Source organism: Bos javanicus, chromosome 27, assembly GCF_032452875.1.
Source record: "Bos javanicus breed banteng chromosome 27, ARS-OSU_banteng_1.0, whole genome shotgun sequence".
NCBI classification, from domain to species: domain Eukaryota; kingdom Metazoa; phylum Chordata; class Mammalia; order Artiodactyla; family Bovidae; genus Bos; species Bos javanicus.
The window spans coordinates 206539-268335 of NC_083894.1; the positions used below are offsets into that span (position 1 = coordinate 206539).

A 61797-nucleotide genomic window follows, 5' to 3' on the forward strand; every position below is an offset into this window, starting at 1 on the left:
AGGGCCCATTCCCTGCTTCAACACAAGAGGAATCCCAACTTCCCCTCACACCACAAGAGGAGGCCTGTGTCAGCAACTGAGTCTCGAGTGGAACCCCGTGGATCCTGCTGCAAGGAAAAAGATTCCAAGTTCCCCTCAGTTCCAGCTAAATCCTGATTCCCCTGCACCGGCTCCAATGGAACACCGAGTCTCCACTCACGACAGGATGGGAGGCCTGTCGGCCCTGCCTATCCTATTGAAAAAGCCCAAATTCCCCCCCTGAACTCCACTGGAGGCCTGACACCCCTTTGACAACTCGAGAGGAATGCAGAGTTCCATGCCTCAACACCAGACGAGGCCAGACTCCCTAGTTGAACCTTGATAGGAAGCCCGAGATCCCTGTTGCCACCATAGAGGAACACTGAGTTTCCCGACTGAACTCTAGACACGGCCCTTTTTATGGGCAGCAACTCGAGAGGAATCCCGACGCGCCCCTCGCAACTCCAAAGAGACCTGACTTCGCTGAAGCAACACAAGCGGCTCCCTGAGGTCCCCGTCGCAACTCAAGAGGAACCCGATGCTTCCCGCCTCAACTCGAGAAAAGCCACAAGATTCCCCTCAACACGAGATGAGGCCCTTTTCCAGAGCAGTGTCTCAAGAAAAATCCCACGATCCCTCTTGAAACACGAAAGGGAACTTGACACCCTTGATGCAACTCAGGAAGGTCCCCGAGATACCCGTCCCCACTCGAGAGGAACACCAAGTTTCACACCAAAACTCAAGAAGACTCCGTTTTCCTCCTCCTCAACTCGAGATGAGGGTCGATACCCCTGCTTCATCGGGAAAGGAATCCCGGCATTGCCGTTTCCCATCAAGAGGAGGCCGGTCTCACCTTGAAACTCGAGCACATCCCCGGGAGTCATGCCTCAATTCGAAAAGACCCCGGTTTCCCCAGCCACTCCAGATAAGCCTGATTCCCCTGCACTGACTCAACTGGAACCCTGAGGATCGACTCAGAACACAAGGGAGGTGTGACAGCCCCGACAGGAAGTCTGACACCTCTTTGAAACCTCGAGAGGGAAGTGGAGTTCCATGTCTCCACATGAGAAGAGCCCTGACTCCCATGTTGAAACTCCATAGGAACCCTGAGATCCATGCCAGAACCGGAGAGGAACCCTGAGGTTCCAGCCTCAACTCGAGATAAGGCCCTATGCCCCTTCACCAAATGAAGAGGAATCACGAGAGGCCCCTCGCAACTCGAATGGAGACTTGACTTTCCTGAGGCAACACAAGTGGGTTTGACGTCCACATGGCAACTTGAGAGGAACCCCAAGGTTCCTCGCAACTCGAGAAACTCCAGGAGATTCTCTCTTCAAGGCGAGATGAGGCCCCTTTCCACTGCAGCATCTCAAGAGAAATCCCACCTTCACTCTTGAGCCTCAAAAGGGTACTTGACACCCTTTAGGCAACTCAAGAAGTTCCCCGACATACCTGTCTTCACTTGAGAGGAACACCAACTTCCCACCACAACTGAAGAAGAGCCCCGGTTTCCCCTCCTCATCTCGAGATGAGGGTCCAATCCCCTGCTTCATCTTCAAAGGAATCCCGACGTTCCCGTCGCACCTCAGGAGGAGGCCAGTCTCACCTTGAAACTCGAGAGGAACTCCAGGTGTCGTGCCACAGTTTGTGAAGACCCCAATGACCCCGTCAGCATGAGATAAGGCCTCATTCCATGCAACGATGCGAATGTAACCCCGAGTTTCAACTCACGACACGAAGGCAGGACTGAGAGCCCCATGGTGCCTCTAGAAATATCCCCTGATCCCAACCTCAACTTGACAGGAGGCCTGAAACCCCTTTTCCTCCTCGAGCGTGAAGTGGAGTTCCATGCCCCAACACGAGACGATGTCTGACTCCCCAGTGGAATCTCCATAGGGACCCCGAGGTCCCTGTCAGAGCTGAGGAGGAACCCTTAGTATTACACCTCAACTCAAGATGAGGCCCTAGTCGCCTGCACCAACTCCAATGGAATCCCCAGAGGCTCCTCACGACTGGAAAGGATTCCTGACTTCCCAGAGACAACATGAGAGGCTCCCTCAGGTCCCCGTTGGACCTCGAGGGAATGCACACTTCCTGCCGCAACTCGAGAAACACCTTGAGATTCCCCCTTCCATACGAATTGAAGCCTGATACCCTGCCTTGACTCCAGAGCACTCCCACACTCGCCCTCGCAACTCGAATGGAAACTTGACTCCCTGAGAAAACACGAGAGGATGCCTGAGTTCCTCATGGTACCTGGAGAGGAATCCCAAGCCTCCTGCCCAACTCGAGAGAAACCACAAGATTCCCCCGGCAACGCGAAATGAGGCCCTTTTGTCCTGCAGCACCTCTAGAGCAATCCCGAGTTCCTGTCAAAACTCGAGAGGAGGCTTCACTCCCTTCATGCAACTCCAGGGGGCCCAGAGATCCAAGTCACAACTCGAGATGAAAGCCAAGTTTCCCGCCACAACTTGAGAAGAGCCCCATGTGTCCCACCTCATCTGGAGATGAGGGCCCATTCCCTGCTTCAACACAAGAGGAATCCCAACTTGCCCTCATACCACAAGAGGAGGCCTGTGTAACCAATTGAGTCTCGAGTGGAACCCTGAGGGTCCTGCCGCAAGGAAAAAGGACACCAAGTTCCCCCTCAGCTCCAGGTAAGTCCTGATTCCCCTGCACCAGCTCCAATGGAACACCGAGTATCCTCTCAGGATGGGAGGCCTGTTGGCCTTGTATATCCTATTGAAAAAGCCCAAATTCCCCGCCTGAACTTGACTGGAGGCCTGACACCCGTTTGACAACTCAAGAGGAATGCAGAGTTCCGTGCTTCAACACCAGACGAGGCCTAACTCCCTAATTGAACCTTGATAGGAAGCCTGAGATCCCGGTCGCCGCCGGAGAGAAAAACCGAGTTTCCCTACTGAACTCTAGACACGGCCCTATTCGCATGCAGCGACTCAAGAGGAATCCCGATGTGCCCTTCGCAACTCGAAAAGAGACCTGACTTTGATGACGCAACACGAGCGGGTCCCTGAGGTCCCTGTCACAACTCAAGAGGAAGCCCAAGTTTCTGGCCACTACTCGAGAAAAACAACGAGATTCTCCCCTCAACGCCAGATGAGGCCCTTTTCCAGAGCAGTGTCTCAAGAAAAATCCCACGATCCCTCTTAAAACGCGAAAGGGAACTTGACATCCTTGAAGTAACTCAGGAAGGTCCCCAAGATACCCGTCCCCACTCGAGAGGAACACCGAGTTTCACGCCACAACTCCAGAAGAGCCCCGTTCTCCCCCTCCTCAACTCGAGATTGGGGTTGATTCCCCTGCTTTGTCAGGAAAGGAATCCCAACGTTGCCGTTTCCCATCAAGAGGAGGCCAGTCTCATCTTGAAACTCGAGCTCATCTCCGGGAGTCATGCCTCAATTTGAAAAGACCCCGATTTCCCAAGCCACTCCAGATAAGCCTGATTCCCCTGCACTGACTCAACTGGAACCCCGAGGATCAACTCAAAACATGAAGGAAGGTGTGACACCCCACGGCACCTCGAGAAAAAGCCCCAGACCCCTATTTCCACTCGACAGGAAGCCTGACACCTCTTTGAATCCTCAAGAGGGAAGCAGAGTTCCATGTGTCCACAGGAGACGAGTCCTGACTCCCCTGTTGAGACTCCATAGGAACCCCGAGATCCATGTCAGAACTCGAGAGGAACCCTAAGGTTCTGGCATCAACTCGAGATGAGGCCATATGCCTCTGCACCGACTGGAGAGGAATCCCAAGAGGCCCCTCGCAAATCGAATGGAGACATGACTTTCCTGAGGCAACATGAGAGGTTTTGACGTCCCCGTCACAACTCAAGAGGATCCCTAAGTTTCCTGCTATGACTCGAGAAACCCCAGGAGATTCTCCCCTCAACGTGAGATGAGGCCCCTTTCTGCTGCAGCATCTCGAGAGAAATCCCACCTTCCCTCTTGAGCCTTGAAAGGGTACTTGACACCCTTTAGGCAACTCAAGAAGTTCCCCGACACACCCATCTCCACTCGAGAGGAACACCGAGCTTCCCGCCACAATTCAAGAAGAGCCCTGGTTTCCCCTCCTCATCTCAACATGAGGGCCCATTTTCCCGCTTTGCCTGCAAAGGAATTCCGACGTTGAAATCGCACTTCAGGAGGAGGCCGGTCTCACCTTGAAACTCGAGAGGAACGCCAGGGGTCGTGCCACCGATCAAAAAGATCCCGATGTCCCCATCCACTCAAGATATGGCCTCATTCCCCTGCAACGACACGAATGTCACCCTGAGTATCAACTCACGACACAAAGGGAGGACTGAGAGCCCCGTGGCGCCTCTAGAAATAGCCCATGATCCCTACCTCAACTCGACAGGAGGCCTGACACCCCTAATCCAACTTGAGTGGGAAGGGGAATTCCATGCCCCAACACGAGACGACGTTTGACTCCCCAGTGGAATCTCCATAGGGACCCCGAGATCACTGTCAGAACTGGAGAGGAATTCTGAGTTTCCCGCCTCATCTTGAATTAAGGCCCTAGTCGCCTGCACCAGCTCTAGAGGAATTCTGAGAGGCCCCTCACAACTCGAAAGGATTCCTGACTTCCCAGAGACGACATGAGAGGCTCCCTCAGGTCCCCGTGGTAACTCGAGGGAATGCACACTTCCTGCCACAACTCAGAAACACCTTGAGATTCCCCCTTCCATGCGAATTGAGGCCTGATTCCCCTGCCGTGACTCAAGAGCACCCCAGCGCTCACCCTCGCAACTCGAATGGAGACTTGCTTCCCAGAGGCAACACAAGAGGCTTCCTGAGTTACCCGTGGTACCTGGAGAGGAATCCCAAGCCTCCCACCGCAACTCGAGACAAACCACAAGTCCCCTGTCAATGCAAGATGAGGCCCTTTTCTCCTGCAGTGCCTCGAGAGCAAGCCCGAGTTCCCTCTCAAAACTCGAGAGGAGGCTTGAATCCCTTCATGCAATTCTAGGGGGGCCAGAGATCCCTGTCACAACTCAAGATGAAAGCCGAGTTTCCCGCCACAACTCGAGAAGAGCCCTGTGTGTCCCACCTCATCTGGAGATGAGGGCCAATTCCCTGCTTCAACTCAAGAGGAATCCCAACTTCCCCTCGCACCACAAGAGGAGGCCTGTGTAACCAATTGAGTCTTGAGTGGAACCCCGCGGATCCTGCCACAAGGAAAAAGGATGCCGAGTTCCCCCATATTCCAGATAAGTCCTGATTCCCCTGCACCGGATCCAACGGAACATCGAGTATCCTCTCACTACAGGATGGGTGGCCTTTCGGCCCTCTCTATCCTCTTGAAAAAGCCCAAATTCCCCGCCTGAACTCCACCGGAGGCCTGACACCCCTTTGACAACTCGAGAGGAATGCAGAGTTCCATGCTTCAACACCAGAGGAGGCCTGACTCCCTAGTTGAACCTTGATAGGAAGCCCGAGATCCCTGTTGCAGCCAGAGAGGAACACTGAGTTTCCTGACTGAAATCTAGACATGGCCTATTCACGGGCAGCGTCTCGAGAGGAATCATGACGTGCCCCTCGCAACTCGAAAAGAGACCTGACTTCAATGAGGAATCATGAGCGGGTCCCTAAGTTCCCCGTCGCAACTTGAGAGGAACCCCAGGCTTCCCACCGCAACTCGAGAAAAACCACGAGATTCTCCCGTCAACACGAGATGAGGCCCTTTTCCAGAGCAGTGTCTCGAAAGAAACCCCACGTTCCCTCTTGAAACGTGAAAGGGTACTTGACACCCTTGACGCAACTCAGGAAGGTCCCCGAGATACCAGTCCCCACTCACAAGGAACACTGAGTTTCATGCCACAACTCAAGAAGAGCCCCGTTTTCCCCCTCCTCAACTCGAGATGAGGGTCGATACTTCTGCTTCGTCGGGAAAGGTATCCCAATGTTGCTGTTTCCCCTCAAGATGAAGCTGGTCTCACCTTGAAATTCGAGCGCATCCCCGGGAGACGTGCCTCTATTTGAAAAGATCCCGATTTCCCATTACTCCAGATAAGCCTGATTCCCCCACACTGACTCGACTGGAACCCCAAGGATTGACTCAAAACACGAAGGGAGGTGTGACAGCCCCGTGGCACCTCGAGAAAAAGCCCCAGACCCCTAGGTCCACTTAACAGGAAGTCTGACACCTCTTTGAAACCTCGAGAGGGAAGCGGAGTTCCATGTCTCCACACAAGACAAGGCCTGACTCCCCTGTTGACACTCCATAGGAATCCCAAGATCCATGTCAGAATTGGAGAGGAACCCTGAGGTTCTGGCCTCAACCCAAGATGAGGCCGTATACCACTGAACTGACTGGAGAGGAATCTCGAGAGGCCCCTCTCAACTCGAATGGAGAATTGAATTTCCTGAGGCAACACGAGCAGGTTTGAAGTCCACGTCACAACTTGAGAGGAACCCTGAGTTTCCTGCCGTAACTTGGGAAACCCCAGGAGATTCTCCCCTCAACGCGAGATGAGGCCTTTTCCCACTGCAGCATCTCGAGAGAACTCCCACTTTCTCTCTTGAGCCTCGAAATGGTACTCAACACCCTTTACGCAACTCAAGAAGTTCCCCGACATACCCCACTCAAGAGGAACAACAATTATCTCGGCCCAACTCAATCTGAGCCCCTTTTCCCCTCCTCATCTCGAGATGAGGGTCGATTACCCTGCTTCATCTGAAAAGAAATGCTGACGTCCCTGTCACCCCTCAAGAGGAGGCTGGTCTCAACTTGAAACTAGAGAGGAACATGGCGGTCTTGCCACAATTCGAAAGACATGGATTTCCCTATCCACTGGAGATAATGCCTGATTCCCTTGCACTGATTCAAATGGAACCCCAGGCATCAACTCACAACATGAAGGGAGGACTGATATCCTGGTTGCAAATTTGAGAAAAGCCCTAGGCCCCCAATTCAACTTGACTGGAGGCCTGAAACCTCTTTTACAGCTCGAGAGGAAAGCAGAGTTCCATACCTCAACACAAGTCGAGATATGACTCCCTGTTTGAAACTGCAGACACACCCCGAGATTCATGTCAGAACAGGAGAGGAAACCTGAGGTTCCCGCCTCAACTGGAGATGAGGCCCTCTTCCATTGCACCCACCCCAGAGGAATCCCAAGAGGCCGCTCACAACTCAAAAGGATTCCTGACTTTCCATAGGCACCATGAGAAGCTCCCTGAGGTCACCGTCACAACTCGAGGGAACCCAAAGTTTCCTCCTGCAAATCGGGAAAGACCTCGAGATTCCCCATTCAACGCAAATTGAGGCCCGATTCCCCTGCCGTGACTCGAGAAGAATCCCGTGCTCCCCCTCGCAACTCAAAGGGAGATTGGACTTCCCTGGGGCAACACAAGAGGTTCCCTGATTTCCCTGTCATAACTCGATAGAAACCCCAAACTTCTCACCACAACTCTAGAAAAACCATGAGATTCCCCAGTCATCGCCTGATGAGGCCCTTCTTTTCCTGCAGGGCCTAAAGAGCAATCCTTAGTTCCCTCTCAAAGCTCCATAGGAGGCTTGACTTCCTTTAGGTCACTCAAAGGGCTCCAGGAGTACTGGTTGCAACTGGAGAGGAAACCACAGTGCTTAGCTTCAACTCGAGATGAGGCCTGACTCCTCAGGTGAACCTTGAACGCAACCCCGAGATCCCTGTCACCACTGGAGAGCAACACAGAGTTTCTGGACACAAGTCTAGACGAGCCCTATTTCCCCTGCAGTGACTTGCGTGGAATCCCGTGGTGCCCGTCACAACTCTAAATGAGACCTGATTTCCCTGAGGTAATATGAGCAGGACCCTGAGGTCCATGTCGCAACTTGATAGGAACCCCAAACTTCCCACCAAGCCTCGAGGAAAACCACAGGATTCTCCCCTCAACGCGAGATGAGGCCCTTTCCCACTGCAGCATCTCAAGAGAAGTCCCATGTTCCCTTTTGAAACTCGAAACAGTACTCGACACCCTTTATGAAACTCAGGAAGTTCCTGACATACCCATTCCCACTCAAGAGGAACACCGATTTTCCCGGCACACCTCAATCTGAGCCCCTTTGCCCCTCCTCATCTCGAGATGAGGGTCAATTCCTTTGCTTTGTCTGGAAAGGAATCCCGACGTTCCCATTGCACCTCAAGAGGAGGCCAGTCTCACAGTGAAACTCGACAGGAACCCTCATGGGTCGTGCCACTATGCCAAAGACACTGATTCCCCATCCACTCGAGATAAGGCTTATGCCCCTGCACCAATTGCAATGGATCCCCAAGTATCATGAATAAACATGAATAAACATTAAAACCATTTTCAGTGAAAAATATCCATATAGAAAAGGCCATGCAGATCCCATATTCACGTCTGCTTTAAATACATCAAGTTTGCCCAAATCACTGAAAATCTCAGTAACACTCTTAAAAAGAAAAAAAGAAAAAAAGAAAAGGATGGGAAGAAAAGATATATTCATACAATTGAACAATTGCTGAAATGTAAGTGGGGCTGTGGATTACATTATACTGTAGAAACCATATATTTTCCTGATTTTGGAGATTATGTGCAGGTTTTGCTGGAGCATGCACCCATTTTGGATAAAACACATAGAGTATTTCAGATGATGTGGCAAATGTGAGCACTTTTTTCCATTGCTAGGTGTTTTCTGTACATTTTAAATTCCCAGAAAGTAAATTATGTCTCAAAACAAACAAGTCAATACCGTAAAAGAAAATCAGATTAGACAGGCATGAAACTTTCCTATAGAGGTCAAGACTTACCCAGACGAAGTTCAAAGGAAGCTGTGATGCTCACTGCCCTTGAAGGAGTCCACATGGAATGAAGAAGTACTGTGGGAAGTCTATTAGTAACCACCATGCCTTGGGTCCTCTGGATGACCTATTGCAGGAGAAACAGATTTTACAAATAGAAGTTTCCCCATAACTTCACAAAAAGCTGTTATATTACATTCAGTAAAGTTGAATAATTTCCAATGAATTTACAATCATATAAAATACTACAACTTACAATCCCAGTCAATATACAAAAATCATTTGTGTTTCTATAAATTAATAACAATCAGAAACAAAAATTAAGAAAATCCCACTTATAATTGCATCCAAAAGAATAAAACATCTAGCAACAAACTTAATCAAGGACATAAAAGACCAGTAGTCAGAAAGCTAGAAAGCACTGATAAGAAACCAAAGAAAACACAAATAAACAGAAAACTATTTCACGCTCATGCACTGGAACAATGAGGAATTAAAATGTCCATTCCAACCAAAGCCATCAACAAATACACTGACTGCAATCACAAAATAATAGTCAATGGCCTTTTTCACAGAAATAGAAATATTCCAAATATTAGGCTGCTAAAATTGAACAGGACCTTAAATGGCCAAGAAGACTCTGAGAAAGAAGAACACAGCTGGAGACATCTTCCTCTCCGACTTCAAACTACATTACGGACCTGTAGTAACCACCACAGTGAGGAACTAGCAGGAACACAGACACATGAACTCCAGGAAAGAATAGAGAGCCCAGGAATGAACCCACACGTACGTGGTGAGTTCATGAAAATCAAACCAGGAACAAGCGAAGAGGAAAGGACAGTCTTCTTAAGAAACAGTGACAGGAAAACTGGCCACCTATTCGGAAGAACATCAGTGAAGGTCATCCTCTAGATCATCTAACAGAAATAAAACTGAAAACCCGCCATTTTGCACATGGAGCTCTTTCCCCCACTGAGTCCTGAGACGGACCTCCAGTCAGCACTCAGCTGGACACAGGAAACGTTTACTTTGTCGTCATTTTTCCCTCTTGCAGCGCCGCCCTGCTGGTGGGCACTGAGGCAACCCCGCTCCTCTCAGCCAGGACGCAGCCCTGCCCCGTTACCCAGAAGCCCGAGCCCTGAGGGCCCTGAGGAGACAAAACTGCCGCCAGCTGGTCACCGAGCTCAGTCTGAAGGCAAAGCGTCCTGTGCCCACGGGTCAGAGGGGGTTTTGGTGCCCCCCGTGGGCCGCCAGAGAAGAGCAGGCAGCCCCGCACTCACAGACCTCAGAGGGCTCACCCAGAAGCAGCTCTGCTGTGAGCACTCAGACTGGAAGCCCAAACTGAAATGGAGCAGAATAGCTCCGTGACCCTCCTCAAAACATGGCTAAGGTACAATCAGAGCCTGTATGGAATGCAGCCATAAAAAGGAACACATTTGAGTCAGTTCGAATGAAGGGGATGAACCTAGAGCGTATTAAACAGGGAAGTCAGTCAGAAAGAGAAAAACATGGAATCGAAAAGGATGGGTCTGACGAATCTGTTCACATAGCAGCAACGGAGATGCAGACATAGAGAACAGACTTACTGACAAGGGTGGGGAACAAGAGGGAGAGGGTGAGATGAATGGAGAGAGCAGCATGGATGCGTGTACACCAACATTTGTAAATAGACAACTAGTGGGGATTTGCTGTATGACTCAGGGAACTCAAACTGGGGCTCTGTAATAACCTAGAGAGGTGTGGATGGATGGGATGTGGAAGGGAGATTCAAGAGTGAGGGGATACATGTACACCTATGGTTAATTCGTGTGGATGTATGACAAATCAAACCAATATTATAAAGCAATGATCAATCAACTAAAAATAAATAATTGTTAAAAAAAAGGTGAAATGAACAGAAACACAAACTTTGCAACTAACACCATAATTCAATTTAAAAAATATACAATTTTAGAAAACAACAAAGGATCTACGTGACCTTTGGTCTGGTGATGAGTTATAACACACAACAAAAAAGTCAACTTACCAAATTAGGAATATAAATTATTTAAAACATTGACTTGTACAATTCTATACATTTACTCTGTGAAGGACCTTATTCAAGAGAACCAAAAGACAAACTGTTAAATGAACCACTGACCATCCACCCTTGCCAGGCAACAGAGAAGGGAAAACACTTGCAGGAGTCATCTTACAACAGGAGGTCCTGGTAAGGAACAAGGAACTAACAAGCTACCACCAACCAGGATTCTGGAGAGGTCAAAAAGAGATGGGAGACTGCAGTCTAGAGGTCCTACCAACTTCCCATGATCCTCCTCGCTGGAATCCATCTCGGCTGAGTGATGCATGTGCCCCCAGGAAGGATCCTGATTCAGAATGACTGGCAAGAGACAAACCAGAAACTAACCCAATGACCATAAACCCTGAGACGGTGAGCCACGTGGCAGAGCAGTTCTCTCCATTTCCCTCACCCTCCTGTCTTCCGCCCTGACAGCCCTTCCCAATGAAGTCTCTCGCTTGGACGGCACTCCTCTTCTCAAACAATTTGTTTCCAAGTGTCAGACAAGAATCCACTCTCAAGCCCTGGAAGGGATCCTCCTTCCTTCATCAAAACCACAATCCAGGAGAAAATATCTTCCAAATGCTACCTTGTAGAGAAGGCAATGGCACCCCTCCAGTATTCTGGCCTCAGAAATCCCAGGGACAGAGAAGCTTGGCGGGCTACAGTCCAACAGCAGGGCATTTCTGAGGGGAGGAAACAGTCCCAGGGAAGCTGAGGCACTTGCCAAAGGCCCCAGAGCTTTGGATGGCACAGCCAGAACTGTGGCTGAGGACTCCCAGTGGCCAGGCCTCTTGATCCTGGCCTCTCTCACCAGGTACATGTGTGGAAAACTAGAATCAAAAATATGAGTGAGGGCTTCCCTGGTGGCTCCATGGTAAAGAATCCACTTGCCAGTGCTGGAGATGCAGGTGTGATCCCTGCTATGGGAAGATCCCACATGCTATGGAGCCCGTGTGCCACAACTGCCGAGCCTATGCTCTAGATCCTGGAAGACACAATGCCAAGCTCACATACTGCAACCACTGAAGCCCGTGAGCCTGTACCCCACAACAAGAGGAGCCACTGCAGTGAGAAGCCCCCACACCACTAGTTATGGCCCATGCTCACCCGAACTAGGGAAAAGCCCACACACGAAGACCCAACACAGCCAAAAATAAATACAATTGTTTTCCTTAAAAATGCATATCTGACAAAGAATCTGTACTCAAATTGTCCAAGAACACTAGAGCAAACAAGCCCATTCATAATTGGTAAAGGTTGAAATAGACACCTGGCCACGGAGGGTATACTGATAGTAAACTATCCTACAGAAACATACGCAAGATACTGGTGGGATGCATGCACAGCCCCCTTTGGAAGACAGTCTGACAGTTTTTTTCAGTAACCACATGGGACAAGCGCTGAATTCTATACATGACAAGTGGTGGAGGCCAGGTATCTTACCATCGGAATGGGAAGTTACGGAGAAACGAAAGGAAAGGTTCCAAGATCCATGGAGACATCATCACAAATCACCTTTAACTGAATATGTTCAAACGTAAGCTGGAATACATGTATATATTTCCCAAGTATGGTCAGCTGAGCATATTTAGCTCCTACATGTATGTTTTGCATATCATTCTCTAATGAAAGGGAACAGGAAATGTCCCTGGTGGTCCGATGGTAAAGGATCTACCTACCAATGCAGGGAACACAGGTTCACTCCCTGGTGCTAGAAGATTCCACATGCCCAGGGGCAACAAAGCCCCCATACAACTATTGAAGTACTTGCATGCTCCAGAGCTCAAGTTCTGAAGCCAGAGAAACTGCTGCAATGAGAAGCCAGGTCACGGCCACTAGAGGGCAGGCTCTGTTCACTACAACTAGACATCTAGCAACAAAGACCCAGCATAATCAAAAATAATTCAATGTTAAAAAAAAATAAAAGGACAGAAGTTCTTTGAATAAATGACTGAGATTAGGGGTAAGGCAGTACATATATGAGCCAGGATAATCTTAAAGTATGACAAAGTAAAGAAAGTAAAGACAACTATCAAGCTGTCCAAACTGATACAAATGAATGATTACAGTTTTATCTGTATACACTAGCAAACAATAATCTGAAAAGGAATTAAAAAAAAAACAATTCCCTTTCAATAATGTCAACATTAATAAAAATACTTTGCCATGTTTGTAACGAGGATGACAAGACTGGCACACTGGAAATTATACACAATTGCTGAAAAAATATCCTGAATACATGTACAGATATCCCATAGCGATGGAAAGACTTAAGATGGCAATACCATGGAATGCATCTTCAATCTGAAATGAAGATCCAATATGACTTGATCACTCAGAGCTTTTGTGTCATAAAGTTTTATTAAAGTATAAAAGAGAGAAAGCTGCTGATATAGACTTCAGATGGGCGCAGAATACCCCCTGCTGGTCTTTAGCCAGATATTATACAGCCACTGCTAAGTCACTTCAGTCATGTCCGACTCTGTGCCACCCCATAGATGGCAGCCCACCAGGCTTCCCCGTCCCTGGGATTCTCCAGGCAAGAACACTGGAGTGGGTTGCCATTTCCTTCTCCAATGCATGAGAGTGAAAAGTGAAAGTGAAATCACTCAGTCGTGTCCAACTCTAGCAACCTCATGGACTGCAGCCTACCAGACTCCTCCATCCATGGGATTTTCTAGGCAAAAGTACTGGAGTGGGGTGCCATTGCCTTCTCCGATACAGCCACTAGCAGTCTGCTAAGGAAAGAAAGGCAATGTTTCAGAGAATGACACCACGCCCCTCACCCACAACATGCATTGAGATAACATTGGCAGCAGGTGAGTCATCCTGGGCCATAAAATGATTGACATGAATCTTGAAGAAAGGCAGGTTTCCAGGCAAATATATCGTTTCATTAACATAGATTAGGAGAACAAGGTATGAGTAAGACATACTTGTTTGTCAAGTCTGTTCTGAGCCTTTAGGGGGAACCGACCTGAAGACAGAGTCTAGTGGAAATACATAGTATATTAACTTAGCTTAAGACAAACATTTCCTTACAAAAAAAATGCATTGCTTAGCTCAAGGTTTGAGAAAAGTTGAGGTGGAGCCAGGAATCGTCACAGCAACACAGAATTTTCAGAGAAACCTCCTTTTAAATTTGTATGGAGAAGAGGAAAAAATGTAACACTAGTTTGTTTCCTCCAGCTGCTTAAGAGAGAGAGAAAAAAATGTCCGACACTTGCAGCCTATTCCCTCTGTCTAGAGACCCCCGGCCTTCCTGCTTGTTACCCTCTTGGGGCCTTTAGGAAGCAATACACAAGCTGACCCTAACATACACGTGGAATGACAAGGGACTCCAAAGAGCCAGAACCATCATATGAGTCTGCAGTTCTAAGGTCCTCTGGTATGCTGTGCTAAGTCGCTTCAGTCACGTCTGACTGTCAGAGCCCGCCAGGCTCCTCTGTCCATGGGAATTTTCCAGGCAAGAATACTGGAGTGGGTTGCCCTGCCCTCCTCCAGGGGATCTTCCCAACCCAGGGATCTGATTCCTGCATTGGCAGGGAGGGTCTTTACCACGAGCACTACCTGGGGCAAAAGTGCCTAAATGGAGATCAGGGAAACCCAGTGAGGAGAAGGGACTCAGAGGAAAGGAAGTGAGGGAAGGAGACTCTTAGTCACACTCAGAGAAGCCCAGTAGGTAGTTCTGCAGGTGGAAGAGAGGAGGAAGCAGGCTGGAGCTGTGTAGAAGATGAAAGAGGGAACTAAAGCAGGGGCCCCCAACCTCGAGGATCTAATGCCTGATGATCTGAGGTGTAGCTGATGAAATCATACTAGAAATAAGTGTTCGGTCACTCAGCGGTGTCCAACCCTTTGTAGCCCACCAGGCTCCTCAGTCCATTGAATCCTTCAGGCAAGAATACTGGAGTGGGCTGTCATTTCCTTCTCCAGGAGATCTTCCTGACCCAGGGACTGAACATGGGTCTCCTGCACTGTGGGCAGACTCTTTACCAACGGAGCCACCAGGGAACAAAAATAGAAATAGAGTGCACAGTAAATGGACTGCATTTGAAACATCCCAAAACTTTCCCCACCTCTGTCTGTCAAAAAATTGTCTTCCAAAAAAAAAACTCCCAAGGTCAAGGAAGGAACTTCAAGTGTACTCGACTGTCCCAGGTTGCTGGCTTAGGGAGATGCTGAAGCAGGGGTGTCCCAAGAGGTAGAACCTCCCTTGCGTGAGGTCCTCAACAGACCTCTGATAGCCTTGGTGATGAAGGGAGAGATTTGTTTCATTTTTTTTTTAATATCCTTGTGGGATAAACTTAAAACTTAGCAATTCTCTTACAGTCTTCCTAATAAAATGTTTTATTTCTTTACTGATATGTGAAGTACCAGCTGTGACAATCACTGTTCTAATATACCTCATAGTGTTGCTGACACTATGGATATAATTATGTGAAATTGAACTTATTCCATAAAAATGATGAAGCATCTGCCCTGTGCCCAGCACTTTCCAAGGGTTGGGGAGTACAATGAAAATACTCCATGAGATGCACAGCTGGTAGGCACATTCTTTAAAAAAGCCTTTTTACATTTCCACCAATAGTTTATTCTCAATGTCAACACTTGCCAATTAATGACCATGCTGGGTGGGAAGCTCATTAAAAACCTAGGAACCAGGGTTCCTGGAAGGATATCCTATTCTCCCTTGGACAGTCCTCCACCCTCTCTGGCTCTCAGTTTCCTCATCTGCAAAATCATGGACAACTGACTATAATTCATCCCTGGAACCCAAGTCTATTGAGGGGAAGGGGGAAATATTACTCCAAGGCCTGGGTGAGAGACCAGATTGAAAGAAAATATGTCATTGCTGGTTTTCAGTCAGACAGATACAATGAAGGAAGGAGCCCCTGGCTCTGCGGGATTTGCCTAGGGGTCTAGTCTGGGAAATTCTTACACATCAGGAGATGGCTCTGAGCTGGATTTCCACCAACAAGAACATCCATACAAAGGACAAGCCTGCATAGCTCTGTGCCCATCAGCCACAGGAAGAGACTGCCTCCAGACAGTCAGCAGTATTTACAAGTGACCTCCTAAGGCCTTCACCAAACTATAGGGGCACTTCTGAGTTTTCTGTTTCCCTCACTTTTCTGACTCTTTTCTTAAAAAAAAAACCACACATTTCTTCATAGAATGCCACAGTAGAAGGAAAATAGGCCTTCAATTTTTAGACCTCAATTTGCAAAGAATTTGGAGCTTGTTTTTTTTTTTTTTAATTAAAGCACCACATAATTTAAAAATTTTACACATTCTAATTGTTCATTTCCCAAACCCCAAACTTATTGCATTGGGGTCCCAATGGAAAGGCCCCCTCTCAGCAGGACATTCACAGATTCCACCATGAAAGGGCAGCAAGGTGCCCTCCTCCCTTCTTTTCTGCCTGGGTGGCCACCAGATGTTTAAATCCATCCACCCTAAACAATTTCTAGGGTACAACTGGTGGACCTTTCGCTTTCCCATCCCAGCAGGTAGTCAAGGGCCTGCTGGGCTGCAAAGTGGCAGAAGCAGGGCTGGGCCAGCCAGTCAGAGTAAGGGTTATGAAGTCCGCGCAGGTGAAATCACCAGGAAGGATAAATCCCTAGGACTTCCAGAAGGCACTAGGCTGCTTGGGAAAACCCACACAGGTCTGAGCTTTATGCGAAGGGGTAAAGCGGTAAAGGCCTTGACCCCAAAGGCGAGGCCTTGACCCCAAAGGCGAGGCCTTGACCCCAAACGCGAGGCCTTGACCCCAAACGCGAGGCCTTTCCACGACCACCAGGTTAGGGGGCTCCGAGACTGTGCCAAGAGAGAGGGCGGAATACGTGGTTCCCCACTCCACTGAGTCCCAGTTCCCTTACCTGTGGTTCACACCCCTCTGCTCCGCTCACTGGATGCCGATCCCTGGGGACCCAGGAGTGCACGAAATGGGTGTTCCCAGCCGCAATGGTGACCCCTGAGAGCACAACTGGGACCCCCTGCCCCGGACGCGCTCCTGGTGCGCCTCACTCCACCCCAACATGTGCTCCCGGTGCACCCCGCCCCCACGCCCACTTTCAGGAGAGGCCCGCGGGCCTTGCTGCTGCCCCAGATGAAACACAAGGACAAGCAAATCCATCCCACAGAGACAATCCAAGCTTTTTATCAGCTGATCTGTCTATGACTCAGGGATAAAACTATGACTACAGAAAGGAAAAATGACCTGACCTAGGACGGCCATGATACTCTATAGAACCAGACAAAATTGGTTACAAGGAAACTCTTTTTTTCTTGGAAACTGTAAAGCTGGTTCTTTTGCATATGCAATTAAAAACAATTAGCTTGTTACAAAGGCCTGCCTAGGGCAACGCTTGAAGTTAATCCTTGCCACAGAATTCAACAATTTCCCTGGTGGCTCAGACGGTAAAGTGTCTGCCTATAATGCGGGAGACCTGGGTCCAATCCCTGGGTCGGACGATCTCCTGAAGAAGGGAATGGCAAGCCACTCCAGTATTCTTGCCACCACCTGCCCCCCCCCACCCTCACCCCCCAAAAAAAAGCGGCTCAAAGAAATTTTTTAAATCTCAGGTGGAAAACTAGAAGATCCTTTGTCTCTCTGTGTGGATTTATGTATGTCTCAGTGTGAGTCTTCTGTTTTTTGATAATATTGCTCAAGTTCTGAGTTCTCATATAAATGGTCTCAAGAAAAGGAAGGCCTTACAAATCAAACAGTTGGAAATATAAGAAAACATTGACCTAAGTAAATTTCAGATTCACGTGAACTGGGAAATTGTCAATATTAAATATCTAGTATTTTTTTTTTTGCTACTCTACTATAGACATATCTAAGAGTCATTAATATTAAGCACAAAAGTTTCATAGTGCTTAGGTTTAGTATAAGTTAAAAATTGCTATATTGTTGTATCTGTCACAAGCTTGTCAACAAGAAAGTACCTCTAAACAACAACAACAAAAAATGTAAATATAATATGAGCTTTTAGATAAAATATTAATAATTATACTCTAAAATTTATATTTTTATAAATATATTATTATTATATTCTAAAATTTTTTCTCAACATTGAAACTCTGGTATCTAACACAGCAGCTGCCTCATGGCAGTCACTCAACAGTCACTTGCTAAAGACTGGACTCAACAATTCCACAAAATGAGGTGTGTACTGATATAATGTCATACATGTCCACATTCCATGTAATATCCATGGACTGGAAACAGTGTAACTACCTATCAACAGGGAACTTGATTAAATACACAGTAAGGCATTAATACAATGGAATATGACGCAGCTGTTTAAACCAATATACATGTCTAGATATAGCAACTTACATGTCTACTTACATGTACCCACTTGTGAACAAAGCAGGGCATAACCACGTGTGCACATTGCAGTGCCACTGGTACCAAAAGTGTGTGTTAGTCACACAGTCATGTCGACTCTTTGTGACCCCATGGACTGAAGCCCATCAGGCTCCTCTGTCCATGGGATTCTCCAGGCAGGAATATAGGAGTGGGCTGCCATGCCCTTAAAGAAGACAGTGAATCTTGACTGAAGTGTTTGTTGGGGGAGAATACTCATTGGAAGCTTACAAGAAACTAACAGTGGTTATTTGGAGGTAGGTGGGAACAGGGTGGATGGGTGTCAGAGGTGGGAGAAAAAAACTCTACTGACTACCATTTTATACTTTCAGATTTGGGAATCCACATGAACATGGTTTACAACTCAGTACATGAATTTTTAACTGCTCTGTGACCAGAACCCTGTAAATTCTGTTGAATGAGTTACAACACACGAGAGCTTCGCTATCACCTGTTCCCCGCTCTGCCACCTACCCTTTCACCATTGCTCCCACTGCCACTGCCCTGGCAAGACACAGGAAGCTTTTTAAAAGTTGCATCATCTTTAAGTTTTAAAGCCATACTTTCTAATGATCCATTTATAGTCATAAACCCCTCCATCACTCTTTACAACCGACAAAGTGCTTTCAAACCTATGATCTAATTGGGTCCTTAGGACAACCTGAGACAGTTTATATGTTTTGAAAGTGAAAGTCGCTCAGTGGTGTCCGACTCTTTGTGACACCATGGACTATACAGTTCATGGAATTCTCCAGGCCAGGATACTGGAGAGGATAGACTTTCCCTTCTCCAGGGAATTTGCCAACCCAAGGATCGAACCCAGGTCTCTTGCACTGCAGAGGGATTCTTTACTAGTTGAGCCACAAGGGAAGCCCAAGAATACTGGAGTGGGTATCCTCTCCCTTCTCTAGCAGATCTTCCTGACCCAGGAATCAAACTGGGGTCTCCTGCATTGCAGGCAGATTTTTTACCAGCTGAGCTATCAGGGAAGGAGAAAACTGAAGTTTTGGGAAATTAAGGGTTCTGCCTGAGGTCATGCCTCTGAAAATGGCACAGCCAATCCTGATTGCCTGATGAGGATGGCACCTCCCTCACCATCTTTTTCAACTCTAAAAAGGGAAAAAAGAAAGATGACAGGAGGTCTTCCACAGATTTTATGTCAGTCCCATGACACTCTAGGTCGGGTTGCTGTATGAGGGGGGTCAGTCTGGGTCGTGGTCCCGGGGGACAGGACTTGCTGAGAGAGGAAAACAGCCAACTTTTGTTTTGATTGTTACACTCACCCAGCAGGGAAGGAAAAAGGAAAGGAAAATGTTCTTGGCTGACGTGGAGAGAACCCTGACAGAAAATGGGATGGATGCTCTAACTTGCCAAAGACATCCCCGGAGGCCCCATTAACACCATGATACTGAACCAGAGAGATGCTGAACACTTAGGAGTGCTGCTGATTTGCTGGCAACTTTTGAAAGCAAGCTTATGTTTCCACTGACTGAAGCAAGGGGCAGGGAGGGGGGTCGAGGGAGAGGGGAGTGGTGGCATGTCTAAGGCTGGAATTAGAGAATGGGAGGATTTGGCTGCTGAGGACGGAGTTGCAGGTTGTCCTGGGTATGTATCACAAAAAGTTTCCCTACATCAGATTTTCCTCTGGTTCCATTTCTTAACCTCCAGACTGATCCTAGAGTCCCAGATTCATGTGATGCTGCAAGTGAATGAGAAGGAGGAGATGCACCCTTCATGACCACGATCTAAACACACCGTTCGAGCTGACTGGGGACTTAGAGAAGAGCAGCAGCAACAGTGGAAATGATGAGAATTCATCAGTGTGCCCCCTGAATTCATTGTCATCTAAGACCAGCATGTGATATAGGGAAATTGTGTAATGTGCACCATCCAGGGCCATTCATAATGGTCTCAGAACAAATGAAGGATTCACATGTTCCCATTAGCAAGAGTCCAACTGGAATAAAAAAGTGACCCAAACAAGCTCCTCTGACCCCGTCTAAGATGGAAGACCCATCACCTTAGGAAAAACAGACTGTTTGTGTAGTAACATGATTTATTTACCCTGCATAGGAGAGAAAGCAGAATACTCATCTTCACACAGAAAAAGCAGAGAGGACGTCCCTGGTGGCACAGTGGATAGGAATCCATCTGCCAGAGCAGGGACATTGGTTCAATCCCTGGTCCAGGAAGATTCCACAAGCTGCAGATCAACTAGGCCCATGTGCCAAAACTAGTGAACCCACAACACACAACTACTGAAGCCCATGTGCTCAGAGCCTGTGCTCTGTGATGAGGGAAACTAATGCAATAAGAAGCCTGTGCACTGCAACAAAGAGTAGCCCTTGCTTGCCATAACTAGAGAAAAGCCCTCATGGCAACAAAGATCCAGCACAACTGAACATAAGTTTTTTTGTGTTTTTTCTTTTTGTTTTAAGGCAGATAATTTTTAGTTTTAGTGTTTCGTTTTGTTTTGTTTTGTTTTTCAAGAAAGGAACAAGTAACTATCCATAACTCTTCATCTAATTCTGAAAACTTCAGTTCACAACAATTTTAATCACTGCAGAGAAAGTAAAAATTTCTCAAGGAATATCATAAAATATAAATGCTAGCACCTTAGTTTTATTTTAAACCTAAATTCTCAAATGAACTAGCTAATTTAACTCAGCTCTGATATGGTACCTTTCAAAGTGGGCAGAAGAAGGAGCCAAGATGTGATACATACAAAGTCCATCAACACCTCAATTTGGCTCTGCAGCAGCTCAGCAACCTGGGACAATTAATTCTCTTTCCCCAAAAGCTTATGATTCAGTGCAAACACACATACCCACCCTCTGTTATCTAAGAGACCAGGATGATGAAAGGGAAAAGGAATTCTCCCCAAGATCAACATCTGACCACCCAAAATAGGACTGCCTTCACATTAAATCAATTTTCCACAGTCTCATTGTTCTATTTGTTTCGAATGATGGAAAATCTAATTGCAGTAAAATGTTAATAGCGTCATTGTGTGACCACAGGGCTAATCAGTTATATATTTAAAGAGTTTGGGGTTCAGCTGTGAGGAATTTTTGGATCAATATCTGATCTCTTGACATCAATGTACTATTACCAAGGATTTAGGACATGAAGCAAAAATCCAACAAAATGGAGAACCACAGGACCAAGACTAAAAAGATTTAATTTGAACATGCTATGGCCTGACCCAGGCTGGGGATACTTAGGCTTATACTTGGTGGGTCCAGTTCAATGTGAAGTGGGCGCTGGCACAGAGTAAGAGTTGGGTAGGAAAAAAAAAAAAAAAAAAGAGTGGGGCAGAGGGAAAGAAAGGTGCTTAGATCCATGTGGGGAGTGAAATATATGACAAGCCCTCAGAAAATTTTGGCAAATCTTGAAAAGGGGTCAGGGAGTTGAGAACTGTCAGTAGGGTAGGCCTAAGGAAGAAACCCTGGATAACGTATGGAAAGGAAGAATCAACACTTTTCCGCAGTCAGATGTACTTGCCCACGATGAGAACAGTTTCTGTGCAAAGAACATGAAGAAAGCCTCCAGGTGCCATGGAGCCCTGGGCAGGAGGTTAGAAAGAACAAGGCCACTCCCCTAGGCCCACCCAGCAGACAAGAGAAGACAGCCCCCCCACCCCACCAAGGGCACCATAGATGGGGGAAAGAAGGAAACCACCTAATACATGCACATTGGTTCATTAACCCACATCAGAACTGTCTCCTGTGGTCTGTCATATGGTCCTATAAACATCTTGGTGGGAGACTGGGAGCGATGGGCCACGGCCTCCCTGCTCCCCTGGCTCAGTTGCAACAATGCCACTGCACAGAGAAAGTGATAGTCCTCGAAATATCCCCACAACTCAGGCATCTGCCTCAGACTGAAAGATGCCTTTTCTTTCTTCATGCTCAGAGTGATCCGGATCCTTCTGTTCCATGGGAACTAGATCCTGCCACTAAGGGTTTGCATGCTGCAACTGAAGATCCTGCATGCTGCAAGGAAGACTGAAGATCCCACATGCCACAACTAAGACCCAGCAGGGCCAAGTAAAAACATACATAAGTATTTGAAATCAACAACAGAAGTAGTCATAACAGCTCAGTGTATTGAGTGCTTACTCTCAAACACCTCACTAAAGGCTTTACCTATGGACATTCCCTGCATAGTTAAATCATGTCACATCCGCCCTAAGATACAGATGTTACAATGGCTTCCAATTTACAGAAGAGGAAACTGAGGCACAGCATGCCAACCTTCATTGCATCTTGTCCCCTCACTCTATGAGGAACCTCATGCCACACAGTACAGCCTGAGGACTCCAGAGTTTATGAGCAGTGCTTGTCAACTTCTGGGAGGGCTGTGGAGAGGGTGAAAAATACTTCTTGATCTGGACTTTGGAAGAGGACTCTTGACTCCCTTGCTCACAACATTCATATGAGTCATAGCTGTCTTATTATTTTGCTGTAGCACAGGGTATAGCCAATTCTTACCCTAGTGTCTTCTTGGACCTCCCAGTCACTGGAGAAAGTTGCCAGCTGCTGCCCTTGTGAACAGTTTGAAAACTGGAAAAGGCTAGAAAACATCCTTCTGTTCTCTCGAATGTCTGGAAGATGGCATCTTTCCATGGCATCTTGCCATGAGGCAAGAGGTTATAGTTCTCATGCATCCTAATTGGAAAAAAAGGAGGCAAGAGCTGTAGACTGGACACCCATGGGGTGTACCATCTTGAATCGAGAGTCAACAGAAGACTGTAACAGTGTTACCAGTTATACAATGTCTTTTTTATTATTTCAGTAGAGTTTAATTACAATGTTGTGCTAATTTTTGCTGTAAAGTGACTCAGTTATACATATACATACATTTTTTAATATCTTTTCCATTATGGTTTATCCCAGGAGATTGGATATGGTTCCCTGTGCTAAGGTAGGACCTTGTTGTTTATTGCAAATGTAACAGTTTGCATCTGCTAACCCCAAACACCCAGTCCATCCGTCTCCCTCCCTCCATTCCCCTTGACAACCACAAGTTTATTCTCCGTATCCATGAGTCTGTTTTGTATTTAGGTTCATTTGTGCCATATTTTACATCCCACATATAAGTGATATAACATGGTATTTATTCTTCTCTTCGTGACTTACTCCACTTAGTATAATTATCTCTAGTTCCATCCATGTTGCTGCAAATGGCATTATTTCTTTCTTGTTATGGCTGAGTAATGTTCATATATACATACCACATTTTCTTTAATCATTAAACTATCAAGGGACATTTAGGCTGTTTCCATATCTTGGCTGTTGGGAATCATGCTGCTATGAACATGGGGGTGCATGTATATTTCTGAATTACAGTTTTGTCCAGGGACATGCCCATGAGGGGGACTGCTGGGTCATATGGTGGTCCTGTGAATTTTCTGAGGATCCCCCATACTGTTTTCCATAGTGGCCAACTTACATTCCCACCAACAGTGTAGGAGGGTTCCCTTTTTGCCACACTGTCTCCAACATTTGCTATTTGTTCTGTTTTTGATGATAGCCATTCTGCCTGATAGGAGATGGTACCTGGCTGCAGCTTTGATTTGCATTTCTCTCCATTCTGAAGTAGATCAGCCCTGGGATTACTTTGGAAGGAATGATGCTAAAGCTGAAACTCCAGTACTTTGGCCACCTCATGCGAAGAGTTGACTCGTTGGAAAAGACTCTGATGCTGGGAGGGATTGGGGGCAGGAGGAGAAGGGGACGATAGAGGATGAGATTGCTGGATGGCATCACTGACTCGATGGACATGAGTCTGAGTGAACTCCAGGAGTTGGTGATGGACAGGGAGGCCTGGCGTGCTGTGATTCATGGGGTCACAAAGAGTCAGACACGACTGAGCAACTGAACTGAACTGAAGAATTAGTGATGCTGAGTATATTTTTATGTGTCTACTAGCCATCCACATGTCTTCTTTGGAGAAATGTCTATTAAGGTTTTCTGCCCATTTTTTATTTTTTTATTTGTTGTTGTTGTTGTTGTTGTTGAATTGTATGGTCTGTATATTTGAAACTAAGCCCCAGTCTATTGCATCATTTGCAAATATTTTCTCCCATTCTTTAGATTGTCTTTTTTTTTTTAACAGTTTTCTTTGCTGTGCAGAAGCTTGTAAGTTTGGTCAGGTCCCCTTTGTTCATATTTGGTTTTATTTCTATTACCTTGGGAGACTGACCTAAGAAAACAAAGGTCCAACTTATGTCAGAGAACATTTTGCCCATCCTCTCTTCTAGGAGTTTTATGGCATCATGTCTTATGTTTAAGTCTTTAAACCATTGTGAGATATTTTTGTGCAGTGTGAGGGCATATTCTAACTTCCCTGATTTACATGCAGCTTCCAATTACACATCTACAATACTCACATTAGAGGAGTCGCTCTCTGATTGTTTCTCTACCTCACACTGCACGTGTCTATCCTTAAGTTTTTCAAAACACATGAATTGGGGGATGGGTGCGGGTGAACATTTGTGTATCTCCCAAGCCTCCTTCCTTCTTCTAGTGGAGTGCTCCTTGTTTCCTGGGCAAAGGAAAGCCAATTGCAATGATCCAAGATTCAAGTCCTATCACTGCTACTTATCTCCTATTTGACACACAAAGGATTTCTTAAATTCTCTAAGCTCAAATGTACAATCTATAAAACGAGGATGACAACAGCATCTTTATTTGTTTAATGGTGGTGTAAGGAGTGCATTTTTTTTAAAAGTAAGTAAGTATTTGGCACAAAGTAAGCACAGTATAAAACTTAACATTTTTACAGAACCCTGCATAAAGTACCTGTTGGCAAGATAGAGAAGTCAAGAGAAGGAAAAGGAGAGATGGAAGCGGCCCTCCAGCCCAAAGTAGGCATTTGGGGGCTCACCAGGGAGTCTCCACTGCCACTTTCTCCTGTGACACTGACCAGAATCTGTTCTCCTCTCTGAGGGGCCCAGAATAACAGAGGAATGATTTGTATGTGGTTGTTAACACACATCAGGGCAACACAGCCCTGTGAAATAGAAATCTTGTCAGACTACCATTTGACTCTGTATCTCTGCCCTAACGTTTTATAAATATGTCAGAGAAAAAGAGGAAAGAGCTGGCTGACCACTAGAGAGCCAGTGGACAAAACTGTATTTCATTATAAAATCAGAAAAGAAAATAATGTCTTCTTAAGTACTGTGGCTCATTTTAATTTGGAAAATAAAGTTTTATTGTTGAATAGTTTTAGAGCTGGTTTCCCTAAATAAAGACATGTAAAAAGCTAAGTTTCTGCATATCAAGAAGGTACTACCTCATTCCTTGCCAGTTTTATTTAGAAACTGTACTTCTCCAGTATTTTGTTTTAATTCCACTTAATCTGGCTAAACCACCCAAGCCAACACAGAGCACGCCATGTATTATAAACTTAGATATTCTGGCTTTAATATGGAAAACAGGTGTTACCTGTGAGCTTACGGATGCCCCTCTGTGGAACCTTCTGTCTTCTTTCTCAGTGATGTGAAATCTCAAGAGCTAAAAGTTAGTCTGCAGACCAAGGTCATGGCCATTCCAAATATCCTTAATGCTATGCCACGTACTGGGAAGATGTGACTTATTGTCCAATCACTATTCGTTAGATTCAATTTTGAGGTTCCTCCCAGTTCCTCTGTATCAGCCTCCTCCTACAACTGGAGAGAACCAATGCATTAGGGTTCCACCTGCTGTTTTGTATTGAAAACTTCAGTTGAGCCCATAACCTGAACCCTTATCTACATACATTTCATCGTGACCACGTGACAAATGTTCATGGAACTTCACAAGATTCCAGGAGTCTCCCAACAGACAAGGCCTGGTCTAATTCACCTCTCTGTTCTTCAAAGCCCTGTGAGCACCTTCCCAATCCCTTCATGCCCCGGCTCCCAGGCCCTTCCTCTATAAACTTTTGCTATTTGGAAGAGCCTGACATTGAGGTCTGCTGGCAGCTGATATGAGCAAATCCAAGTGAAACAAGAGGACATCTGGGCTGCATTCCACACCAGTCCCATCTTGGCATTCAAGCAGGTGTGCAGGACTGAGTAACTACACATTCTTCATCTAACCTGCATCAGATGTTCTGCATCAGTTACTAGGATTTAATCTCAACCAACCTTGTTTGGCACATTATGCAGGTGAGGCTCTTGAGGTTCTTGCTGCTGCTGCTGCTAAGTCACTTCAGTCATGTCCGACTGTGTGTGACCCCATAGACTTGAGGTTCTTGACAAGGTCAGTAACTTGCTCAAAATGACAGGAAGAATGGAGCCAGAATTCCAACGACCATCTGATTCCAAAGGTGTTTGGATTGGTTTTGACCACTGTCCATCCCAAACAACTCCCACGGCATCCACTTTAAAATATAGTTTTCCTCCTCTATAAGGATTCCACCTCAATTAGGGTTCCACTGTCTTATTTCAAACTCCAGCAGACGCCATTGCCTGAACTCTTATCCACAGGCATCTCATCTGCACCACAGACCAACTTGCATGGAACTCAACCAGAAAGGGCTCCTGTCCTATTGCCCTTCATACTCCTCAGAGTGCTGTGACCAGGGCCTTCTTCCCCCATTAACCCCCACATAAACCTCTGCTATTGGGGATAGGCTGTTTGTTGCTGGAAGCTACCTTGAGCTTTGGCCTGAAACACTCTTCCCTGGTCAAGCACAGGAGCCATCCCTGTTTTTCCAATAGTGTTAGCCAGAGGCACCCAAGATCTCTGTAGACTCAACATGAGGAGCACCAAAGAGCACAAAATGGGAAGGAGACCAAGGCATCACTTAACATCGCCCAGACAGGATTCTGGAGGAGTTCCTGAGCCTGCTGGGGATAAAGGTACCTCTGCTGGCCATGCCAAGTGGCCGAAGGGATGGTATTGGCACGAGATGGCAGGCTCACCTGAGGAAGAAGAAATAGGCGTAATCCTGGACCACGGTGTGGGAGTGACAGGAGAAGTAGCCCAGGCCGGTGAGGTTGAGCCTGGAGCCCCCGGGCACCTCGAGCATGCTGCCACACCTGATTGCACAGCATCTCGATCTCAGCGGAGTAGAAGAGCCCCGCGTGGCTGGCCTCATACTGCCAGGGCAGGTTGTTGTACAGGCCGTGCACCTCCTCATGCAGCGCCAGCACCTTGGCGTGCACGATGATCTTGGCCAGCTCCGCTGGGCAGCCCTCGCTCAGGGGTCTCCACTCGGAGGGCAGCTGGCAGCCGCCGGCGGCCTCCAGCCCGCGGGCCAGGCAGAGCGCGGCGAGCAGCAGCTGGCGCAGCATTCCGGCGGCGAGGGCGGGCGGCGGGAGCCGCCGGGTGGGCGCCGCGCCCCAGGCGCACTACCCGGGGCGCATGGCCGGGGGAGAAGAGGAGCCCCGAGGCGGCAGCGAGAGCTTCGGGGAACCGGAAGTGCCGGGCCCCACCAGCAAGAGGCGCAGCCCAGGGCGCTTGGCTCCGTGCACCGCTGCGAAAGCTCAGCGTGCTGCTCCCTCCTCCGCCGGGATACCCCTGCGGGGCCTCGTTTGGGAGGCTTTTAAAAGGGCACGCGGAGGGCCGGCCACCGCCGCCTCCTGCCCGCCCGTGGCTGGGGCGTGGGCGGCAGCGGGATGGGCGGAGGCGGGAAGCCGTCCAGGGGCGCGGGGTGCTGGGGAGACTGGGCAGTCGGCGCTGGACCGGGAGCCCCAGGGCCGATCTCGGTGTTTACGCCAGCGCGGAGGTCCGCGGCGGAAAAGTCAGTGTGGGGAGAGGCGGCCCAGCCCTCTTCGGGCGCCCTGCGCACCGACCAGGTGGGAAGCTTTGCAGGCACAAAGCGCGCTCCAGACATGGCCTTCTTAGAATGATTGCTGTTAATTGCCATGAGTACTCAGCGTACGTTTTTGCATTTTCTGAGTAGTTCATTTATACTCAAATGGCACAGAAATCTAACTTAACCGTCGCAGAGTTTACCTTGGAAATTCTGTGTCATCTAATAAAACTTTTCGGAATCTCTCTCTCCCTTTCCATCTCTTATGTTTTAACGATGCTCTTAGGAAAGCCTTGGACATCTGAAAAGCCAAAGCCACATTGCTTGGATTTTCCTACAACTACATGGTCTCATGATTAACCTCATTCCTACCTTCAGATTCTGAACACCCTACACCTGAGAAACAGATTCAGAAGTTCCAAAGAGCTTTTCACAAGTCAATGAATGACTCTGAAGAGACCTAAACTCCACACTTAAATCTTTATTTCTAAATTAGGCAGTTCCTTTTATCTTCCAATTGCCTTAATTTCTCCACCTCTTCCACACTTTACAGTGGCATGCTAAGTGGGCCAGACTTCTCTCTAGTTCTCTCACACTCCAAAGTTACATCTAAGTAGGTTGCACCAAGATTTAGATTCAGGGTGAAAAAATAAGCTCCTCTTAGACGGTGAGCCTGAATCACATACTTCAACTCAGCTTCTACCAGAACGTTAAGCCCTGTCTGGTCCTACGGCCCGTTCAGTTATAAATTGAGTGGTACCGGAGTGCCTCTCATTATATGAGAATCCAATGTCTGGGTTGTTTAAAAGAAGCAAAACTTCTTAAAGAAAAATTTTTCATAAATAAACTGACTATTTATAAAATTAATGTCTAACTGAAGACCCGTTCTTTCAAGACATTAGTATCCATCCTACCAACATTATAGCAGATAATAAATTCAAGGACAGTAAAAGTGAAAAGAAATTGTAAATATTGCAAAAGGTGCAAGATTTCATGAAGATGATGAAAACAATATCATAGAACTGCTTGAAATATGTCAAGCCAATAATAAATGAGAATATACACAGCTTGTGAAGGTGGTGGTTTAATCACTAAGTAGTGTCCGACTCTTGCAAGCCCATGGACTGTAGTCTGCCAGGCTCCTCTGTCCATGAGATTCTCCAAGCAAGAATACTGGAGTGGGTTGCCATTTCCTTCTCCAGGATATCTTCCCAACCCAGGGATCGAACCTGGATCTCCTGCATAGTAGGCAGATTCTTTATCAACTGAGCTTACAAGGGAAGCCCTTATATACAACTGACCAGTTAACAATTTAAGAAGAGAAAATAAAGATGTTGACAAAAATACAGAGCACGTGGGTAAAAATTAACATTTTGAATAGTTTTGCAAAAGTAGCCCTTTTCTGACTATATGGCAAAAGTCAAATGTGAAGTCAAAAATATTTTATCCTACCATTATACTGCTGCTAAGTCACTTCACTCATGTCCGACTCTGTGCGACCCCATAGACGGCAGCCCACCAGGCTCCCCTGTCCCTGGGATTCTCCAGGCAAGAACGCTGGAGTGGGTTGCCATTTCCTTCTCCAATGCATGAAAGTGAAAAGTGAAAGTGAAGTCACTCAGTCGTGTCCGACTCTTTGCAACCCCACGGATTGCAGCCCACCAGGCTCCTCCGCCCATGGGATTTTCCAGGCAAGAGTACTGGAGTGGGGTGCCATTGCCTTCTCCTATCATTATACAAGTGCATCTAAAAACCATTAGTGACCCGTTTGGCTGATCTATTGCTGCATAAAAAACCACCCATATATTTAAAGACTTAATAACAATGTAACATTTCTCCCCATTTCTCTGGATGATCTGGTAGTTCTGCTTTACATGGTACCATTAAGATTCTTAGAAGTTTTCTTGTTTAGCTGAGAGGAAATCTGAGAAACTCTTTAAATCTTGCTCACGTTTTAACAGAGATGTTGACGCTGAGGTCATGTTTTACTAACAGCACTCTGGACTTCATCTTCAAACCAAGGCCATTTTTCACTTTGAGAAATTTTCCTTGGAGAGATGAAAGCAATTTTATTATCAAACCCACAAGGTCTAGTGCCTTTTCAGTTCTTCTAAATTTGCTTGAAATCTAAACATTCCCTTCTTTAGCTCAAGTAGCTCCTCCTGGACTTTACCAGGAGGTGTCTAAAAGGAGGCAGATGACACTTTCAATATCCTGTCCAGGAAAATCCTTAGCCAGAACCCAAGTTCATGAGGCGCCTCTTCTAGTTCCCATATTTCCACCAGCATAGTTCTGGTAACTGTTTTGTGGCTATAGAACTCAAGTTCTCTTTCCTGCAGCTTTCAGTAGGATAGCCTCCACTGGGTTTCAGCCTGCACCAGTCTCTTCATCATTCCTCCAAACTTCTCCACTCTTCCACCAGACACAAAATCAATGCCACCTGTGGTGGCAGGACTCCACATGGCTCTGTTTTAGCTATCGAGTGCTACGTAACACATCACCCCAAATCTAATGGCTTCTCACAATTTCTTATTCCTTCTTACAGATCTGGGGGTTGACCACAAGGTTACTAGGCTTCAAGGTTACTAGGCTTCAAGAATGTTGCTGGCTTGGTTTGGATGTCTAGAAGATCTAAAATGGACTCATACAGATGGATGGAAATCAGTACTGGCTGCAGGCTGGGAGCCCAGTTGGGAGTTGGCTTAAGGCCTCCATTCTCCTCCAAATGGGCTTCTCCGCATGGCTGCTTATGCTTCTTCACAGCATGGCAGATGGATTCCAAGAAAATAGAGCCCAATGTGCAAGGACTTAACAGGCTTTTACTTGCATCTCTCTTGCTAATGCTCCACTGGTCAAGGCTCATCACATGGCCAGGTCCAGAATCAGCATGTGAGGGGACACCCGGGGTACAAGTTTAAAGAAAGCCAGAATACTGAAGTGGGTAACCTTTCCCTTCTCCAGGGGATCTTCCCAACCCAGGGATTGAACGCAGGTCTCCCACATTGCAGGCCGATTATTTACCAGCTAAGCCACAAGGGAAGCCCACAGTGTATATGAACCCTCTACCATGGATTTTATCATTTAACCGTTGCAGCACTACAAGGTAAATATTATTAGCCTCATTTATTGATAATGAACTAAAGCAATAGTTTAGAGAGGTTATATGTTGCTTAAGTTCTCAGGGTCGTACTGCTAGTAAATGCTGGAGCCAGCATTTAAACCTTCTTTTCTATCTTCTCAATGAGTGATGGAAACCAAGGTTAATATTCCTCTTAGGGAGATACCATGATTCTGCAGTGGAATGCTGACCACATTTTTGACCAGGACCCCCCTGCTTCACAAAGGGACTTCCCTGGTGGCTCAGACAGTAAAGCGTCTGTCTACAATGTGGGAGACCCAGATTCAATCCCTGGGTTGGGAAGATCCCCTGGAGAAGGAAATGGCAATCCCCTCCAGTTCTATTGCCTGGAAAATCCCATGGACAGAGGACCCTGGTAGGCTACAGTAGTCCATGGGATTGCAAAGAGTCGGATATGACTGAGCAACTTCACTTTCACTTTCTCCTGCTTTACAAAGGCCGGGTCGACATAAGACATGGTCTCTCAGCGTCGACAGCCAATTAAATATCTCAGAACAGAATTGGGAACACATGTGACCCAGACATCTGAACAACCTCACTGGGATTTCTAATTTATTTGTCAACTTTTCTCTAATTCACAGTTCCTAGAGCACTCCCAGATGACAGAGCAGTACCAAAACTTGAGGGATTTAGTGGGTTATGCTACTTCACCCACCAAAAAAAAAAGTGTATTGGAGCCAACTTGTGGACTTCTGCTGGTTTATTAGACTACTACATAACTGGTCTGAGTTGGAGTCCTAGGAGGACAAATTGATGCAAAAACACAAATACAGAAAATACAAGGACGGTAAAGTGTAAAGGGTACTATCTCTTTTTCTGACAATCAAATCTACCAAAACAAGGTTTCTGCCTCTTTATAAATGAGGTTACTTCAGACGTTGCTAGACTATAAATGCCACAATGACAGGAAGCATGGTGTCTCAGTCCCTGCTACATCGCTGCACCCTGAAAAGTGGTGGCCACAATGTCAGCGCTCAACAGACAGTGAATGGGTCATTGTGTGATCTAACCATGCATGGAATTTCCTGCTGATTTAGAGTAACCTGTTGTAAACAAGGCGTGTTGCCGGGGTCCAGCCCCGGCTGATCCAGGGTATTCGAAGAGGAGACAGCTTCGGCGAGGATCAGGATACAATAGTTTCAATTAGATATTAATTAGAGATATAAAGAGTAATAGAATAAGGATTGCTCAGTAGGAAAATTCAGTGGAGAAAAGAGGCTGAGTAGCTTGGTTTACGTGGGAGACCAATAAAACTTCAAGACAAGAAGTTTGCACCACTTACGTAGGCCGCAGGCGTCCTTCCGTTCTCCCGAAGGAGAGGAGACACTGAGGCCTCCCCAGTCGGATCTTAGAAGCCCAGGCATAATTAGTAAGCATGGCAGGATCCGCGTTCCAGATGGAGACTCAGCCAGGGTTTGAGGGAGAGAGCAACATGGGGAGACCAGTATTTCAAGAAACTGATCCCAATTCTTTATTTTCCAGGGTCTGTTTTTATATACTGAGATGTTATACAAAAGTCACGTGGGGTCAGCAGTCCTGACTCTTATTAAAGTTAGGTGCTTCATACAAATATATACAGAGGTCTTAGGGGTGTTACATCATTTTCTGGCCAGGGGGCCTGCTGACAATTTATGACCCTCTCCTTTTATTCTTAAAACAGACGCCACCTTCAGAAGGTACCAGATAAAGTTACATTCCTATAGGGTGAGGTTGTAGTGTGTTTTAATTAAGGAAAGAATTTTGCTCAGCCAAAGGTCTAACGTGATTAATATCAAAGGTTAATACTTATTTCTTCTATATATTCATTAATGTGTATAAGGGCAGGGGATGTGGAGACTTAGCAGTAAACATTGGCTCAACAAATGAAAAACCCTTCACCAATACAATTTCTAATCAGCCCACTATACTTATACTAGTCATTTTCTAACTTCTCTAAAGAACCTGTTTTTAGAAGGTTTAAACCATCTCGTGCCTCTCACGGTTGGGAGGCTGTGAGCAATCACATGTGGCCGGACAAGCCTGTCAGGCAGGCTAGAGAATCTTCAGAGGAGTTTGTAGGTTGAAACACTCCTGTCATGCCCAGGAATTATTATTAACTGGAGCTCTAAGTTAACTCCTTCTCTGAAAGAGGTGGTGGGGGACAGCCCCCCCATAAAGTCAGAGGTGTAGGTGAGAGCACAAAGTAGTAAAGTAGGCAGGCTCTGGTTATGGGGGTAGATGCTCAAGGATTTCCAGGGGGACTCCTGAGGCTCAATCCCGCCTTTTCATATGTCGAGCCTCCTTCCTCATGACCTTTGCCATGGGCGGAGTGCCTCACGCAGGCCCCCAACAGTGTGTGGTGTGTGAGCAAGGATCAGAGTGGAGGCTTGTAAGCTTCTCCCCCGGGCTCCTGCTGTGAGCTCTGACACAACTGCCCCCACTGGGGATCCACTTTTAAGTCTCAAACTTCTGGAAATTTTTGTGACATGAGGAAAGCTGCTTTGATACTGCCTGAGGAACTAGTTTCATTCTGTACATTTGAGTTATAAACAGAAAAGACTGAAGGAAATCTCTGTAACATGCAGCTCTGGGATTCTTTCAGGATGCCCAATTAGAGCACACCATGGCTCTCTCTATTTCTGGGTGGCAATCTTACATGTGGGGACTTTACTAGGTGGAAGGGGCCTCTGCAAGCTTCAGTGCTTTTTGCTCCTGTTTTGCTCCAGCATGTCTTACATTAATTTTCTACTAGCTTCCTGAAAGTCAGATAAAGAAACTTGCACCTTTTGGCATGACCCTATGATGAGTTTTATAGCACAGCAGCTAAACAATAGATATTAGGCACCAAAAAAAAAAAAAGAGAAAGAGAGAGAGAAAGAGAGAAAGAAAGAAAAAGAATACCACCAAAACTTAATGGATGGAGCAAAAGAAGTTCTCAGAGGAAAGTTTATAACAATAAATGTGTACATTAAGAAAAAATAATGCTCTCAGATAAGCAACCTAATAAGGAACCAGAAAAATAAGAACATACCAAGCCCAAAATTAATATAAGGAAAAGAACAGAATGGAAATAAATGAAATAGAAACTAAAAAAATAACATAAAATCAGTGAAACTAATAAGCTCTGTTTTTTAAAAATATAAACAAATCTTTAGCTATATTCATCAAGAAAAAGAAAGGACTGAAATAAAATTCTAAATGAATGAGAGGACATTACAAATTATAAGATACAAGAAAAAGGATTGTTAGAGACTTCGATGAACAATTATATACCAAAAAATCAGATAACCTAGCAGATACAGACAAATTCCTCTTTGTTCTCATATATCCAAAAGTTCCTCAAATACCTAAAACACTCTTTCTTACTGTAGGCTTCTTTGAGACACTATGAAAGGTTATTATTATGTGACTTAAGTCTCTTTTACATTTCTTTCACATTTCCCCCTCCTTTCCCATGTCATTGAGTAGCTAGAAAATACTGGGCTTAGAATCCTGAAGGACCTGCCACACTTTTAACATGTTGCAAAGTCATTTCTTAAACTGAATCCCATGGCCAGCTATGATTTCCAGAGGCATAACATTTGATATTGGAGACACTCTTCATTGTCTCATTTGGTGAAACTGGTGCATGTATCATCTGTGCCCACACCACCCTACTCCTCTCCTGGATCCACTTAGAACCCCAAGCAATAGCTTTCTTCTCTAGGAGGTCCCTAATGGATTTCCAAGGAGAGCTAAAAGGAGAGTAGTGTTTCCACAATCCAGAGAAACAGAAGCCTAGGGCTGTGTAGGTGCTATGTTGGGAAAGAACACAAGTTGATTGTCTCAGGAAAACAAACAGCCAACAGTATCTGGAAGAGGAAGCTCCTATCACAAACACAGGTAGAGGACTTGTTGAGGCTCAGCAGCAGAGCGGCCACATCTCTTCTTGGAAGGTAGCAGCAGGCTGGGGGGCTCAGGTGGATTTCTATGTGAACCCAAGTCACTCCTTTCCTTATACTTACACGCAGCCTGCATCAGCAGGTTAGAAACAATAATATGGATGGAGCTCCCGCAACTCGGAGCACCTGGGAGCCAGCACCTTGCTCTGGATGCTAGAGCTCCTGGGCATGAGGACTGATGAGCTGGCCAGGGGGCTCTTCTACACACCAGCCGAGCAGCACTGGCAGCTCGTCCTGGCCACATCTTGCATGGCTGCTTCAAGGTTCTGAACTTCAAGGCAAGAACTCATGCCTTCTGAGTTCCCACTCACCTGGGCTACTTTCAGGGTCCAGTTTCCTCCCAATAATCCAGGGGAGCCTGATTGGAACCCCTGGAGGAACCAGAAATGAAAAACTCTAAGATACTCCTTTCAATGAACTAAGAGAGCAGCTCAAATGCATGCATGTGGTTCAGTCTGGATGAACACACGCTGGCTGGCTGTCAGCTTTGAGCCAGGCTTGGTGCTCGGCACTGGGGCACATGGAGAATATTCCAGAATACTCCAGACTGGGATATCCTACTCCTCCCAAAGCTGTCAGTCTGGGCACAGTTGTGTTCTACCCATCCCTGATCTTTTTTTCTTTTTTTTTTCAAGTATTTTCAGAATGGATTCCAACTTAAATTTTTCTTCTATAGCTTATATTCTATTGCTACTGCCTTACACTATAAATAGATATCAAATCATACTAATAAAATATCATTAGCATCTTTGAAGGCTTTCCAGGTGGCAGAATGGTAAAGAATCTGCCTGCCAATGCAGGAGATGTAGGAGAGCTCAGGAAGATGCCCTGGAGGAGGGAATGGGCACTGACTCCAGGATGTTTGCCTAGTAAATCCCATGGACAGAGGAACCTGGCAGGCCACAGTCCATGGGGTCGCAGAGAGTTGGACAAAACTTAGTGACTGAGCATGCACACAAGTATCTTTGGCACAGGACATTACAACACTTCACAAACACTGGCCACGAATAGTAACTTAATCTGTGAATTGATTCCAAATTCACATATGGATAGTAATAGGTGGGTGTTTAGAATCAAGAGATATCAGAAAAAATTCTGACTTACCAGTAATAATTTGCATTATTATCTCAGGCAAGCCCCTCCACCTCCCTGGAGCCCTGTGTCCTCTCTGTATGCAGCACTGGCAGCTACAAATAAAATGATCCTCAGTATTTGAAACTCTGGGAGAGGTGACTTTTATTCATCCTAATAGAAGCAGAAGCATTATTGATATGTAGACACCAAGGGTCTGGATGCTGTTTCTCCTGTACAGCAAAGTTTCACAGAAATAGATTTTCCTGCCCCAAATGCCAAGGGAGGTCATTTACGCTGGTCTCTTTCACCCTTCCCTGTTGGACAATCTACGCACGTTGGTCACTGACAGTGAGCCTGACTACTCAGCAAGTTGAGTTGTGCTCAGAAGGAAACAGCTGGAGCCAATCCACGAGGACAGGTAGAATAAGTCCAGGTTGCTGACCTCCTGGCCATCCGCACACCTGAACTTCCAGGTGGTCTTGGAGAGCAACCTTCGACTATTTATAAAGCCATAGTCCTTTCTTTAGTAAATTATGCCCTGTGTGTGCTAAGTGAACTAAAATTATTCACTGTGTATCTGACCTACAAATCGACTCCTTTAACTTCTAGGGAATCAATTACTCTGTCGTTCAGTTGCTATTTAGTTGCTAAAGTCGTGTGTGAATTTTTTGTGACCCTGAATCCCAACTAACTTTAAAACATTTTAAGGGCTCAGCTTCAAATGAAATACGTCACAATGAAGAATAAAAATATCAAGCTCCATAGTAGGAGTAATTATTTTTTAAAACTGTACATCTGAATGCATCAAAAAAAAATATCCTCAAAAGTTTTCCAAAAAATGACACGAAAGCATAGGTGAAGTCAACTTAGCCATCAGTCAGTTCAGTTCAGTCGCTCAGTTGTGTCCGACTCTTTGCGACCCCATGAATTGCAGCATGCCAGGCCTCCCTGTCCATCAACAACTCCCGGAGTTCACCTAGACTCACGTCCATCGAGTTGGTGATGCCATCCAGCCATCTCATCCTCTGTTGTCCCCTTCTCCTCCTGCCCCCAATCCCTCCCAGCATCAGAGTCTTTTCCAATGAGTCAACTCTTCGCATGAGGTGGCCAAAGTACTGGAGTTTCAGCTTTAGCATCATTCCCTCCAAAGAAATCCCAGGGCTGATCTCCTTCAGAATGGACTGGTTGGATCTCCTTGCAGTCCAAGGAACTCTCGAGTCTTCTCCAACACCACAGTTCAAAAGCTATCAATTTTTTGGCGCTCAGCCTTCTTCACAGTCCAACTCTCACATCCATACATGACCACAGGAAAAACCATAGCCTTGACTAGACGAACCTTTGTTGGCAAAGTAATGTCTCTGCTTTTGAATATGCTATCCAGGTTGTTCATAACTTTCCTTCCAAGGAGTAAGCGTCTTTTAATTTCATGGCTGCTGTCACCGTCTGCAGTGATTTTGGAGCCCAAAAAAATAAAGTCTGACACTGTTTCCACTGTTTCCCTATCTATTTCCCAAGAAGTGATGGGACCGGATGCCATGATCTTCGTTTTCTGAATGTTGAGCTTTAAGCCAACTTTTTAAATAACTATTAATTTGGGCACTTTGAGGTAAATTGAAACAGGTTTAGTATTGTCCTAGTTTCTAAAAGTCAGTGTCTTTAATTAAAAATAAAGCTAAAGTTAGATGACTGGTGTTTTGACATCTACCCAAGTTTTATTTCCAGTACAACTATCCAGACTAAAACACCACTCGCGGCAAAACTTGCCCATTTTTATGTGAATGTTTGTTTATACTCAGCTCTCTTAGCTCCACACCGTCATGTCCTGTTCTAAGTAATCTTGTCCCACGGTACGTGGAAGTACACATATGTGTTCATTTCCCCGGCTGTAAGTCCTTTCCAAATGTCTGGCAGAGAACCTGGATGAAGTGTGAAGGCCCCAGACAGTGGCCATCGGACAAGGACCACATGCTAACACCCACCACTATCTCCAGGGTTACATGATCAGTAAGGTTTGAGTGGGCCATCCCAGGCTCAAAAGTTCCAATTGGTTTTCTTTGACCTTGGACTTAGGTTCAGTGATGTCGTGTGTAAGGCGAAGAGTCTGAAGATAGGTGACCTGCTTCCAAATACTAACTCCACCATTTCTTGCTGTGTCATCACAGGAAAACCATTTAAATCCTCTGAGCCCCAATTTCTTCATTCTATCTACCTATTCATCCATCCACCCATCCATCTTCTACCTTCATCTATCACAGCAGGTTGTGGTAAAGAAGAAAAGAGGAATTATAAAGAGGGAAGCACTTTGAAAACTGCAAATGCATGAATTAATAATAATCGTTCAGATGATAGATGGACAAGGGCTTAGGGCCTAGGCCTAAACTTAGGCTTTCTATTGTCTGAGGGTTTTGGGGATTTGAGGCAAGTGTAAGGGAGGGAGCATGAGCCAAGAGACGATGACTGCCCGGATAGTTCCATGAGGTGGACCCAGGGCCAAGTCAACATGATTGTCATTAAGTGTGAAAGAAATGAGTGCCACGCATGGGAGGAAGAGAGTAGTGGTAACGTGGGACATTAAGTTGGAACTGAGGACCTGTTAGACCTGGATCCTGCACTAGAAGGAGGGCAGTGGGAGGAAGTGTGGAAAGGGCCTGAACCAAACCAAATGGCGCCATTTCTGGACCCCTGTTTTTTCATTTTCCTTATGTGCTGTTGGATATAGAGACCTTCAATTTCCTGCTTGGTTACCCCTTAAAGTAATTCTTTAAACTATATGTCTTTTCAAATTATTCACTTGTGCATATTTCATAATGCATATTAACACTATCTTAACAACAACAAAAAACTATATGACACTTCACACCTGTTTAAGTTAACATCTAAAACATTTCTTATCAATCTAAACAGTTGCAAAGGATATAATCTCTGGTGAAACAGAAGTAGGAAACATTTAAAAGTAAAATCCTAATATGACTTCTTCACTGTTTCCAGGACAGTCTAATGCCACAGCGATTTGAGATCCACCTCAATTCGTTTTAATATACACCTACAAGCTCATCTTTCGTAGGCAAGTTATTTCATTTACTCCTTAAAGTTGTATTTCCACTGTATTTTTTTTTACATAATTTTATGTTAATGTAATACATTTTATGCTTAAAATCCTTTCATTGATCACTCATATTTATCTGCAGCAAAAGTATGTATATAACTTGAATTTAATTTTGTACATTTTAATTTGAAGGTAATGTTTAAATCCTGTAGCCAAGTAGCTCTAGATATTAAAGAAATAATTCCAGACTGAACTATCATTATAGGTACTATTAGTATGTGATTTATCACAACAGGATTTCATAAACAATTACTATATATAAAAAGTACAATGTTATTGGAAAAACCAGTTTTCATCAGACTTGCTAAATTAAGATGCATCTATTTCCTAAAATAGATGGCAATCCTCACCAACATTTTACAATTATTGTTTTTACAGTTATTGTACACACTATGAAACATTTTTCATGAAAATGAAAGGAACTTTATCATAGTAATGTCCGTTACTGAGATCCCTCTGAAAGGGTGATCTATCATCAAAATGATTTTTAATGATATAACTTTTGACAGAGCTCAACTCGGTCTTCCCTCAAATTTCATAAGAGCAAAGTATTAGAAATCATCTGAGTTGGAAAAAGATTTAATACTAAATCAACAGACTTTCACTTTCTCAAAAAACACTATTTTGTCTGGCACTCAAAAGATTTGTGGGCCCTGGAGAAACTCATCATAGTAAGTAGAGGGAGACAGGGCAGGTCTCACCTTTATGGAGAGGTCTTTGTAGAAAGCAAGACCCTCCGCCCACCTGGGACTGCTCACTGCTGCTCAGGTCTCAGCAGAGCAACCTTTGGAAAGGGTGCACAGGCAGGCTGTAGATCTTCGTGTTTTTTTTTTTAATCCACTTATTGATGTAACCTTAGCAAGCATTCACATACCACCAAGCATGTGGGGGTCCAATTGTGAAGGCTACCCCTTTGGACTGTCTGGGAGCTGACTCCCACTGACCTGGGAGCTGAGTCTCAGCAGAGCTGGCAACCCTGGACAGTGGGAGATTCCCTGACTTCTCCAGCTGGCATTCTCCAAACAGGGTTGGGGTGGGGGCACAGGGGGCATTGGTGCACATTGAAATGTGAGTGATTCCCAGTGAAGACAGAATCCCAGTTGAAAAACATTTGGGAAAAGTTCCCTTTTATTTCCCCCTCTTAGAGATTTGCAATCAAACCAGAATACTAAAGGCTAAAGAAAGCTGTTTAACTTTCTTTAGCGTAGATTTTTTGAAATCTATTTGCTCCACCACCCCAATCTTTTCTCCGAAAGAACACACTGTTATATAGAAAGAGATTTTAAATCATCTGCTCTGATCCCCAGAGTGCCAGACTGAGTCTCCTATGAGATCTATGTGGTCTGACCTGTTTTTGACAGGCATCGGATCCGAGACAGACACACTGACACAGACCGTGACGCTCCTGACAGGGAGGCCGCATGGAAGAAGCAGCTTCCCCAAGGGAGGGGGCGTCAGCCTTGGGCCGGGCCCTGGCTGGATGGCTGGACGCGGTGCCCTGGGGCTGGCGGTCACCCGTGGCGACCCCAAGACTTCCTCACAGCCGAGGTCTCAAAGGTCCCCTTCGGCTTGGCTACCTAAAGCGGGACCCAGCCGCCACCCCTAGGCCAGAGGGTGAGTGTGTGAGAGTGTCGGTGGGCGAGGGTGGGGGTCTGGTCGACTTGGGGCCGGGTGGATACCCAGAGTGGAGGGGGGAGGGTGTGGAGGCCGTGGGTTGGGAAGCTTGAGTGGTCCTCTTGCTGTCTCTCTCTCCCTCTTTCTCCGTCTCCCTTACCTGTGGTTTCCAGCTCTTGACCTGTCTCGGCGGCGGGGTGTGTGTGTGTGTGTTTGTGTGCGTGTGTACATCCAAACCCAAGGCAACTTTCTATGGAGACGTAGTGAAGGGTAAATGCACTCTTACTCATCTGATATACCCTAAAATACTGGACATGTCTGGACTCAGACTTTGAGGGCAGCCTTCCTGCCGACTCTGGCAGTCATTGATGGTTCTACAACTGTAATCCTCTAAAAGACCAAAAGTCCTGTACAAGTCCAGACGTCTGCTCTGTACAGTCTCTTCCTACAGTACAGAAAAGTACAGAACAGAATGACACATTTTTAATTGTACAGATGACTCAGCTGCTATCTGCTGCCTAGTCAACATTGTCAACATGAGGGAGTCAAACAAGAGTTCCAAATCCCTTGTTGTGGTCCTTGGAAATACTTCTGTTCTTAGTTGCTCAGTTGTGGCCAACTTTGATGCGACCCATGGCCTGTGGCCAGTCAGGCTCTTCTGTCCATGGCTTTGCCCAGGCAAGGATACTGGAGCAAGTTGCCATTTCCTTCTCCAGGGGATCTTCCCGACCCAGGGATCAAACCCCAGTCTCCTGCAGGCGGACGCCTTCCCATCTGAGCCACAATACTGTTAATTGCCTAGTCAAAATACAAAGAAAAGAGCTAGTGTTCTACCGGGAGAACGCACTGGCACCCCACTCCAGTACTCTTGCCTGGAAAATCTCATGGATGGAGGAGTCTGGTGGGCTGCAGTCCATGGGGTCGCTAAGAGTCGGACACGACTGAGCGACCTCACTTTCACTTTTCACTTTCATGCACTGGAGAAGGAAATGGCAACCCACTGCAGTGTTCTTGCTTGGAGAATCCCAGGGACGGGGGAACTTGGTGGGCTGCCGTCTATAGGGTCACACAGAGTCGAACACATCTGAAGTGACTTAGCAGTAGCAGCAGTGTTCCACTAAGTGCAAAGATGATGTAAGAAATGGAAGGTTTCCTTTGTTGGTAGATTTGAATCTTTCATTAGTTTTAGTTTATTTTTACTATTAAGGCTACTTGACCAAGGCAATGGAGAAACTCAAGTATTGAAAAGCAATGGACTTTTTTAAAGAAACATGTAGCAGATTAAACTTTCTTGATTTTTTAGAGTTGGTTAAATGCAAAATCTTTATTCAACCAATATGACTATTGTGAACGGTATTTCAAGTCTCCATGATGAATCACTAAGGCATCAAGGAAGAAAGGAGTAGAGGTGGAGACAAAAAGAGCAACTTTTCTCCTTGGCCCCACCTCAACCAGCTGCTTAGTTCCTTCATCTCATGGAGTATGATCAGGGATTATCTTGTTGGTCTGATTTTTGTTTGGGGACCATTTCTAGTCAGGAGGCTATAAACAGTCGTGGGGAAGCCCTTCTTTCCATTCCACGTGAGACCCAGTGGACAGTCCAGGCCCTGCCCACTGCATTGAGTCTGTAGCAACAGAATCACCAGGGATGCTGGTTGAAAATGCGTATTCCTGCAATCCACTCCACTTCGCTACTGACTGTTTAAGGTGGCAGTCTGGAACCTATAACTGGAACCTTTCTTGATGATTCCAAATCACACAAAAAGTCTGAGGACTACGGAAGATCTTCACATTTCTGGAAGAGTCACACACCTACAGAAGGAACCACAAGAGTTACCTGAAATGGTAAAGCTATCTGTATTGGACTACAAGTTGGAAGGTCTCCACCTTTGCTATGCAAGTAAAATGATCTTTCTTTGAAGTGAAGATGGATCATACTAAAAGTTTACATTGTTCTAGAGCATTTTAAAAACCTTAAATGATAGAAATCGGATGTATGAGTTCCTTGAAAGCAAGAACCTATGTGTATGGATATGTCTTCATGCCTTAGATTGTGCCTTGAATGTAGTGTGCACATCAACAGAAGAAAGAGAAGAGTTGAATCGACAAAGATACAAAGACATCAAAAGTGCTGAGCCAAGTGAAAAGTTGAGGCTTTCAAGAACTTTTCTGTCTTTCACACACTGAATACATATTGAGCACCGACTATGAACTCGTAGGCATGTATTAAGTTTCTGGACATAGAATGCTGAGACAAGAAGACACACAGTTGCTGCTTTCACTGAGACTGATCTAATGATAAATAACAGGCAGATACTGTGAGAACTGACAGAGGGGACTCCCCCGTCACCAAAAACTGGGTGTCAGAGAAGGCTTTTCAGAGTCCTAATTGAGTTGAGGTCCATAGGTTGAAGCAACGCACACCAGGGTTGAGGTGCAGGAGGCCTTTCAGGCAGGTCAAATAGCAATTTGGAAGGCTATGTGACAAGGGGACCTTCATATATTCAAGACATGAAAAACGCCCTATGGGAGATGGAACCTAAAGAGTGCAGAGGGCACTCCAGGGGAAAGAAATCAGAGAAGAAAGTGGCGGCCAAGCACTGAAGGGATTCGGTCGTCTATGCAATATGATGGGAAAACACAAGAGCAGTTTTAGCAGGGAGGTGGTAGAGTTGGATCTGCGTTGTGAAAAGGTCATCTTGCTCAACATCTCTAATGATTGGAGAGACTCAACTCCAAACTACAACGAGGTACCACTTCACATTAGTCAGAATGGTTCTCATGGCAAAGTCTGTCAAAAACAAAGGCTGCAGAGGATGTGCAGAAAAGGGAACTCTCCTCCACTGTTGGTAGGACTGTGAGTTGGTAGAGCTACTATTGAAAAGAGTATGGAGGTTCCTCAAGAAACTAAAACTAGAAGTACCATATTCTTCAGTAATCCCATTCCCAGGCATATAGCCACCAAAAGTATAACTCAAGATACATGCACCGTCTGTGCAGATATATGTGTGTGTGCCCGCGCGGGGGCGCGCGCGAGCACGCGCGATCGCCTGCGAGGCCGGGGCTGGGGCTGGGGCTGGGGCTGGTGCAGCCCCCGGGATTGCCTGAGGCACGCCAAGGGAGCCCCAGACGGAGACCCGAGGGACGGTCGTCTGGTTTCCTGGAAGCCGAATGCGGAGGGGCTCGCGGGCCGCGCGGAGGCAACCCCGGTTTGCAGCAGGAGGCGCAGCCCCGGCCACCCACCCCCACGCCCCACCCACGGAGGGGCTGGAGCTGCGCGGGCCCAAGAGTTGCGAGGGGGACCGGGGGCTAAAGGAGAGGGGAGGCAAAAAGCCTACAGCACCCGGTATTCCCAGGCGGTCTCCCATCCAAGTGCTAACCAGACCCGGCCCTGCTTAGCTTCCGAGATCAGACGAGATCGGGGGCGTTCATGGTGGTATGGCCGTAGACGGAGGCGGTTGCCGCCGGGCGCCCTAAGAGCCCTGCGCTGCGCCTCCCTTTCGCTCTGACCTGCAGGTCCGGCTGGCCAGCCGCACCTCTCCACGGGGGCGCGCTGTACTGGAGCCGCACCCACCCGCGACCGGACTGCGGCCTGGCGATACCACCACACCCCCGAATATCGCCAACCCCCGGCAGCAATGGCCTGGCCGGGACCGGTGGCAGGACGGCTTCCAGGACCCCCAGCAGCGGGCCGGGCGTGCGTGTGGGGCCTGCCGCGCCCTCCACCCTGGGCGTCTCCTGGCCCAGCCGCGCTCGGCCAGCGGGGCCTCCCGCCATCCCCTTCGCTGCTCAGGGCAACGCAGCCCCCGGAGTTGTCTGGCTTCCGGCCCCGTCGCCGCCCGCCCCCCGCGGCCCGCGGGCCTCTGAGCCTCCTGCGGGCCTAGGCGCAGCCCAGCCAGGGCCCTGAGCGCCCATCCTGCCCGGTGCCCAAACCCACCGGGAGCTAAGGAGGCGCGGTCGACCGGAGCGCCTCAGCCCCGCCCCTTCGCCCTACCGAGGGCCCCCTTGCCCCCAGGCCGCCCGCCAAGCACACGACCTTCCTGAGAGAGCAGACGAGCCACAGGCAGGCACACGGACGGACGCCCAGACTCTCGCACGCACCCACGCGAAGGGAGACAGCCGGCCGGCGCAAGCTCCTCAGCCAGAGCCATAGCACCTGTGAGAGGCCGGGGCCAGAGGAACGGACGGGCGGCCGGCTGTCGGGAGAGACAGAGGCAGAAAGAGATGAAGGTTCCGAGACAGACTGGAAGACAGCGAGAGGGAGATACAGACAGAAACGACACACACACACACACACACACACACACACACACACACACACACACACACACACACACACACACACGAGGCAGAAAGAGATGAAGGTTCCGAGACAGACTGGAAGACAGCGAGAGGGAGATACAGACAGAAACGACACACACACACACACACACACACACACACACACACGAGGCAGAAAGAGATGAAGGTTCCGAGACAGACTGGAAGACAGCGAGAGGGAGATACAGACAGAAACGACACACACACACACACACACACACACACACACACACACACGAGGCAGAAAGAGATGAAGGTTCCGAGACAGACTGGAAGACAGCGAGAGGGAGATACAGACAGAAACCACACACACACACACACACACACACACACACACACACACACACACGAGGCAGAAAGAGATGAAGGTTCCGAGACAGACTGGAAGACAGCGAGAGGGAGATACAGACAGAAACGACACACACACACACACACACACACACACACACACACACGAGGCAGAAAGAGATGAAGGTTCCGAGACAGCAAGAGGGAGATACAGACAGAAACGACACACACACACACACACACACACACACACACACACTTGAGTGTGGTCCTTGGAAATACTTCTGTTCTTAGTTGCTCAGTTGTGCCCAACTTTTATGCGACCAATGGACTGTGGCCTACCAGGCTCCTCTGTCCATGGGACTTTCCAGGCAAGAGTCCTGGAGTGGATTGCCATTGCCTTCTCCTGTAACTGCACAGTGATACACCAATTCAATTTACTGCTGTGGGGGGAAAACACCATTTAATGAGACATGAAGACAAAGCACAAACCCGACTAAGGGGACACACGCTGTGGACCACAGCAGTGCTATGACCAGAGCAAGTGGGGGGACGGAGGAGGGGAGATGGATGGGTAAACTACAGCCTCGGGGGCTCGGGCGGGTGGGGGGAGGGGAGGGGGCGGGTCTGGATTGATGACGACTAAGCAGACAATAGGATGAGACAGGAAATCAAAACCAATGATGAAAGCAGAAACACTGTCAGAGAACTCCAACAGCAAGGAAAACATAAAGAACTGTTCTTTTACAAATATTCGGAAAGAAATCAAGCATGAAACCACAGAGAAATCGTCAAAGAATTTTAAATATCAACTAATTAGCCAATGATGCAAATTATAAAAAGTGTGTCAAAAGACCACAAAATGGACTAGTTACTACTTCACAGGCCGCTAAAATGATTCACAGTTAATTTAATTATAAGCTGACTAACAATGCAGCTAACATGAAATGGGTGGTAACAGAAAAAAGAGATAATACAAGTCCAGTTACAAAGCAGAGTGTTGTACACGTGATTTCATGGGGTAAATAGCAATGCACTCACAAAACCTAAGCTAAACACGCAAGAAAGCTGGAACATGTGCTTTAGAGCCGCACACTCCTTCACCAAAAGCCCTAGGTCATCATCCCAGTTTTAGACTTGTAAAAGTGAGGCAGCCTGACGTCTTCCCTGGGGCCCTGGGGCCCTGGGCTTTTAAGCTGGTTTCACATGCAGAGCTGGCCTGAGCACGCGGCCAGGTCCATCAGCAAGCAGGCCAGTGTAGATTCTTGGTTTTGTTCCCACCGCATGCCCTGCACCCTGCAGCCAGGCATCCCCAATGGAAAATGTGCTGCATGGCTTTCACACGCCATGAGAGCTGCCTATGCTTACTTTCATGAAGCCGTCTGCTCCCTGAGAACAGAAACTTCCCTGCAGCTGTTGTGCCCAGCATAGGCCAGGCCCAGCGTTACAGAGGCAGGCTCTGGCTGAGTTCATGATGACATGCTAAGCTGGTGGTTCAAATATCAAGACTAATTTGTCGCTGTGACATTGTGGAATGATTAAAGACTAGGCAGTTTAAAAAATTTTAGACCTCTCAGCATAGCAAATGTACCTGATTTTCTTCTGGGTAAAAAGAGAAAAAACAAACAAGAAAACCAGTGTGCTCGGGGAGGGATGCGGCAGGGAGGAAGCAGACACCTACCAGAGTCATGAGGCCCAGCGGGTCTCCCTCCCGCGCCGGGCTGTGCTGCCTCCTTCGGGGCTTGGAGCGCCCACTGCTGGGTGGGCAGGAGCCAGCACACGAGGAGGCGGGATGCAGGTTGAGGGAGCTCACTGATTTAAAACGACGGAGGTATGCGAGACAGCAAAAGAGACACAGATGTATAGAACAGTCTTTTGGACTCTGTGGGAGAGGGAGAGGGTGGGATGATTTGGGAGAATGGCATTGAAACATGTATAATATCATATAAGAAATGAATCACCAGTCCAGGTTCGATGTGGGATACAGGATGCCTGGGGCTGGTGCATGGGATGACCCAGAGGGATGGTACAGGGAGGGAGATGAGAGGGGGGTTCAGGATGGGGAGCACGTGTACACCCATGGCAGATTCATGCTGATGTATGGCAAAACCAATACAATATTGTAAAGGAATTAGCCTCCAATTAAAATAAATAAATTTTAATTAAAAATTAATAAAATACAATGAAAAACTAAAAAATAAAAATAAAACGACGGAGGTTGCCTAAGCTCCCCCTGCCCTCCATGCTCTCAGTCTCCTCGGCCCACTGCTCCGTGTTCTCCTTCTCTTCTTTGATCAACCTAAAATAGAATAAAACCCGTCACCTGCCTCTGTCAGCAGAGGAACGTGTCTGGACAACAAATTTGGGCTGGCATTCTGTGTCACGATTAACAAATTCCAGAAACAGTTGCTCAATTAACATCTCAGCAAAAAGGTTCGACTTTTCCTATTTTGAATATTCTCAAACTTAGAATAACTTAGCATTCCATTCACGTTTGATTTCACTTCTTTACTCTAACATTCTGAAGGGGCCCTGGTGGCAACTCTCTCCCTGTGAGGAGATACCTGAAGTTGACAACCTTTACCTTCCCTGCTCTCAGGGCAGAGATGCACGTCAGTGCCTCAAGTCTTTTACACTGGGAATCAGAAACGCTGTACAATCAAAACAGCAATTCACGAACAAGCTGGAGTTTCTAAACACAAGTCTCCAGACCAGATGAAGTGCCGAGTTGATCTAGTATTTTTTCCTGTTTCTTTTTGTTTGTTTGTTTGTTTTGTTTTTAAGGTTGTGTATGTACAAATGCATCACTTGATGAAGTTCTTTACCAGCTTTGTGGGAGTTTCTGGATTCATGTCAATGTGCTGCATTAACCTAGAATTCACGGTTTCTGCTCTTCTCCCCTAATGTGTTATGGATGATTTTATATAGCAGTTTAAACACACAATTATGCAAATAAAATGATTTTCAAATTAAAATACAAGATTCTTACAGGAAGTAAACTCTCCAGTTTCACTTTTACTTAATACATCTTGAAAGTTTTTCACTGTTGATAACAAATTGATGGACAGAATTTACCATTTACACCTAGTCAACTTGTTGCATAAGGAAAAATCACTTTTACCTGACAATATGCTATAAAAATAAAAATATTAATATATAACCATTCCATATTTCCTGTGGGGATGGGGAAAGACAATCTTTCTGAGCTCATCTGTGCTCAAATACTGCCCACAAAGCCGTCTGTCTCGGCATCAAATGGGCAGGCGGCACCACCTGCATTTGCTGGTTGTCCTGTTCACCCCCTGCCTTTCCCCCAGGCCCCCCCACTCGGCCAACAGGAACGGGCACCTCAGCCTCGGCTGACGTGATGAGAACAGTCTGAGCAGCAGCTCTGCGTCCTGTGCAGGGTCACCGGCCTGCGGCCACTCTGAACATGGACTTGGGACAGGGTCATAGCTGTACGGGTGTTGCACCAGGCAGGCCTCGGGGCCTCCAGGCACCCGGCTGCACCCAGACCCAAGGCCCCCTGCTCACCACGAGGCAGGCCTTTGGATTCTATCCCGTTTTGTAAATTGTTATAACTGCCAAGACGGTGTCTAAAGAAAACATCTTAAATATACTGATGAGATGAGAAAAACTCAAACATATGTCCTTGGACCACTGTCTTACAACAAGCCAATCTTCACACTGTATTAAGTTAAAAAGGAAAATGCAGGTCTGAGTGGGAATTTGCCAACCCCATAACCCCAGCTTTTCTGTTCCAAGTGGCTTTTCACCAGAACGTGGGAGGCTCCAAGGGACACAGGAGGGTGCACAGGAAGCAGGGGATGCCTCGGTACCTCACCCACCTTGGGGCTCAGAGCTGGGGTGGGGGGACACCCCACAACGCCCCCCCACAGAGTGCAGACACCACATCATGGACAGAATGCCCTGGCTGAGCTCTATAATCAAGGTCAATCTCAAAATTGAAAATACTTGAAGCTGACCTGAGGTCAGGTTTCTTACTCTGGAACACTCAGACTTCCCTAGGACAAGACAGCTCCTCAGAGAAACCGAGTTCCCGGGGAGCTGGGATCAGATGCACCCACCGGATCTCTTTGTTGATGGCGTCCAGCTGCTCCTTGTTCGGAAGCCCAGTACAAAATAGCCGGTTGGAGGAAGTCCTTGGGAAAATGGCGAAGGGCCAGCAATACCCTGGCTTGGTGTGCTTGGGCAGAAAAACATCTCCTGCTTTAGTTATGCCCAGCGCCAAGACTTAATAATAAATAATAAGGATGTTGCTTAAGAAAACAGGTTATGGGATAAGCATATGGGTCACTTAGAGCGCGCTGTCCTTGAAATATTTTTACTCATTAGGTGTTACCCCCGTATGCGCTCTGCTGGCTGTATACTCTAAGCTCTTTGTTCCTACTTTTATAAAAAGGCTTGACTGCAGAAATAAACTTGTCAGTCCTTGCAAGAGACTGTCTGAATGTCCTTCTTTCAGGTTCGTTGCTTCCAAGTCCCGGGGAGAAAATCCCCAACAAGTGGCGCCATGAACAGGGACTTGAAAGGAAAGCTGAACAAAGGGATGAGCCCCTGCAGAAAGAGGTAAGCAGGATGGGAAAACATAGCAGTAAAATTCCTTTCGTTTCTATAATGTATCATTTTTTGAAACAAAACGGTGTTAATGTTTCAAGAGATCAGTTGAACGACTGTTATCATATTTTACTGGAACAATTCATGGTTCCCAGAAGAGAGGACACTCAATCTAGACATATAGAAAAGGGTTAAAAATAATGTTTTGGAAGCATATCGGCAAGAGTTACATGGTCACTCATACGGGCTATCATAGAACAAATTGAAGGGCATAACGTTAATTTTGGAGAAGGCAATGGCACCCCACTCCCGTACTCTTGCCTGGAAAATCCCATGGATGGAGGAGCCTGGTGGGCTGCAGTCCATGGGGTCGCTAAGAGTCGGACACGACTGAGCGACTTCACAACTTCACTTTCACTTTTCACTTTCATGCATTGGAGAAGGAAACGGCAACCCACTCCAGTGTTCTTGCCTGGAGAATCCCAGGGACGGGAGAGCCTCGTGGGCTGCCGTCTCTGGGGTCGCACAGAGTCGGACACGACTGAAGCGACTTAGCAGCAGCAGCAACGTTAATTTGGAAGTAAAAAAACTATTCTTTCTTTACATGAATATGAGCATAAAGAACAAGATACGCAAGGTGCTTTGAAATATAAAAATGTTAAGCTCAATCAGACACAATCCTTAGAAAAACAACTTAGAGACATATATACAGGATGTGTCAAAACTGAAGCCACTTAGAACGGAGGTCATTTCATTCAACGGACAGCCCAAATCTGAGGTTTTTCCTTCTGCTCCGCCTGTAACAGCAATTGCTAACTTTGCTCGTACTAATCATTTCACTCCTCCTCGGGAGATGCCTGCTTGCACTTTTGCTTTCCCAATGCAATTTAATCAACCTGCCCAAGACCAAAATATTTGGGCTAATCTAGATTTTGGCATGTTATCTAGCTTTAAGAAAGCATGCACTCTGTATGGACCTACTTCTCCTTACTGTATAGAATTTCTCAGAGGATGGGCTGACCATTGGATGCCATATGATTTTTTTCAAATAGCAAAGATAATTCAAAATCCTCAACAATTACGTCAATGGCAAATATGGGTTAATGATGAGGCCCAACAAATGCTGATTGACCAGCAATCTCATGGTAACCCTGCCAATTTAACCTATGATATACTCACTGGAACAAGAGCCATGGCCAATATGACTGCACAATTAGCTAATATTACCCCTCAGATGTTACATTTCATTAAAGAAACTGCCTGCAGGGCATAAGCAAAAGTTGATAGCACTAACTCTGGTTCATTTGTTAAGATTATTCAAGGACATGAGGAGGAATATTCTCAATTTATAGGAAAATTAAAGGATGCAATTGAGAAATCTATTAAGGATGTGACTTTACAAAATTTTTAAAACAACTTGCTTTTGAAAATGCTAATGAGGAATGTCAATCCATGCTTAGACCAATTCAAGAGACTAGCTCTCTTATGGAATATTTGAAAGCTTATAAGGATATCAGATCTAATTCCCATAGAGCAAAATTGGCAACATTAGAAACCTTTAATGTACAGAAAGCTACTAATGCCAAATGTTTTAACTGTGGGAAGCCCAGCCATATGAAAAAACAATGTAGCATGCCAACACAGGCCAAAAAAAAATACTACTACTTCTAATAAGAAGAGATCCCCAGGAGTATGTCCAAGATGTAAAAAGGGGTTCCACTGGCTGAATGAATGTCATTCTAAATTTGATAAGGATGGAAACACTTTGAACCCCGGTGCACAACAAAAACAACAGGAAAACTGATAAAGGGGCCGTCCTCTAGCCCCACTACAAAAGGAGGACCTAGCGTTATGACGCTACAAGCAGCTACATCTAAGAGTTGCATTGATATACCTAGTCCTTATGATATGGAACTAATAGAATTATATAACCCCCACAAAATTCCCACTGGATATTATGGCCCGATTACACCCGGGACAATGGGACTAATTTTGGGACGTAGTAGCTGCACAATGAGAGGTTTAGTGGCATTGACTGATGTTGTGGATGAAGATTATGAAGGGGAAATACATGTTATGGTAAATGTTGTGGAAATGGGAAATATATACTTACAAAAAGGGGAACATTTTGCACAATTATTACTTTTGCCATATGTCAAACCAATGAAGGCATCTGATAAAGTTTGGCAGGGAGGCTTTGGCAGTACCAACCTTACTGCTGCACTATCCACCTTATTAAAGGAACATCAGAAACCCATACTTACTTTACGCATATGGGGAAAAAATTTCACAGGCATGTTAGATACTGGAACTAACATTTCAATCATTAGAGCTGCAGAATGGCCTCTTGATTGGGGTAAGATTATGGCTCCTTCTAGACTATTAGGAGTGAATAAAACTGATGCCACACAAACTTTTGTCAGTGCATCCTATTTACAAGTGTATGGCCCTGATCAATTTGTAGCTTATCTTAAACCATATATTACTAATATCCCTATCAATTTATAGGGACGGGATTTTCTTGAACAAACGAAAGCCACAGTTTCTTTAAATGAACCTTCTTAATGGGGGCCATTGAGTTAACACCGCTGCCTTTCGATTGGGAATCTGATACCCCAGTATGGACACCTCAATGGCCCCTAAGTATAGAAAAATTGGCAACTCTTACACAATTAGTAAATGAACAATTACAAAAAGCTCATACAGAACCTTAATTTTCCCCATGGAACTCCCCTATTTTTATAATAAAAAAGAAATCAGGAAAATGGCGAATGTTGATAGATTTAAGAAATGTTAATAATACCATGTTACCTATGGGGCCCTTACAACTCGGATTGCCCTCCCCTTCTATGGTACCAAAAGGATGGTCTATAGTTATTATTGACTTATAAGACTGCTTTTTTACTATACCTCTGCACCCTAAAGATAGAAAACGTTTTGCCTTTTCAGTTCCTTCTATAAATCACATGGCTCCTGTTAAAAGATTTCAATGGAAGGTGCTACCTCAGGGAATGATGAACTCTACCATTTGCCAATATCTCATATATGTTTTATTACAACCTATTAGAGATAAATGTCCTACTGCGTTTATAATTCATTACATGGATGATATACTTCTTTCTATGGAATCTGAACTCTATTTGCAACAGTTGTACAATGAAGTTACTACTACTCTTCAAAATCATGGCCTGCTTATTGCGCCAGGTAAAATTCAATGGAAAACACCCTTTAATTATTTAAGACATGTTATGGAAGAATCTAAAATCAAACCTCAAAAAACTCAAATTTCTGTGCAGTCTCTTCGCATGCTGAATGATTTTCAAAAATTGCTAGGAGATATTAATTGGCTACGGCCATCTGTTGGCATCCCCACCTATGCCTTACAAAATCTATTTAAAATTTTAGAGGGATCCCCTGACCCTAATAGCCCTAGGCAGCTAACAAAAGAGGCCAAAAAAGAACTGGCCTTAGTGGAGAAACACATTCAACAATCTTTTTCAACTCGGCTAGATTATGATCAACCAGTTTCTTTATATATATTCCCCACTGAACATTCGCCCACTGCAATTATAGCTCAGCATAGCCCAATAGAATGGATATATTTACACACTAAACAATCTAAAAAAAAATTGTATCATATATTGAGAAAATAAGGCACTTAATTGTGTCAGGAAGAAGCCATATACAAACTTTGACTGGATTTGATCCATATGCAATACGCGTTCCCTTGACAAAAAAGGAATTGCAAATTGCCTTACAGTATAACTTGACCATGCAAATGGCATTAAATGATTTTCAAAATGTTATCTCATTTCATTTGCTGCAAGGAAGATTATGGGACTTTCTACAATGTACTAAATTCATTGTAACTAATATTACATCCCAACCTATTTCCAATGCACCCACCTATTTCATTGATGGCAACAAGAAAGGCATAGCAGGGATTGTCGGCCCTGGTATCAAAGAGAAATTACCCACTACCTATTTTTCAGTACAGAGTTAGATTATATGCTTTATATGCTCTTTTGTGGCTTCAACCATTATCCTTCAACGTATATACTGATTCCAAATATCTTGCTTCCCTTTTTCCTGATTTTGTTACCGCCTTTTTATACAACCTAGATGAAGAATTATATACTCTTTTCACAGACTCAAGCTTTAATTCACTCACGTACGGAACCCTTCTTTAATGCACATATACATGCTCATTCAGGTTTACCTGGCCCTCTGGTTGCAAGAAATGATGCTGTTGACAGGCTCATAGCTCCCATTTTTACGTCTGCCAATGACGAACATGCTAATCTTCATACCAATGCTAACAGATTGCACTCTAAATACCATATTCCTCTCACTGAAGCGTGGCATATTATTAAAACCTGTGATGTCTATGCCCCTTTGCGCTTACGAACTACGACTTCAGGAGTTAATCCCCGTGGGCAACAGCCTAACTCCCTTTGGCAATCTGATTTCACTCACTGCTCCTTAGGAAAGTTTTCTTTGCTTTTTGTCTCAGTTGATACATCTTCAGGCTTTATCTGGGCAGTACTTGTCTCTTCAGAATCCAGTAAACACGCCATTTCCGCACTCTTACTCACCTTCCCCGTTATGGGGATTCCTTCCGTCTTGAAAACAGACAATGGACCTGCATTCACCTTGCATTCGTTTCGTTCATTTTTATCAGAATGGAACATAACACCCATTACAGGAATACCCTATAATCCTCAGGGTCAAGCCATTATTGAAAGAGCCCACTGCACCCTAAAAACCCATTTATTAAAACAGAAAGGGGGAATATGGAAGAGGAGATACACTTCTTATCCCACAAACTCTCAATTACTATTATCTTTAACTCTTTATTCCCTAAATTTATTAAACCTAACAAAAAATAATTCTGACACTCGTGCAGATAGACATTTTGCAGAAGACAAAAACAGCAAATTAGAAATCAATACACCAATATGGTATAAGCAATTTAATCAGTGGCTGCCAGGAATCTTATGACTCCTAGGCAAGGATTATGGTCTTGTCATTGCAGATGGAGAGGAAATCTGGGTTCCCCTTCGCCATGTCCATTACCGAGAGGGACACCAAGACCGGACTCCCTCGGCAAGTGACGAAGTTGACTCGAAGGGTCTCGTCAATGACCCTGGAGGAGCCAATGAGGAAACACCATCGTCTGAATCCTTACCTGACATGGGCTCAAGTGAAAAACATGACTCGTCAGGCTGAGCAGACACTGAAGAGTACTAGAACTCCTATGACTCCAGAGAAGCTGTTTCTGGCAATATTAGCTGTTCTTTCCTGTTCCTCTGGGGTAAGTGCAGAATATGTTTATTGGGCATACATACCCAACCCACCACTTCTCTCCATAGTGGATTGGGTAGATAAAGCCCCTATGATCTTTACTAGTGACAGCATGCATTTTCCAAGTCGCTGGTCCACAAAGTGACCAATTCATGAAGATGAGGGAAAGCCAATCAACATTTCCGTGGGATTCAAAACCTTGCCTATCTGTTTCGGATCTCATCCCCTTTGCATGACTATCTTCCCACAGTGGTGGGCATACTCTGCCAACAATGGGACTGCTTTGCGTCTGGGAATGTTTGCTACAGCATCTTTCTTACTTAATGGCTCTGAGCAACATTATCCAGGCCAGATAGCCAACTATTCAAACTCGCTTTTTCAACCAGAGGAAACTTCATGTCAGGCTGTATCTTGGAGAAAAAAACAGGAGATACAACCAGTACATTGGTTTGATTGTCGAGGCCAATTTGGGAAAGTTTCTATAATTCAGCAAAATCATACTAATCATACATTTAAATTTGTTGACTGGGGACCTCACAGTTTGTTTGTAAACTGTTCTGAAGAGCAGGAGGAACATCGTAATTGCTCCTGGTTTAATAGATCAAGCATTGGAGGCTTTCATAAATCTAAGGCAAGTTTCTGGACTGATAAGGACATATTGCTGAATTGGTATAATGGGGGCTTATCACCCCCATGACCCAGGACTGTCGTCCCCATTGTGGGGCCAGAGCAATGGCACATTTGGAAAATTCCAGCAGCCTTAGAGCACTTTGCTAGTGTTTATGGGACTGTGGGTGTGTTTCGTCCTTCTAATTATACCTTCCTACACAATAGTACTGGCTATATTCAATCGCGTGTTCACTCTCCGTACTTGTTTATTGTAGGGCATTTTGATATTGATTTATCAACCAAGATTATCAATTGTACTGCATGTGCATTGTATACCTGCCTTAATCACACCATTTCATATCACAATGCTAGCATTGCGCTAGTTAAACAAAGATCTGAGTTATGGCTTCCCGTAAACTTAACTGAGCCTTGGACTGATTCTGTATGTCTTTCTGTATTGTTGAAAACTGGACTTAGGCGATCTAAGCGCATCATTGGGTGGATTATTGCAGACATCTTAAGCCTTATCTCTACTGTGACTGTAGGAACTTTGTCCGGTATGGCTTTACATAATTCTATACAAAATCAAGATTTTATCACTGCTTGGCACAAAGACTCTCATGATCTTTGGACTCGACAAGCTCAAATAGATCAGCAATTACAAACATGAATGATTGAGTTACAAACTGTGGTTATCCACTTAGGAGATCAAGTGCAGCAACTGACTTTCCAAACATGTATACGTTGTCACTGGAATTTTACTTCTTTTTGTCTGACTAACATGCCCTATAATAGCACTGAATATCCTTGGGATAAAGTTAAAGCGCATTTGCAGGATCTCACAGATAACTCAAGTTTAGACATCAATTTGTTGAAACAAAAAGTTGCTAATTTTCAAGTTAAGGTACCTAAGCACTCAATTTTATCATACTTTAACCAAAACCCTATCGTCTCTAGACCCTAGAGCTTGGTTTTCAGGAAGCAACATTTTTATATATGTATTAATCACCCTGCTTTTTCTGTCATTGCTTATAGGATTCAGATGTCTCTACTCAAGACTCCATGCCTCCCACAATGGAGTCCAACTAGCAGCTGCCGTGCTTAAATTAAAAACAAAAGGAGGATATGTTGGGAAGCCCAGTACAAAATAGCCGGTGGGAGGAAGTCCTTGGGAAAATGGCGAAGGGCCAGAAATACCCCGGCTTGGTGTGCTCAGGCAGAAAAACATCTCCTGCCTTTGGTTGTGTCCGGTGCCAAGATTTAATAATAAATATTAAGGATGTTGCTTGAGAAAAGGGGTTATGGGATAAGCACACGGGTCACTTAGAGCATGCTGTCCTTGAAATATTTTTACTCATTAGGTGTTAACCCTGTACACGCTCTGCTGGCTGTATACTCTAAGCTCTTTGTTCCTACTTCTATAAAAAGGCTTGACTGCAGAAATAAACTTGTCAGTCCTTGCAAGAGACTGTCCGAGTGTCCTTCTTTCAGGTTCATCGCTTCCAAGTCCCGGGGAGAAAATCCCCAACACTCCTGCAGCATCACAGTCAGAGTCTCGGCATCAGACTGCCTGCTGGGCGACAGCTGAGTAGCCGAGCTGAAGGTGGTGACCCTGTTGCCCTCGCCATCAGACACGCCCTCGTCACTCTTGAACGCCTGGGCCACGTTGGCCAGCACGCTGGCTTGCTGCACGAGCTCCCAGTCCTGCTCCTTCAGGGTCTGCACCTGGGCACGAGAGGACCACGTCTCATCAGCGACATTCAGGGCAGCTCAAGTCTATCGGGAACCGAACACAATTTTACATGGAAGCCCTGACTGTGGATAAATGGGCCATGCTCATGAGACACTGCCATCTCTTAAGCGAGCAGGACTGAAGAAATAGGCAGGAGGAGAATCCAGTTCCTAGATGGCCTGGTGACACTCAGGTCTTAGCATGGATGGAAGGAAATCCTATGAGGTTATTCACAAGGGCGGGTTGATGGAGTCAGAGACAAAAACTGAACATTACAAAAATACATCCATGCCTCCATCAGCCAGGCTGGAGGAAAATCAGAAAAAAGAATCCTTCAGCTCGGCAGCCGCTGGGTCCCCCTCAGCGGTCAACATTGGTCCTAGTTCACCAGGGAGTGCCATCCTTGCAGGTTCCCAGCCCTCCGTTTCCCAGGCTGGTCTGAATACCCACAGACAGGAGTGAGCAGGGGCAGCTGGGGGACAGGAGGCCCAGCCCCCCGCGGCTCTCCTTTCGGGGCACAGGCCCTCAGGCTGTTCTGGTGATGGCCCCTTGCACCACAAGGGCGGCTCTGTCATCAGAGACACATGGGAGAGTGCCCGCAGGGCCCCGCACCGCCCTCCCACTCTCACGCCTCACACCCTTCTCTCTGCAAACCTCCCCCCACCACACTGTCACCCAGGTCCTGCCTGCTTTTCCCAGACACGACCTCAAAAGAACTGAGGGGCACTCTCGAGGTGCTGGCTTGCCGGCTCCCTGTCCCCCGTGGCCAGTGCCCTCGCCCCGAGTCTTCATCACGACCCCGCCCCAGGGCTGGGCCACCCCCTTTGTTGGCTCCAGAACCACCTGCCATCATTCCTGCTCCTCTCCAGCAAACCAGCTGCCTATGGGTTCATAGGCAGTCCGGTCAGCAGGTCCTCTCCCTTCTCTCACCCTCCAATTCCTCCTCCAGGGCTCCCTGCAGCACCCACTGCAAGTCTCTGAAAGCTCCCTGGGAGCGGCCTCTATGGTCCCCCTCCCCGCCAGGTCTCCAGCTCTCTGCAAGCAGGCAATGTGCCCCGCCCTGCAGGGAAGCTCCCCGGGGGCTCAAGGAACCCATGTTACCAAGCCCCCTCCCTTCTTTGCCCTCCCCCATGCCCCACCCAGCATGTCTCTCCCTGGGCTCCAGGCTCCGCCCTCCCTGGGGTTATTCTTCAGTCCCTTGCGCCCCTTCTCAACCTTGCAATGCAGGGTGCCCCACAGCTCTACCCTTGCACCCCATCTCTCTCCACCAGCACATGCCTGGTGACTTTACCGTGCTCATGCCTTTAAATGCCATCTGTATGCCCACAACCCCAAGTCCACCCTGAGCTGAGTGAGTCCTCTACCGGATGCAGGCCAGAACAGCTGCTCTCCTGACACGTCCCCTGGACACCCCATGGGCTCGTCCACCTTGGCAGGGCTGAGGCCCGGCTCTTAGCTCCCCACCCCAGCAGCCCTCCTCACCTCAGGAAACAGGCTCTGGCCTAGAGCTGCTCAGGCCTGAGCCCGGGGTCCTCCCTGATGCGGCCCGCCCTTCCCTTGTCCCCACTGGTTGACACGAACGTTTTTCTATCTCCGAGTAGCTACTTCTCTTCCTGCCTCCGGGTCTCTGGTTCAAGGTCACCGTCCTGGTGTCACCTCGCTGCCCACCCTGTTCACACACGATCGTCCCCTCCTCACCTCAGGAAACAGGCTCCGGCCTCGAGCTGCTCAGGCCTGAGCCTGATGCACATCAGGGTCCTCCCTGATGCGGCCCACCCTCTCCCTTGTCCCTGCCGGTTGACACGACCCTTTTTCTATCTCCGAGTGGCTACTTCTCTTTCTGCCTCCGGGTCTCTGGTTCAAGGTCACCCTCCTGGTGTCACCTTGCTGGCCACCCTGTTCACACACGATCGTCCCCTCCTCCTCAGACAACTTGGGCACTCTGGTCTCCTTTCTCTGCTCATTACTGTCTGGCAGATTTCACGGGTTTAAAAAGGGGTCCACAAATTCTTTCATCCTCCTCCCTTCAAGAGGCAGAAGGGGCAACTCCTGCTCAGCCCCTGAGCGAGGCAAGACTTCGCAGCTCACTCTCACAAACAGAAGTGAAGGTGTGCGGCCTCGAGACTGGGGCGCGAAAGGCCCCGAGCTAAACCCCGCGCTCTCGCTCTCAGAGGGTGTTCCGAGGAAAGCCAAGCCATGGGAAAGGCACACAGCAGGGACCTGGGCCTGTCCCCAGCAGCCAGGTGAGTCTGAAAGCCTGCCATCCTGCCCTGGGGGGCCTTCCCATGTCTGTGCCCTCAGGAGGCCCTGAATCAGGCCCGCTTGCTACAATGCACAGGCACTGTGAACTGTGAGCTGCTCCCTAGGAAGTCACTAAGCTTTGCAATGATCCGTTATATAGCAGTGGATAAAGAACACACACGGTTTTTAATTCACTTCTGGAGTCCTACTTCTGACCATGTCTGGCCCAAACTAACTGCTCACTGAATATGGAAGCTCAAAACACAGACATGTATGAAAAAATACATGCCATGAATGAGGTGAAAATATAAAGGCACTTAAACTTCCAATGAGAATTCTTCTCACTATAAGCTGATGAATACGTGTATCCATTTACTCGTAGGCCAATTTCAAAACTGTGCTAAGTAGTACCATGCTGGGCCTCACAGTAGGCCACAAGTTATCAAAATTGGTTATTTTAAGAAAAAAAAGCATGCCTTAAAACTAAACTCTTAGCCAGAAAAAGGAAAATGGAAAGACGTAAAGCGATCTATCAACGCTTTGTTCCAAACCCATCTCAGGACCACAGTGTGAGGGGGCAGGTGCCTCACAAGGTGCCCACCAGGGACGGGAAGGGGGTGGCGGGGGTCCTTGCCTTGGACGGCTCGTCGCACAGCACTGCCAGCCGGCCTTTCTGGGGGCACCACAGCACCGCCCCGTTGCTGGAGGAGTCTGCCGGCCACTCCAGCACAGGGAACCTGAGGTCCGGGGCGCTGCCCAAGTCAGGTCGGCTGAAACACACGGGAAAGAAGAGTGCTGTTAGAAGAAAAGAGAGCTCACTCTGTCAGTCAAGCCAGAGCCACTCTCACTGCTTCTAAAGGCGCCTCAGACAACCTGCAGCAGAAAGGCCTAGGACCCACAGCTCGGAGCTGAGCCTCATTGGTGTCTCCCATTAAAGCAGAGGTGAGCATGTCACCAGACTCTTAGCTGAACATGGCCCAGCACAGATGCTCAGGGTCTCAGTACTAAGGCCTGGGCCTGCCAGTGCCAGGATCTCACTCAGCAGGGCCTGCTGAGAGGCAGAGCACACCCCCCGCGCCCCCCCCCACCCCGCCCTTGACTGTGAGCTGCCTGCACTGCAGGACCACCCAGGCTCCTCTGCTTAGTCTTGTCTCTGGGAAGAGGGTGGCGCCTTCACGTGCAGGAGTCCCTAAACCCGGGAGACAGAGCCCTCCTCCGAGGACAGGACACCCCATACGTCTGCAGAGAGGCCAGGGCCAACCGCCAGCTCAGCCTGCTCAGGGTCACACGCTGCTCTGCTCAACGGTTTTGCAAGGAAAACTGTGCTGCACAGGAGATGGAGGTCTGGAATCTCCCGGAGCCATGCCTGTCTTCCCTCCCATCTCCCCTCCCTCCTGACGGAACCGCTCCTTTCTCTGCTCCACTTCTACCCAAGGCCTGGGGCCAGAGCACACTTGGGAACTGATGTGGGGTATGACACAGTCCCGCCGTGGGCTGCGGACCCTCGCGGAGTGCAGCCTCCATCTCTCTCCCCCTCCTCACCCGAAGCTCTTTCCTCCGGAAGAAGGTCTCAGAGACAAGGTGACCAATTACTCTGGGAGGTCCTGCTAAATACGCCGAGCCTGCCCTGCCTGTGAGCCAGGTTTTCAGTCTCCACTCCCTCCCTCCTGAGCCTGCATAGTGTCCCCCACCCAGCCCACACTGCCCGCAAGCCCCACTCTGAGGCCCCACCTGTGCTGCTAAGTCACTGCCGTGACCCCTCGAGAGCTGCCTCCTGGAGACACCCCTCCCTCACACCAGCCGCTGCGGCCCACTGTCTTCAGAGCACAGCAGCCCCTCCTGCCCTGAAGCTGCTTCCTCTTCTCATCTCTCACTCTGACACACAGGGGACTGGTGA

The 61797-nt window shown here is 46.7% G+C and overlaps 1 non-coding gene and 1 pseudogene across 1 annotated transcript; both read right to left on the bottom strand.

Annotated features, from left to right (window-relative positions):
- Positions 1 to 8767: 8767 nt before the first annotated feature.
- On the bottom strand, positions 8768 to 27590 carry LOC133240117 (coiled-coil domain-containing protein 3-like; annotated as a pseudogene).
- A 16569-nt stretch (positions 27591 to 44159) lies between these two features.
- Positions 44160 to 44278, bottom strand: LOC133240151 (5S ribosomal RNA). Its single transcript, XR_009734136.1, has one exon. It is a non-coding gene; the product is annotated as a 5S ribosomal RNA (ribosomal RNA).
- Between the last annotated feature and the right edge of the window lie 17519 nt (positions 44279 to 61797).